Genomic DNA, 71,951 nt, shown 5'->3' on the forward strand with positions numbered 1-71,951 from the left:
AACCTCTAGGTTCTGATGTTCAGCCATTTTGCAATCCACCTCACTCTCCACTCATCCAGAAAGCATGGGCTTTCTGAATTTGCTTATGAGGATATTGTGAGAGACAGTGTCTAAAGCATTGCTGAATTCAAGCTACACAATATTCACTTAAAAACAGAGTTCAATGAGCATAGAATACAGCATGACATGCAGCATTACACATTCATCTCCATGAAAAAATACTGTATATTAGTAGAAACTAGTTGTATTTATTTTTACAGGCTCTGCAGGGACACAGCAGTAATAAATGACCCTTAGAACCTAACCTTTCCATATTTTTAAAATAAATTCTGCTGATTGCGGAGATTTCCTTGAGTTCAATCCATAGAGCCTAAACTACCTCCCAAATCAGTCACATTATCCCTATTAACAGAAATATTTCCATAAACTTTAGTGAATTTTAAATCAGGTAAATAAGGAAGTACTATTGCAATGTCTCAATCTTCCTGAAAATATTTCATGAAGATGGAGAGCATAAACTCAGTTGATATTATAAATCTTAAGTTACTCATTGCTTCTGTTGTATCTTTCTAAAGGTACTGTGGTCAATCAGTTGTTCTTTCACTTGTTGTCATCTTTTGTTCCTTCCTCCTTGAACCTACTTTATTCACTTTTGATGCACAATGAAATAAAAACATATTTCCTAATAGTTGAGGGAGGGGGGGACGGGGGTTCTGAACAAGAGAAAGAATGAGATAGGAAGGGAGGTATCCTGTCATTCTTTTAGGATTTGTTATGATGTTGTAGATTGACATAATCTTCAATTTTTTTACACATTCTGACACCAAAAGCCTTATCTTATTTGTATAACAATTAATAGATAGTTAGAAGTTTTGAAGAGAGGGATAAAATTTACTAGGAAGCCATGTGAATGTGAGGCTGGTTAGCATGATAAGGTTACAGAGGAAAATATGACAAAGACCACAATAGAATGTAGCTGTCTCCTCAGTTTATATGCCATTTACTGGATTACACTGCTTTTTGTTTGGTAACTGTTAATGATATTTAATAGACCTCAGCTATATCTGTTATATAGGCCTTGTTTATTCATTACAAATATGTAATACATCTTTGCAAGCTGGAGGATATAGTGCAAAAGTCACTTGATCTAAGGTTTAAGGTTAACATTTGAATATGTAATGCAGTAATAGTGCTTTAAGAAGCAGCAGTATCATTTTTTGTCACACATTGATTGTGGTTATTCAAAAACAAATATTACAACCAAGTTAGAAATAAGTTAGGTATGACACAGATACTTATCAAATAGAAACTCAGTAATGTTTTATTATCCTTTTATCTTGATAGTTCATGTTGGCTCCAAATCAAGTTTTGAGATGTATAGAAAAGATGATATCATTATTTCAACCCCACTGTAGTTGGTAGTCGCCAAATTTAAAGCCAGAGAAATCCATGCTTCAAAAAAATGCACCTTGTGAGAGAAAACTTACAGAAAAAACAGTATTTTTTGCAGTTGTAGAGACAATGATTGAAAGCAAGGTGAGGGTGGTATCATATATCTGTGGTAGAGCCAGATATCTAACTGGGGGTGTAATCTGACGTAATCATAGGAACATAGAATAATATGAACTGGAAGGGACTTCTGGAGATTGTTGGCTGCAATTCCCTTGTTCTCAAAGCAGGGTCAGTTTAGACTTGGCTTTGCTCACTGAGAAGATTGTCCAGTGAAGTTATGAATATCTCCATGGACGGAGATTTCACAGACTCTCTAAGCAGCCTCTCCCAGTGAAACCAAACTTCTTCTCTCGGTGAAAACAAATTTCATATGTGACGGCACTTACAACTTTTCCCTTTGTTTCATCGGTGTATATCCCTAACATTTCAATTCCATTCTCCTAAAAGCAGTGGAAGATAGCAATAGGACTGACCCCCAGGCATCTCCCAAACCCAATTCTCTGAGTACATCCACCTTTTCCTGGAACATAACATATGTAAGTCGCCTGCCCACGCAGCTTCCTCTCACTCGCCTTCCTCGAGTGTGTCAATGTCTTTCACATACAGGGAGGCACAAAAGTGGACACGGCTCCTGATGGCATGCCAAAAAAAGAAGCAGCATGCCTTTGCTCAGTTTGCTGGGTACAGTCTTGCTGACAGAGCCCGGTGTCATTGGCCTGTGCTGAAGGATGAGCACACAACTCTTGTTCTCTTTGTTCCCCAAGACTCACATCTCTCATTGTCCAAAGGTTCTTTCCAGTCAGTGGTGCCCAGCCTGGGTTGCCAGCAGCATAATTTAGGGTTGGCATCAGATTCCTGTGTCCCCCTCAGAAGTGACCCAGTCTTCCCAGAAACCTGCAATACACAAAGAGTCTGATTCCGTGGCTTTAATTCATGTATTCTTTACAACTGTACCAAGCTATCAATGTTTTCATTATCAGAAGGGTCAAAGGGTGTGAAACTAATGTCTGGCTTCAAGGAAAAGAAATTATTGTTGAGGAAGCTGCTTGAACCGGGCCCTGATTTTAACTGCTCTGTATCAGCTTGATTAAATCAACACTGGATGACCCAATAACATTGGTGGGTTTGATTGAACTGCAACGCGCCAGACAATTGTGAAATACCTTTTGAGTATTCTGTCCTCTGTTATATTTCAGTTTCATCTGTGTAAAACAAATATATTTTTTCTGTATCAAAATAAGAGAAAAAAGTCTGCAAATTCATTAAATCTAGATGAGTGACAGGGAAAAACAATTAGAAACTGGTATTAGATGGGTATTTTGATATTTGGGTATAGGTCTCTACCTACTTTTACAGTAGAGCAAGACTTGCAAATTAATAATTGTTTAGTCACTGGGGTTTTTTTTGTAAAAAAAAAGAGTAATATGTATGTTTCCCAGCAGAAAATGATCATAATCTGATTTATTTTTGTCTCAGATGTGCTTTTTAATTTTCTTGTGTTTTCTTTATAACTAGGATGTACACAGCCTTGTGTCTTTCTGTCAGTGTTCTTCCTGAAATTCTTAGACTAAATGCACAAAGGGTTTTTTCCCATGTGCTGTAGACAGCAGTGTGACTAGAATGAGAACAAATCTGCCACACTAAAATCATTTTGATCATACTCAGGAATCCAAATCAACATTTTGGTTTTCTGTATCCTTTACTTGGAATGAATAGGAATAAAGACATTTGTCTTGTCAACCTAAATATATTTCCAATCTGATTCATCCTGCAAAGGAGATTAGAGCATCTTAATGCTATGCTGCTGCTTTTCCTTCAGTGGAGAGAAGTAGTTGATAAAATAGATGTTTAAATCCTCATTACTCAGCATTTAATAGCAGTCAGCAATTTAAATAAGAGTGTTCAAATATGCTACAGGTAGTACTTGTGCCTCCTGCCAACTCTCACTGTGCATGGTTTAGGTTTTAGGGTTTCAGTACCTTCTTTAAAATGCCAGTATTGAGATAAAATGCAGGATTTAATTTTGAAGCTTACAATGTAATCCAGTGTATTTATTGAAGCTAAATTTTTTCCAATCAATGCTCATTGGTTTCGGGTGCTCTTTGAAGTCAATATAATTTCTGCCCTAACCCCAGACAGATTCAGGCATATCACCAAAATTAACTTTTAGATAACTTTAAGCATAAATCTACACTATTGCAAGTATATATATTTCCCTCCTTTTTACATGGCAGCATCACTGTTAGTAGTTTCTTGTAGCAGCTGGGCCACTGAATTCAGGATCACTTCTGAGAATATCTACCTAAATAACTCCTACAAACTGTGTGGAGTTTTTTTCCTAGTGAATGGTCTCATTTTCATTCAGTGATTAAACACAATTCCTAATGAAAATTAAAAAAACCCTTATATTTTCCATGGTTGTTTTGCACAAATTAAGAAATTTTTTTCCCAAGATGCAACACTATTTTTAATATAAACATTAAGCACATACTTAATTTGTTAGGCTTTTTTTAAAATATTCACAGAAATTCCTATTCTGCAGCTCATGAACTGTTCCATGAAAAGCTCTGTTGGAAAGAAAAAAGACTTAGTATGCAGCACAAAGTAGCTGATCTTTTCCACCATATACAACATCACTTTAAAGTTATAATCAACACAGGATTCTGTCTTTTTAACTAATTAGTTAGGCTTTTGTTAATGTTGCTGTGTGAGAAATGCTGCAAAGCCTCATGTCCTGTAAAATACTAATAAAGGATTTTGAAATTCTGTGTTGTTTTAAGAGACACAAGTTGGGATCCTAATGGGTGCTCCTTTTCCTGAACAAGATCCCTGCCTTTAGGTATTGATTAATTCTTTGTAAATGAGAGCTGCTGCTCATGCAGTCTTTTGGGCTGTTAAATGTTCACAATGTGATGGTGCACATAACGCTCTCTGTGTTGAACTGAGTGTGCAGTGAATTAAAATTATTAACAAGTCTCCCCTCTAAAGACCATTAGCTAGGTAATAAATCAACAAGGGGTACCACAGCATGATGAAACTGTTACAGCCTGCAGTTATTACAACACATGGGGCACTGTCAGAGGACTTTAATCTCCCTCAGGAAAAAATAATTTATTGCAGCAACATCCTCTGAACTTCCTTTGTTGATATAAAAATTACTGGGATGAAACATTTGGCAAGCAATATTAGCATTGCTAAGCAGGTTGCATATAGTCATTCCTTTAATGTATCCACATCAGGACCTTTGGTAGTGAATACAATTATCTGATTTTGAACCAAAAACATGGTGGAAGCAAAAACCTTGCGTTAGAGGCAATTTGACAATAAGCATATTTCCTTTTAATTTTAATGTTGAGAGCAAAGATGCGTACACATGAGCTAGTATAAAATTCTTTATTTGCCTTCAAGGACTGCTGCAGTTATCCCACTGTATGCTCGAAATCATGCAAAACATCCTTCTGCAGGCAGAATACTTCCAAGCTTTGGCAGAAGATGTGGAAGTAGGAGTCTGACTGTGCCTTTGACACACGTAGGTTTCTCTGGGAACAGCTGGAAAGAGTTTAGCTATCTTTAAAAGATTTCAGTGTCACCCAGTGCCCAGACGCTGCGCTGGATTAAGCTGCCATCAGTGGCTCAATGCTGGTTCCTTGCAGATACCCATAGAGACATGATCTGCTTTGACTGGGGTGGGGGAGAGATCGATCTGTCAGGCCAAAGAGTATGTGGGTCACTGTATTTTCTCTGCAAAAAACTGACTGCTTTAACAAGAACATAGCAGCTGAGAGCACTTACGTCAAGGAATACTTCTAGAGCCTGAACAGTCAGGTTTCAAAGAGCATAAAAATGGCTTGGACTGCTATCTGCCCTGTATTGTTTCCATATGTTGCCTCTGCTGAAGGGAAAAACCAGAATATCAGCTAGGCCTTTGGACAAGGCTGGGGAAGAAAATTGGCTCAGAAATCTTTGCCACCTTTTTCAGTATTAGATGAAAAATTTAACCTCACTGCCTAAGTAGGCTAGCCAAGCTCAGATGATATGAGGTATTAAGTAAAACAAGCTAAATGTAGGCAACTGAGAAATTTCATCATCTAAATATGCAGTCTTTCATTGTACTGGGCTTTTTGCTTTGTTTTTGTGTTTTCGGGTTTTTTTGTTTTGTTTTGTTTTTGGTTTTGGTTTTGGTTTTTTTAATTTTTTTCAGTGGGTGGGGTGTAACACCTTTTCTCCAAACGGTGTACAGAAAATCAGACGGGAATATCTATCTCCTATATAACTTTTAATTCCACAACTGAGCGGATTGACATGAAGATTTTTGTCTTTTTGCCCTCATCTGCTCCAGTTCTACACAATCTTTTTAAATATAAGGAAACGCCAATAATCTGTTCTGAAGATAATGAAGACCCATGTATTCTCCTTTTCCCCAGTTACATACCTACATGGTATTTGTTATGTGGCCTAATGCAGACAGGCACCAGCATGCAATGCATGTACACCAGGGCATGCAACAGCAAAGATGGAATTATTTTCATTAATACATGTGTCAAAACATTGCTATTCAATGATGCTGAAAGCACCTGTTCTGTCCAGGAAAGTGGCATTTCAGGACCCTGAAGGCCAGATAGGTTGTGCCTGAAGGGCTTCCAGGGAAGAAGGAATTGGAGATCAGTATTGAACTACACTGGTGAGTCAGATCCAACACACAGACATAGGAAAGACATCTATATATTGCCAAATTTACTCATAAATGTTGTACTACTCATTTAAGTAAAGTTACACAAATATATGTCTGAGCGGTCTTTTTTGTTCTTTTTTTCTAAAGTGGTCAACTTCTAAGAGTTTTATTTTCTTAAGTAAATATTTGAGTAGCCAAATGTCTCCTACAGCACCTAATTCTGTCCACAAAAGCATGTATTTTTCAAATTCACAAGGAATTAATTTTTTTAGAGCTTCTGGTTGCACAGACCATTGGAATTCTTGGCCCCTACTCTCTTAAACAGACCCAGTCAGGCAAACGTGGAGAAGCAATCATGCATGGATACACAATCAGATTTTTTAGCATAATGGCCAGGATATGCTTAACAGAAATACCAGAAACCTGTAAAAGAGTTACAGCTATTCCTGGTAGCAACAGTAAAACTTCAAAAAGCCTTTAGTCTACCCTTGTCCTGTAATTTCATCTTCTCTTTTTCCTTTGTGTATGTTTCTCAGGCAAAATGCTCACAGTAAAATCACTCCAGACATGTGTCTTCTATTAACTTGCTGAACTCAAGAAACTTACAGCACTCCATTAGAATGATTTCCCCTCTCCCTAAGATGCCCTGCCACAAATCATAGAGCAACTTTAAGCATTACTTGCTTATTCCTGAAAATACTGTAGTACTGAAAAAAAACACTGAAAATCCCTTCCAAAAAGAGAAGTTTAATTCTGAGCTGTAGCTCAGAGGCATTGCAAGCTTCTGCTCTAAATTATCTTGGAGGAATTTGATAGCCTCGGGTTGTGTTAGTAGAGATTGATTGAAACATTAGTTGGGTTTAATCTTGATGCTTGGGAAAAAGGAAAATAAATTGCAAGCAGAATGGTAGCCCTGAATGAGATGATCAATACATAAGCTCTGCCAGAAATCTGAGGCATTACATTTCACATTAAATTATTTAATAGAATCTGTACCAAAATTAATATGATCCATATCAGAAGGGAATGATTAATGTTTTTTATGAAATTTTATTTGTGCAAGTTTAAGTTCATTTTTCAAAACCGTGATCACACTTGCCATTTTTATATGGCTGCTTGAAAGTGTTTCCCCATAATGAACCCCATGAATTTTCTTTTGTGTGAATGGAATTGAGCCTTCTAGTTAAAAAATGATGAACAGTAATTAGGACATAAATTATTTAAAGATCTTGTAGTTTAAGCAGACATAAAAACTGGCAGGCAATTAAATTCATGGTAAACTCTAGGGGATACTGGTAGAAACAGGTGGAAGCAAGTATTTTATGAGATCTTAGGACAAGCTTAGGGCTCAGGAGATGGTGACATGGGGATGAAAACTGGCATTTTTCAGTCTAATGCTGGCTTAACAAGATGTATAGGAAACCTTATTACACTGGTGTGAATGTCCCCTGTGGGCCAGAGTGAGTCTAAAGCTCCACATTTAGAGCTCCAGATGGGAACAGCCAGCCCTCTTTGCCAGCTTCCTCTTGCTTCCATCCCTTTATATGCATAAATATCTGTGGTGTGCCTAGGCTTTGGAGACCAATTTCACAGCTACTGTGAAACCAAGTGGAGCAGAGGGCATTCTGACAAATGAGCAAAACTTGCCAGCATTGAAAAATTTAGAGGAGGGGGTGCTCTGACACATTGTACCTACCCTCCCCACATAAAAGCAGAAAATTTAGGATAAGTAAATATTGCCAAAATCTCTCTCTCTGCCTAATCAGAACCAAACTTGATTTTAAAATTTTTGACAACAAAAATGTTGTTTAATATTTATTTCCCTTTTAATTTTAGAACTGGCTATTATTAATAGTTTTGTAAAACTTATTTTATGCCAACTTACATTTCTTTTAAAGAAATGCATAACCATCATGTTGAACCACAAATCTCTTTTTATTAGCTTTATGAATATGCAGTGTGTACAAATCCATACATTTTTATTCTCCTTACATATGTTTTACATTTACAGTAAGTAGCGTGAAATCATAGGTGTGGTCAAACAAGCTGAGTTAATAAATGTATACATATTTAGTTTGTACATTGAGGCAAAGGTTTCCTTAGGCTGCCTGCCTTTATTTGTGTGAGCAAGGCGAAGATGTGCAAGAACTGACTACAAGACTGCCATGAGGCTGTACAAGGATTGTCTTCAGATTGCTGAGTCTGTCTTGTTATATTAATATATTTCAAGATATCATCACTGGTGGGTTTGTTTGTTTGTCTGTTTGTTTGTTTTTCTCTGAGCCTGGTCCTGCCAAACAACGAACAGTCATCTAATATAAAATAACATGAATCTTACAACTGCCTTATGTGACAGTACTTTTGAAAGCATTATCAAGACTCTACTGATTATGTTACTGGCTTAATGTTTGGGGTTTGTTTTTTTTTTTTTTTTCTCATTCTCCCAGGAGAGTGGAAATTGCAGCTCCATAATACAGGCTTTTAATGACTTCTTAGCATACCAGTACAGTGAGGTTGTAGACCAAAGATGGTTGTTCTTTTCTGAGCAGGTGGAACACTCTGAATGCTACACAGAAAATTTAGCCTGTAGAAAAATGAAGTTTTCAGCAGTTATTCCTGTTCAGTTTAGGGAAAATAGATCTAAAATTTGGAATTTCTAATATTAAAATCCTGGGAAAAATATGTTCTGAAACATTCTATTTTGTTTCGACTCTGTGTGTAAGAAAAACTACAAACTTCCAATTCAGAATTGCCAAAACAGGTTGCTTTATTCTTGACACCTCTTTTGCTTTTCAACTAAATGATGTTTAGTTGAAACAATGAAATGAGAATTTTGGCTTTTGGCAGGGAAAGGCATTGTTAGGCAAAACAGTTGTTTGTTTTTCCTAAAAGGCAGTTTTATTTCTATTTGGTTTAGTTGTCCTTGCTAAGAAAATCTTTTCTCTTTAATGTCCAGACTCTGCACTTGGAAGCAAGCTGAAAAACCTTTGGATCTGACTCCAGAGAAAGGTTCCATGGGAAGTGCCTTCAAAGGACTGCGTTAATTTTTCTGTATTGTTTGTGCTTGCCTGCATAGAAAGCTGCAGTCCTGAAGCATCTGTGTATACCTCTGCAAATAATGAACTTTCCCCCTGCAAAAACCTCTTACAAGACCTAGCATTTCTACATCTTACTGGGCATCAAACATCCAGGAGGCAGATGTGGTAATCCATCACAGGCTCTGTGCTCAGCTCTGTGAACATGCAAACAGGATGAAGTTCAGTTCTGTCCTCAGGGTGGCTAAGAGGTGGAACCCTAATGTAAAAGTAGTGTGGCCTGAGCAGGTCCACCTCTGGAAACTGCAAGAGGCAACACTGATTTGAACGCCTTCATTTGAACTGTCAACATTTTAGTGAAGGTGGAGCCATGCCTAGCAGTTTTGCTGAAGAACAAGCCTCCTAATTCAAACGATTCTGTGAGAATCGCGAACTTCCATTGAAAACAAAATACCAATTTCAAGTCCTTATACATCTGGAAGAAAGCTGGACAGCATAATGTAATGACATCGTTATGGTCCAGAAAGTTAAAAGTGAAAAGCCTCAGCACAGGCAAACAGCTGATTAAACTAATATTTGGCTTACAAAAAAATTGACTTTTTTTTTTTTTCCTGTAAACACTCAGTTTTTGAGGCTTGACTAATGCTTTGTGAATTCTAAAGATCAAAAATTAAATTCTGGATCCTCTGATTCTGTATGCTCAAACATCGCACTAAAATAAAATGTTCCTTAATTTGGTGAGGGTTGTCAAAAGTAGGAATCCCTCACTTAGCAGAACTGCCCTGGTTCATTTCCAGAAGGCCTCTACATCTTTGGAGCCAAAGGTAAACTTGGCCTGTGTGAAAACTTTGCTGTGTTGCACAGAATATACTAATATTATAAATCTCATTAAAGTATGCTATAGCCCAAAAATTTTTACAATAATTTTCTTTATGTTTTGAGGTACTTAAATAATGACAAAATCAATGAGGACATATAGAAGGGCAGATTTAGGTGCTTTGCTATGCAGTGTACACATTGAATTGTACAATTTCATGATGCAAAAATAATACTGTAAGATATTAGGGCACAGTTTCCTGTTTATAATCCACATCTGATTTCTGCACTACAGAAACAGATTTAAAAGCTCCAGAAACCCTTAAAGAATTGATTACTTTTAGGTCTTTGGATGGTTTGTGATCTTTAAATCCAGCCATATTTCTTCAACTAAATCTGGTTGTGAGTAACTATTAGTAATAATGAACTATTTTAAATACCTAAAAAAAGGTTTTAGCTTGCATTACAGCTTAGCACACCATGGATAACACGTAGCTGAGCAAAAGCAGTTTTACCACTCATGAAAGCAGTCCTATATATGACAGGAATTTGACTAAATGATAAAGTCAGTAGGCTTACCAGAACTTTTATTTCTCTGTTGTAAAATGAAAATACAGCTAAATACGCAGATAAATAATGCATAGTATTGCTGGGGAAAGAATTTCCTTTTCAGCTTTTTATACATTGTCATAAATCTTAAGATACAGTTTTCAGAGTTACACAGGGTATTTGACTATTTCCTTTTGATTTATATTGCAAATGAACATATAAATGCCAAAGTCCTGGATTTCTAAAGCACCTTGAGGGACTGCTATTCTTATTCATGATTCTTCTTCCCATTTAGGGAAGAAAATATTTGAAGTAAGTACATTAGCAGTGGTGTGCAGAAATATCACAATCTTGAAAGTATTTTTCTCTCTGTAAGACAGAAAAAAAACATAATAAAAGTATGTACTAGTGATTAAAAAGCCTCATTTAAAAATTAAAGTGTGGTTACTACATTGCCAAAGTTACAATAGCCTGGAACTGTGATTAGGACCCCTACTACACTAAGTATTGTACATACAGTGTAAAATAAGCCATATCCCCAAGAAAGCATAAAATCCACACCAAAATGAAACATTAATGAAAGCCTTGCCACGATAAGCGCACATATGGGAGGCTGAATGAACTGTTGTGGATGTTCCTAAAGCACCACATATTAAAAATATTTATTATGGCTTCACCATTTGTGCCAAGATTTACTTCATTTGGGAATTTAAGTGTCATGTAAAAAAAAATATTTAAAATTAAATGCCTTTTTATTTCTATTTAATAGGAATCTAATAACTGACTTCTTCTCTGTGCAACAGAAAGACATCCTATATTCAGTTCCACTTAGAGACTGCAGTGGCAAGGGGACCTTGGGTCTTGTAATGCCAACCTTGCAGATCCCAACTTGTTTGCTTTCCCATTTTGTGGAAATCACAAAATCTCTTGGGATGGGCACAACGCAAAATAATTTAGACTTAGTGATGATATGTGATGCAAAGGCAGAAGTACTTGACCAAGGAACTGTAAAATACCAAGAGAAAATCATGGTGAGAAAGACATAGCTTGAACTCATATCTTTTCCGGGAATTAAAAAGCTGACACTGATCCATTACTTCTCTCTGTCCAGTCCCAAACTCTCCATGGGAATCAAGCATTTCAGCTTTTTTTGCCTGACTTGAGGCCAAGCTTCTTTCAGAACAGAGCAGAAGCAGGTTCTCCAAAATTTACCTAATAACTCAGTAGTACAAGGATTAATGTGGGCTACAGACTTTAATTCAGTTCCTTCCTTCCTTCCTTCCTTCCTTCCTTCCTTCCTTCCTTCCTTCCTTCCTTCCTTCCTTCCTTCCTTCCTTCCTTCCTTCCTTCCTTCCTTCCTTCTCCCTCTCTCTGCTTCCCACTTCTCATACCTCTTTCTGTTTCTCTCTCCCTCCATTCCTTCTGGTTTTAGTTCTCAGCCAGTAAAACACTGTAGAATAATAAATTGTCAGTCTCTACTACCTAAGGTGCCCCACACTGTGCTGAACAATTAAAAATTAATGGAGGTCTGCAAGAGAGAGGGCGTGTTTGAGACAAGGGAGAGAGCCTACACTCTGGAGAGAGCATTACGTTAGGAAGGGTAAGATATGTTTCTTTCCAATCAATAAGTAATATAAGAATTTAATTATTTAGTGAAGTAGATATTAGGAATTTGATCTGTCTTCTCCATGTGACACTGATGTGTTACTATTTCTGGTTCTCACTTCTAGAGTAAATTATTAATATATATAAACTGCATGTGATATTTTGAGTTTATTTGTGTGTAAAATGTCACACGTAAGGGGAAGATTTCCCCACATAGTATCATGGGCTCTTGGATGAGCATTTCCATTTAGGAGCAAGGCATTGGAATCATAATATGGAGATGCATGCTGGGTCCAGTGCTCAGCAAAGGTCAAAAAGAAAATCAAACATTTGGAATTACATGAGTAGGAAAAGATAATGAAAGAAAATTGCATTAAACCATTGAATACATCCACAGTGTAGTCAACACGAGAAATGCCATGGATAGTTATGGTCCTCTGACCTCACAAAATATGTACTGGAACTAGAAAACTTTCAGAGATAAGGAATTCAAAAGAATGGAATGACTCTCACATAGACAATGATGGCTAGAAATCTTCAACATGAAAATTAAAGCAATTTAATCAGGACAGAAATCTTCAAAATCACGAGTAGGATAGTGAGCTGTCATTTGTCTCATCCAATGTAAGAAAATCGGGACCATCAAATCAGGGTTGGAGGGGTTGACAGAAACCAACCAAACAAAAAACCCCAAACAAACAAACAAAACAAAACAAAACAAAAAAACAAACAAAAACAAACAAACAAACAAACAAACAAAAAACATAGAAAGCAAGAAGGAAGCTAGGGCTGAGAAAAAACAAAGAAACCCCTCCAAATAAACAAAAAATCCCAAAACATTAAAAACAAGAAGAAAGTTGTGGTTGTGTCAGCCCTGTGAAACTGTTTGCTTTAGGGCATCTTGGATGACAAAATATATTTTGCCAAGAAGGCACTAACAAGCATTTGGAAGAGAGATTAATTGATGATTACTAAGTAGACAAATACCAGAAGGCTTTGGGAATTTTCCAAGCTGAAAATGGTTGGAAGCTAGAAGAGTATGAACTGGGGAATTACTGCATATTCTTTCCATCTTTGTGCTCTTCCACAGGAGCTAACTTTTCTTCGTTGTTGGAGTCAAAGCAGTAAGATGTAGTCTGACAAGGACAGCAATTCTTGTCATCTGTGATCCTTCCTTGCATATGGAATTGCTTTAGCAGTAAAGATGAAAGAACTGGGAAGAAATATCCTCATACAGAGGGTAGATTTCTTGTATCACACTTCAATGACATCCAGAACATGCACAAGAATGCACAAGAAGCCTACATCCTTCTATGGAGCTCAGTTTCAATCTTTTAAATCTCAGAATAATTTAGTCATTGTCTAGTAGAGATTGTTGCTGAAAATTCTGTGGAATAAGTGACATGATTTTGTTACCTGATAATTTTGTAGTCTAGAAGTTAACGGCAGTAAAACTTTCTGGTGTACACCCATGCATTTACTGAAATACTGTGTGGGTTAAATGATTCATCTTGATCCTCGTTGACTTTTTTCATATTCTTGCAAGTCAGAAGATGCATTTGGTTATTTAGAGATTAAAAGCTTCCTTCTTTTTTTTTTTTTTTACAACCAGAAAACATATGGGTGAAAAAGAGAACAGATAATGTTGTACCTGTTAGTCTGAACCAGCAGTTATGGAAAGCTGCCTGGTGTTACCATACTTGGTGTAGACATAAAATGCAAATAGAGACACGTACATTGCTTCCAAAGCACCAGCAGACCCAGTTTTAATAATCACTTGGTCAGAAACGTTTGGAGCAAGACCTATTCAGTCTGAAGATTAATTCTTAGCAATTCTGAGTTAGAAATTAACTGTAAAAGAAAACCAAATACTATTAATTTCTATAAAAGAAACCAGCTTACTAAAGAAAACAATAATAGCATGATGTTGTGGGTGTGATGTTGAGAGGCCTGCCTTAAGAGTATTTCCCAAAAGTATCTTTTTCCTTTTAGAAGTAATCTCACATTTTGCAAGGAGTAGAGATAAGCTTGTGAATCCAAATATGTACTCTGTTGCTATTCAGACAAACACAATGCATGCACACTTCCATTACATGATCGAGCTTCATCTTAAAAATATTAAGGTTTCTTTCCCTCAACAACTATACAGAAAGTTGTTTTAGGATCTTGTTCGTCAGATAGTTGGACAACTGATTATCTAACTCCATTAATATAATTAAGTTTATATTTTACTCCTTATCTTACCCTGTTCCAGGCTTCAGACACTTCCCAGGTTTGTGTTACTGCTGAAGGATATTGAGATAAGACAGATTTTCAGATTTCTACAGTGATAGAATATATTCTTAAACATCAGTAGGTGATGGATGGAGGATCCCATTTGCACTCATTTCTAACATAAATATTTAACCACTTTATCCCTACAGTCTTTAGTTCCTTAAGGTTCACTGTGGCTCATTTGAAAACCTTACGTTATTTTTAATCATTGGAATCTTAATGGAGATTCCAAGATATATCTCTGTAGTGGTCTGACTGATACTTTTTCCCATTCTTTTAAGATTTAATTTTGTTCTAGGTGTAAACCAATTGCTGTCAACATCCAGCATCAACACACAATTTAACAAAAAGTATTTTAAACTTACTGACATGCCTTCTATTATTTTCGTTGGTCACTTTCCCACTAGCTTAATGTTTAATCATGACTATAGTTTTTATTCTGGTGAGCTGTGTCTCTGTATCATTCAAAAAGCTAGAATGAAATACTGATTATATCTGATGTGCCAGTGGCATTTCCTCTTTGTCAAGGAAGATGTTACGACTCAGTGCTGTAGTTCTGATTGGAGGACCTCAGCTTTTTTGCAGTCTCAGGTTTTTGATCTAATTATATATTCTAATATCCTCAAAATTATCCTTGAGCATCTGATTGCAATTATAAATAGTTTGTGTTTTCTTCATCAAAGTCCTTATATTCAATTTCTTTCACAATCTGCTCCATGGTAAAGAAAGAAAGGGGTAAACCTCCAGTGGTGTTTTTCAAGAGCAGAGCTGTTTTTTCATATTGCAAACTGGCAGTGACATTATGCAGTGCTTTCGGAGGTGTTCTTTTTATGGACAATTCCCTGGTGACACACAACAGAGCAGCAATGGCAGCAGCAGAAGCAGCTGAGGTGGTAGCAGGTTTTTAGTGAATGAAACACAAGAACTTGCCAAACCTATGAGAATGCGACCCATAGGAGAACTTGTTGCCAGCTTTTTCTCTTTTATAATTTTTCTTTTTTTCTTTTTCATCCTATTTGACATTTTTCTGAGACTCAGTTTTGCAACTCTAAGTACCTTATGGCAATGAAAAGGAGAAATGGGGCCTGCTCTGATATGGAAAATAGACAAAGAAAATATGCCAAAAAAAGTGTTTCAAACACTGGAAAAAGCATTTGTGAAGTGCTTATGACCCTCCTAGTCTTCAGATGTTGGTAGAAGCTGAAGTTCTCCATTCCTTGCACAGTTGCTTTTACATAGGATAAAATGCTGTTAGCTTCTATCCCTAATTAGACCTGCTTTATTTTTCTCTCCCAACACTTGCTTGAAAAAGAATATCAATCTTAGCTCTTTGTAGAGCACAGCAAAAGGCTGAGTAGTGGACTTTGCTGCTCTATGTGTTACGAGCCACACAAAAGCTCAGTATTAGCTTTAGTGAAACAGGAAATGTGGGGACATAAATACATATGTGGCCTCCTTCATTTTCTCTCCTTGCTATTCCCACGTATGACAGCAAATATTTTAATGAAACATTTTTCATTTTGTCTGTCCTTTCATGTCCTTGCCTGGTCACACACCAGGGCATTGTCTCAGATCAACTCAAATGAGGAGTTTGGAGAGTTTTCTAATAAAAGATTGCTTCACAGGTGAAGACAATCTGTTTCAAAAGCAAAGAGAGCTGTGTTCTCAGATGGTGAAGCAAAGGCATACCCCTAAGGTTGAAGTTCTGTATTTTGTTTGAACAATTGGGATATTTTCTTCAGGCATGGGCATTTAGTTTGTGACTGAAGACTAAAACGTGTTAGGTAATGAACATTATTACTTCCATATTTGAAAAAAAAAAAAAATCCAGAATTCCCAAATCAGATTCATTCTGTGTTTTTCTGTGACTGCATGAGTTTAATTTAACACATGCAGATACTTTCTTACCATGTCTGTCAAGTGCTTTCAGGCCTATTTTACAAAGACAATAATTGGCATTCTTTGTTATGTTTATTTTCAAGGTATATGCAATACTCTTTGCACTGCTGAAGAAAAAATTTCTGTCCTAAAGTTTTAAAAGCTAATGAATAATTTCTGCTCACAGAACTAGTTATGTGCAAACGTATTTTCACTGTTACAGTTGTACAGATTGAGAAGTCTTGACATGATTTCTTTTCTCTGCTAACATTTTCACACCTGACCAAATTAATGATGTATTGTGTAAGGACATTTATCTAAAAATTATTATCTGTTGTCTGTGCATCTATGCATGCTTCTTTAAGAAAATGTTCTGTATCTCTGCAACAGTTTATGGCTATCATGTGATGCAAGAATTACCATGGTAACTACTTGTATGCATATTTTTTATTGTACACCACAATGAGAAGGCAAGAAAAGCTGCAAAAGTTGGTGGCAATACAAGTTACCACTGCCTTTGCTTTGTGTAGCTAAGTCACTCACTGTGATAAAAGCATTGCTGTTGTCTTAGGATTAAATGTTTCTATTTTATACAATAAATCCAAAGTAGGTGTATTTTATTGCAAAATTAGTTGGATTTCTTGTATATTTGCGATTCATGGCACAGAGAAGTAGATTTGCTTGCATGTAGGAGAGAGAAAGTGAGGAGGTTTTTTGATCATTAATCTCAATAATAAAAAATTAGGCCTTCTGTATTCTTCTGTAACATTTTTATAGAAACGAATATATTTCTCAGAATAGGAATTCACAGACTCCTACCCCTTGAGGAAAACATCTATTTAATGTTTAATGCTCTTTGAGAAATATGAATGCAAAATATGAATGCAGAAAATTCAGTAAAATTTCATTTTCTTACACTGGATTACCGTGGTTGCTAAAGCTTTTTTTTTTTTTTTAATGCTACATTTTGAGGTGTAGAACCTGAAATACAGATACTGATTTTTAGGAGATAATAGCTGAATTTAGAAACGTATATGCCCCTAATAGTAAAATTTTAATATCTTCCAAGGGTTGCTTTGTGTGAGTGCTACCAAGTCAGAGTAGCACTGTGCATGTAATCTCATTCACTGGCAATTTTTCTGATCCTTCAAGGAGCATTTGTTACTCATTCACTGCATATCTGCAAAGCTAAGAAGCTCAAAGTAGTTTATTGAAGTGCCCAGTAAAATCTTGTTCCTTGCAATTCACTGCTTAAAGGAGAACAATAGAAATTTTATAGGTGGAAAAACAAGTCTGTGCCTTAGAAAGGAGATAGAGAAATAATTTTCCCCATCAAATTATTTTGAACGAGTTTTAAATCCTGTGAATTGCTGAACATATTCAGCACTCACAGCCTGATGTTACAGGAGTCCCATTTTCAGAAATGAGTGTAGAGAATGTGTTTCCCAGCAGCTGAACCACAGTTTTCAGATTTTAATGGGTCAAGTGCTCTATGGGAATCAATAACTAAGTTGGGCTGAAATTAAACAAACTTCAATCCAATAAATCCAAGTATGGGCCTATTTTCAATTCTTCACTAAAAACCATAGTTTTATAGCATAAACTAGGTAGAAACTGGGTACTGCTCCTAGCTCTGCCCATAGTGTACTACAAAAATGCCTCCTGGTCCTTTCAGTGTGTAGTTTAGTGAACTTGGCTTTTCCTACCTGTGAGAGAGCATAATGCTCTTTTCTCTTTGAAATGAAATTTTTCTCTTTGAAAGAAAATGTCTTTGAGATCACTCAGGTAACACATGGACAATCAGTAGGTTTGATGACATAACGAAAAAAAAATTAACACTGCAGCCCCATCTTTCTTCTTTGTTCACTGCTCTTCCCCAGTCAAGTAAATCAGCCATTCTGCATGGTCAGAGAATTGAGATTGCTGGAGACCTTTGATGGTCTCCCAACACAGCACATTCCACATCCTATCTCCAAAATGCATGCCCAGTGTCCAGCCATTTCACATGACAGCAATTTGCATAATGGAAGAGATGCCCAAGGAACGTCTAAAAAGTGGTATAAAGAAACACGAACTGCTTATATTTTTCTCACATATTCCTTTGAATATTTGAGAAAAAATGTTGAGGAAAAAAATTTGAAGAAAAAAGAGATGTTAAAGGCTGCATTCACAGTGATTTGTGCTTGTACTGATGTTTTATATCAAGTTTGTAACAATTTCATATATGCTACTTGAAAGATATTGTCCTAATAAAGTTTAAATTTCACAGGTTCCATAGTTGCCTCATCTGAAGCTAGAACAATTGCCTCCACGTAAATTCTAAACAGGCAGAGGGGAAAAAAAGAAAGGAGAAACAAAATATTGCATCTCGCCCGAATTTGAAAAGAAAATTCTGAAATTAAAAGTAAATTATCTTTTCCTTCTAATCTTTCTCCTTGTCAATGTCACGGTCTGCCACCTGCTAGATTTAAAAGCCCCACAAGGCTGCATTATTTTCCAGTACTGAGCCATGGGCTGATGTCACTCCTTGTATAAAACCATAATCAACTGAGTTTTCTCTTGAGTTAATTCCAGCAATGAAATTAGCTATCTTGGCAGTACTCACTGGCAGTGCACAGTAACTGCCTCTACTCAGGGGTCTCTACTATGTATGTCTTTATATAAATTTCTTTTTGCAAACTTGCACTGAATTCTATTTGGAGATATTATATTGCTATTAGCCTATTAATACATATCTTCTCCTCCCACTCAAGAATTTTTAGAGATAGTGACCTTAAGGGAAGTTTTTGAGCATCAAATTATATACCCTATGTGCTAATTCTTTAAAGGGGAAAAGGAAGTTCTGTGTGTCTGATGCTTTCTACAGTATTGCTCAGTCTCTCAATGCTGCAGGTCCTCTTGGGAGATTCAGAGTGATAAAAGCATGCTTCTCTGGATGTAAAGGCTTTTACTGAGTATCATTATAAAGCAATGCAAAAAAAAAAAAAAAGAAAGGAAAAATGTATTAAAATTACAGTTTAAACAGTGAATTTGTTAGAACTTTGAATATTTGAAAAAGCAGAATTTGAAATAGCTTTAGAGCTTTTAGAAATGTTGTCCTTCTGTACATTTTTTTGTGCAAAATGAGTGCAAAATGTATCAACTGAACCTTAGAAATATCTTATCATACATGTACAGAAAGATACACACACTGAAATTTCAGAAGCATCTCTACTTCCTTTCTTTCCCAAATGTCAAGTGCTTAATTAAAATATTCCTTTAAGAACATTTCTACTACATATTTTCTGTGTACCTGGTATCTTTAAGAGGACAAAGTAAGACATATCGTGTGAGATTTTAGCAGACTTCACCTTGTACAGGGTCAAGGGGGAGTAAATCCTTAGACAGTCTGTTGCTGCCACTAAAAATTATAGTTCAGCATATTCTGTATGTTGTAATCCTGAAAGGGGCTCAACCTGAGCCAAGAGGTACTCAACTTTCTTCATCTCTTGCTAAAGGAGCTGTGTTCTGCCAATCTAGGTAAGAAATGGGCTGCTTTGCATATGTTCTTCATCAGATGATGAAATAATATAAATGTTTCCTGATGATCTCACAGTATATCCTATTTCCCAGTCTTGACAGTGGTTCCCAGCAGTTTCCACAGGTGCCCTGAACAATATCTGATGCTGCTGGAGTGACTGTGCATATCTATTTGCAGACTGTCCTTATAGCAGAACTAGCTGGCTAATTATTACAGGTTTCAGTATTTGTTCCTGAACAGCAAAGATTACTGCAAAAAAAAAAAAAAATAGGATTTTATAACAGCGCAGGCTTTGGGTAAATAAAAAAATAATTTATGAACCAAAGAAATAAAGTTGGTCCAAAGGTTTTCCTCTGTATGTAATTAATCTACTTCCAAATACAAAATATTCACAGAATATTCACAGAATGTTTTGGGTTGGAAGGGGCACACAAGGATTATGAAGTTCAACTTGTAAGTGAATGGCTCCTAAGGGATCAAACTCACAACCTTGGTGTTATTAGTACCATGCTCTGACCAACTGAGCTCATCTCAGGGTCATGACACATGACATACTAGTGACATTTTCTCTATTATTAAGCTTCATAACCTTTTCCAAAGATTTCTAAGTGCTATTTCAGGCGTAGCAACTATATAATAAATATGTAATCTTGGTTTTATATTAAAAAGCACCCAACCAAAACTAAAACAGTGATGTACACAGAACAGCATAGCTTATCTGTAAAGATCTCCATGATACATTGTGGAGATACATGTCTCAAGCTCATAACCTTTCACATTTCCCCATTTCATCTGTACTTTGTCCTCCCATTGTCTCCACTGGGACCAGTATTCTTATTCCAAACCTTGTGGCAGCTGTTAGACAGTTCCCATTATTATAATTCTATTTTTAAAAAGGCAACTTGCCATAAAACATGCCACGTGTTTTAGAATTCTCACGTGAAGGGAATGATGAGTAGCAGACACATGTTTGAAGGCACAGCTTCTCTAAGGAATCCTTAGGTCTCCCTCACTATTTCTTTTCCCTCCAAATGTTGTATTTGTCATATGAGCAGAGCCTATGACTGGGGGTTAGAGAAAAAGTCATGTGTGCATGCTTGACCTTAACTTTGGTGGTGAACATTAAAAAATAGATTGCTATCTATTTGCAAGGCCTTTTTATGCCAGAGTCATGATAGAAAGATTTTGAAATGGAGTAAAGGGAGAAAGATTTGGTTTCATAGGCTTTTATGATAGAGGGGAAACAGGTGTTTGTGAGAGAATAAAAATGAAACTCAACACTCTTACCATATTTGATGTTATACTCTGTTTAAAAATCTTAAAAAAAAAAATCTGTTTTAAATATTTATCTTCATACCAATGTAGTCTATCTGAAAATCTTGAAAGTAATTCATCTTGCTGAAAGGAAAATCTTAATAGTTGTCATGTCAAGCTCTCATCATAGAACCAGAGAATGGCTTGGGTTGAAATGGCCCTTAAATATCATCTAGTTCCAACCCTGCTGTTATGGTGCTTGTTCATAATATACAGGATTCTGTATCTAATCAACTCGACATAGAGTGAGTAGATTGGCAAGCTTCAGGAATCAGAAATAAAGGATATGAGACACATATCAAAGTATGCACAAGTATACAACTAGACTTTGGAGAGTTTGGCACATCATGTTCCCAGCTTTTCTTTGATGTTATCAAATATAGCAGCCACACTGCTAGTCTTTGCATGCTCAGAAAATGGAGCTAGTGGCCAAATTTTCTCTTTAAAAACAGCTGTTTGAAAAAAAAAAAGAAATACAAATAACTAAAAGATGGGCAGGCAACTCAAAAATGGCAGAGAAAGACAGATGACATAATTCATGCCCCCTGCAAACATTTCATTCTTTATGTAAACAGAGGACAACACCTTCAAGTTATATGCTTCACCACTAAGTTGGTAGCTCTGAGATAGAAAAATGTTTTTATCTTCTCAGTTACTATTTATTTTATATTCAGTATTTTTCTCAGTATTTGGATGTTGAATGTTCTTTGTCAGTTGTACAGTATGCACAATTTTCTGCCTTTGCTCAGAACCATTCATAATTCATTGCCTGGATTTGAATAACTGTAACTCTCATGAATTTTAAAAATAAGTTAAATTTCTTATACTCTAGTGGCGCCTTGTGGAGTTGCCTTTTCTTAGACTAAACTGCACACAATTCACTGTTCAAGGGGTTTTTCTCTCTATTTGCTATAATGTATATACAGGTTTTAATTTTTAAGTAAATAGCTAGGGAAAATCATCCAAATATTTGAAGATAGAAGTTCTTTATAAAGTAGTTCATCAGTTTCATGATATGCATTTTTAAACTGATTTGTTAGTTTTGGGTTTTGCCTGACTTTTTATTCATTGTGTGTTAACTCATTAAAAAATGTGCATAAATGAAGTCTTCCAAAATTTAAATGACAGATGGACAGGGCACTTATACTTACTGACCTGTCCTGAATCACCTGAATACAGTAGAGCTTCTCTAACAAAGTTGAATTGCTATCCTTTTGCAACCTAATGCTTTGTTTCCAGCAAATATCCCCATCCTCTTTCGCCTGTTTCTACATGACAAAATGAAAATATTCTTTCACAGAGTAAGAAGCTAACCTTTCAGAAATTCATAATTACTCATTTAGACAGTTAAATCAATATGTGATACTTAAAACCTTGACATTTTTGAAAGCATGCATTGAAATATTTGGGCTCCAGAGTAGCATATTACATTTGTCAACTTAAATTTTGAAAAAGATGCTCCACTTCATTTATTCAAAGGAACAAATATTTTTCTGTGTGCATTGTTCCAGCTCCTGAGGAATCCCTGTGAAAAGGATTCCATGGGTGATGTAGACCATTATGGCTACTCTTACCAACAGCAGGAAGGACTGGCATATGGACAGGTTAGGGACAACAGTTTTGCTGTCCAAATGGTTCTCTGGATTAAGGAATCAAATAAAGCTGAGATAACAGATGTGTGTTGGTAATTGCACTTTGCAGATTTAGGCTGTTGGGGAGTGAGTCAAGGAACGCAGGCTGGGAGCTGGGCAATGTTTCTCTCATAAAGATCATTTGTAATTGATTACACAGAAAACAGTTCATGTAGATGAAAAATTTTAAAAAAAGAGACTTCTTCCATTAACTGACAAAAGTGTTTTGACTGAAGCAGAGGTGATGTTTTACTTGACGTGGTTGGATGATACCCCAATTAAGTGATTTCATTTTGTTCTTGTTCCATAATACTCAGACTGAAAATTAACAAGCTATTAAAAAAAAAAAAAAAGCAGAAGCAAAACTTCTTCTAGCTATTAAATAACTTTACCTCTTTTTTCTGGGATGATAGAGAAGATAGAGTCTGATTATGGTCATGGTGCATCAGATAAATGGCAATAGAGCATTTTTAGCTGCAGCTGATATGGGGACTATGCTGTAAACTTAAGAAGTTTTATTTATCACAAATTGCTCTTAAAAATCACAATTAAAATTATCAAATATGCACCCTATAATTTTTGTGCTTTGACATTGTTTTTACTAAATATGCCATCAAAGCTTTCCTGTTACGTAACTGCTGAGATCAATGTCTGAAGCACTAGGATACTGCAGCAATGAGGACTACTGAGCTGCAGTCGAGGAAAACAATCATTCTGTCTTAAATTAGGATTTAAATGGGGTGATTATGCTGAACAAGGAGAGGAAAACATATTCATTAGTTTATGTTATTGCTTTATGTACTGAGTGACATGGAGATATCGTTAAAAAATACATTAATTCATTGTGCATTTTTTCATAATATGTGTGGAAAAATAAGCAAATCAAGGTAGTACATGCAAATTTGAATTCTGATGTTTCCTGACTGCTAGCACTGGTCTTTGCAATCTTCAGTCTTCACACAAAAAACACACATAGTAGCAACCAGAATTTCCAGTGACTCTTCATTGCACGTACTCGATTTGAGGTCTGAGCATCATCTGGTGGCAGCAGAAGACAGGCAGAATTACAAGGTGGGTTTATTCTTCTCTCTGTGGACTTTAATTTCTTTTAAAGCCTCAAGGGAAAAAGGAGAGATAACTTTCTGATTTTCTGTTCTTTAAGTTATAATAAATTCAAAACTATGTAGTGACACAATTGTGAATGTTAATGCAAAGTGCATAAATTTAATTTACCTAGAATTAAGAGTTTTGAAAATTGAAATTAGAACTGCTATTTTCATGTAGACATTTTAATTTCCTCCATTTAATGTACAGATTATGTCACATTTTTGGTGTCGTATCAGAGTGGAGGATTACCCAAAATATGTTGCTTTTAGAATCAGTTAGGTTGGAAAAGACTTCTGAGATCATCAAGTTCAGTCTGTTACCAAACACCACCGTGTTAGCTAGACCATGGAACTCAATGCCACACCCAGTCTTTTCTTAAATACCTCCAGGGACCATGAAGGTAAGATTAGTAAGAGAGGGTCCTGCTGAAAAATGACCCTTTGTAAAGTCTACGATTGCTTACTTGATATTGTGGCCTGTTAGAGGCTACTCAAAACATGAGATCAAATCCTAATGGCAAAGTGTGCCTGTATTTTCTCAGTAAGGCATTTTATCTACTGCAAATATAGTATTAGAATATTGCAAAATTTATCCCAGACCCTGCTGACTGTCAAAGTTGTTACTGACAATCTCTGCTCTTTCTACAGATACAGACTGAGGAGAATGATGTCTGCAAATCAGTGTCCATTCATAAATGCCTTATTAAGAATATGATGCTGATTTTTTTGTCATATATTCTACTAATCACAAGAAAAACAGAAGACTAAATTTTCTTTTCTTTATTTCCATGAGATAAAAAGTGCTTTAGAGATTAACTGTAAACTTGTTCTTATTAGTGCCTAAAAGCAGATTAATCTCTATTTCTTCCTGTACTTTGTTATTAATCACAAATTAATGGCCAGACACACCAAATGTGTTAAAACTCTGAAGTTCCAACATCCATTCATCACCCATGAGAAGATGGACTCCAGTATTTTTCCCCAGGAGATCCACATCATTTCATCTTAGATGGCACAGGGTGGCTCCTGCACTGTCTGTTCGGGCAACAAAAGCAAAGCCACACAATCTGACATCAGGCTTCAAGCTACTCTGTAAACATTTTTCTGTCCATACAAACTGTCATGTATTCTCATCAAAAAATGTTTTTTAAACAAATTTTAATTTCTAATAAAAATTACATGGACCTTTTACTTTGGAAGTGAATGAATTTGCCCTGAAATGTTTGAATATGTGACGGGTTTATACCCTGTCATTAAGATTGTTGACTTTCAAATACCAGTAGTACAATTTTGCTAATTGATTTTATTGTCTTCTCTGATGTTTGGTTTTGCAGCCTGTTTTGATACTGACCTTTAAGTCTCTCCCCTTAGTCAGCTGGAGTATTCTTTTCTGTTTCACTCTTTCCCACACCTTCATTTTTCTGCATTTCTTTGTGAGATTTTTGTGAGATTATTCCAGGACGAATCACATGGTATGTGATTTCATTGTAGAGGAAAGAAAGCCAAAGCTGCTTGAAATGAAAGAAGTAATTCCACAGGGAATGGTTAAGCCATGCCACCAACATGCTGCTGTTAAAAAACTTGTATGCAATTCGCTGTTTGTTTTTTATATAGCATAGTTGAAAGTCATATATTTACAAGATTGAATTAATCAATAACAAAAAATAAAGTAAGCATTTCCAATCAGTGCCTCCAGATTCACTTGTTAGTCAAAGCAGGAGGCTTTTTTTCTGATGCTTCTCTAGGCTGTTTGATTGTTTCTGGGATTTATTGCCTTTTTCACAACTGACAGCAATTTAGGGGAGCATTAAGGAGTATCACCTAACTGATACTGGAACCAAAACATCTGGAACATCTGTCATTTGGGCACCGTGACAGGTGGAGATGGACACATCCCTTGGTGACCAGGAGCCATACCTTCCCCTCTTCTGCTGTGGCATGTAAAGTTTTTTTTTTTTCTTTGCTTCAAATGCTCTCACGCTAAATAAGTAGTAGAGATAGGAGATTACAAAAGATCAGTCCAGTGACAGAAGGATTTGTACATTTCTTGGAATACAATAAATTGATATCCAGGGCTCTGATTCACTGCAGCCACAGCCATAGCCCAGCAGTACTCTCCAGCTGACCCACTTCACTGAGAAGTCCTGTGAAAATAAAACTTTAATTCTAACAGAGAATTAACAAATGCCAGGAGCTTTGAATTTGAGGAAAATATAGTAAGGGCTTCCTCTCTATTTCTTCTGTTAAAAGGGAACATGGAGTGAAATCTAGTGGGCAGAAGCGCAGTGGAGAATCTCCTACCTGGTGGAGAGAGTTTCAGAACAGCATTTCAATTCTTGCAGAGTGCCTGCTACCTAGCAGTGTCCAGGCACTGCTGTAACAGGGACAGTTTTGAGGAACCTGGTTTATCTTCATTGCAGCAACATCAGTGCCTTCAAAATACAATGCCACCATTGAGAGCAGAACTGAGTATTTTGATAGAGGAATAGCACTTGGTTCTCCAAAGTGTCACAGTCTGTCATGGCATCAAAGTCTCAGTTAGGGAATTGATCTTAAATGAGCTCCAGTAGTTCAGTGTTCAATAGTGCTGCTATTTCAACAGAAAATATTTCAGCTTGTATGTTTTCTGTTAAGTAGATTTGTGTCCTCTCAATTTAAATTAATGCATAACAACAAATAAACCACTGGTGGCCCAAAGGATTCTAGTCTAAATAAAATGTGGAGTATTTGCATTTAGTGATATAAATGGGAGATTACTACTGCATAAGGCTGCATTGTATGAACAAGTTTCTAGGCTAACAAAAATATCATAAGACAAGAAAATAAATGAACTAGAAAATGCTTTTTAGAAATATACCGTTTGTTTTTTACTCATATGAAACACAGGCATAGACACACAATAATGTCCTTTAAAATAATTTGTCTAAAAATGAAAATCTGATTCCTTACATTTTAATTTCTGTCTTTTTCAAAACTGAATGTCTTCACTATATAAAAAAGAATGAGAAATGGTTTTAATTGGGTAAATATGATTGAGGTATATGGAAAAAAAAAATCAAAAATATGTTTTCTGAAACACGTATTTGGAAAGAATATTTACAGCATATATTTTTTTAACGTATTTCATTTTCAGGTTGTTTAAAATGAGCCAAAAAGTTTCTGGAGAATGTATACAGACATGCTATGTGTATTAGGTCTTTTTTAGAGTTTTGACTAAGATGATTATTACATTTTTGTTAATAAAGAGTATATGTCAACAGTATTTTCATGTTCATGCAATGGACAATACTGCCTCACAGAGCACAGCCAAACCACTTCTTCACAGTCCCATCACACTTGCAGTCAATAAAAAGCCATTGTGAACTATCACCTTCAGGATTCCTGAAGCAGAGTTAGGTGGTCAGTCCTCACCTTACAGTGCTGCCTTGTGGTTTTCTGTGTGAGACTTGTATGTGCCAACCAGCATCTTTTATACATGCATACATCACATCTATATATGTGTGTGTTAGTATATATATATATATATATATATATACATTATATGTATTAAACATCAACATCACATACATCACATTCAATTTGGTGATTCATCTATGCAGGGTAAACTGTGCTTTACTGACCCTATAATCAGATATAATCCCACAGAAAAACACAACTGAGAAGGAAGTTGACCTTATCTTTATTTGATTTACTTTTAATTACACAAAGCAACATGTACAAAAAAGAAAATAACATTGGAACTTTCTAGATTAAAACTGAAAACTGTTGCTTGTTCTGATGTTTATCTTGACAAAAATTATCATGTTCTCCTCTCTCTTTTAGTGCAGGGCCATTGGTGGCATCTAGCCAGTGTTGTCACATTCAATTGATTATTCAATACAGACTCTAATTAAATGGCAGTCTTCCAATCTTAACAATGCTTTTTCTCTTACATGCTTTCTAATGATACTTTTTCTGCTTCCAAGCATCATTTTTGTTGGGAGTGCAAGTGCAAAGAAGCTCAGGGCAGTAAAGGTTTTTAAGTGTCCCTGTGGCCTTGGCAGAGAAATGTGTTAGGCACAAGACTGGATGTCACAGAATGTGGCAATCAGATTCTGAGCTAAATTCTGGCCCCACCTTAATCTCAGGAGAGGGTAACCAGATATTTAGGACTTCGTATTCAGGGTTTTTTTTCTCCTCACTGTCCCTTTCATTTCAAACCATTCTATGATTCCCCGTGAAAAAGTGAGGAATTTTGTCTGGGCTTCTGTGAGGTTTTCCTCAAATTTCCTACAATGCTTTATTCCCTATAATTTCTAATTTATCCACATATTTTATGTCTGACATTACATCTGTTTCATATTTATTCTCTACCTACTTTCTTATAGAGAAGAGCCTGTCACAGGTTAGACCATTGCTCAAAATTCTGTATCATTTTCTAATGCCCCCCCCACCTGTGGTGTTTGAGAGAATGTGCCTTCACCTGAAACAAAAAATTGCAAGGATTATATGTTCCTAGTGTTAAAATTTTACCAAGAAGACATTTGCCTACTATCATTCTTGACATTAATTCCCAAACATGGAAAATGCTGTCTAAGCACTTGACCTCAGTATAACTAAGTACACAGGCCACTGTAGTGGCTTATAAGTAAACAGATAATACATTGCATTCTTTGCTGTGCTTGGGGTTACAGCTGAGTGAAGAGACATTAAGCAAAGCTAGAATAGCAACATGAGACACACTGGCTGGATAGAGAGGATATCCATAGATATCTAATTAAAATCTGACTGTAGTTCTAGGTCCTTTGATTATTTACTCTTAAATCTCCCAGTGCAATGAAAATTATTCATGTGAAAGACACAGACAAATTCCAAATAAGTACAAAAGCAGCTGCTGTTAAGTAGTTAATCTAGACTTATACTAGCCTTTAAACTCTTTCACAGCTTATCATGAAAGGAACAAAACATTTCATCTTTCAGAGGCAGCACTGAGTCTGTGATGTTATCTTTCTTACGGTACAGCTTTGAACTGTGACATTTATTCTGACTTCCACCCTCATTCCTATTTCTAGCATCATGCTGAAAGAGAATTTAGTTCGTATTTGCAGATATTCTTTTGTAACTTTTATTCAACCTTTACCTTGAGGCTTTCTTTTCCCCCTTAGGGAAGTTTTTTTTAAAAATTTGATCAGTTGAATTTCACGATCATTTTTCAAAGCAAAGAACACTTTATGACAGCTTTATCTCTGCAACAAAGACTATGTGTTAACAGAAGGCATCCCACTGAGGGAGATTCAAATATTTTAAGAATTGTCAATTTGACTGATACTGTCTATATGGAATCATTTGAGGACATGAAGGTGATCATCTGAGATGTTATTCTAGCCCATCTAAATGCAAAGCTTTTCTAAGAATTTAAACAGAGCCTGGATTCTACCCCTTCCTTTCACTTACCTTGCTGAAAAGATAACCAAGCAATAAATAAAAATGTGAGCAAAAATTACTTTCTTTTTTTTCAACATAGTAAGTGAGCAGGGAGTACCAGATGGGGAGCAGAACAGAAATTGGTGACAAGACAAAACCATCAAGTGACGGTGAATATTGTCTGACTGACAAACAGAGATGATTTGAGCTTCTGAGACTTCCAAAAGGGGAGCACTACACCAGACACCTGCAACAGGCTTGTGGTGCAAGTCTTCAAACCTGAGCAGAAGAGAAACCTCTGAGAAAAAGGGCATAGTTCAGAAGAGGCTGAAGAGGTATATTTTAGCAATGCTACCTTATAAAAATGAGGTTGCAAGAGAAAAACATAAACCTCTTTACTGAGAAGAAATACAGGGGTTCAGATGAAGGGTCACGTCCCCAAACTGTCCTTTTTCCTAAAGCAGACAGAGCTGTTGCTGCTTGCCTTTGAAGAACCCAATTATTTTCTCCATTTCCCCCTTCTTCCTTCTCTGTTGTGTTCCTGATAATTGCTTCCTGTATTTTCACATGAGCAGGAGTCCATGAAGAAGTAAAAATCTTAAGACCTATCATGCTCCTTCTCCTTCCCAGAAGAATGGATTCTTCTGGTCTGCCATTGAAAGAGGAAGTGAGAGAGCCAAAGCAGAAGCAGAGAGCTAAAAAAAGAATGTGGTGATTCCTTGAGTAGTGTAGCATTCACAGGCAATTGTTAGGTCCTCACTGAGTTGTAGCTGGCTGAACAGTGCAGTGTCTAATGGCTGGATTAAAGTCTCTCCTTTGTTCTATATAATTCAAATATCTCAAGCTAATAGGAAAAAACCCCTGCCTATATCTAATAAAAGGAAATTTTTGAAGTAATTCCAAGATAGAGAACCTGTAAGATTAGACTGAAAATTGAGAAGAATTGATTTTTATTTAGTTTGTATTTTCTGAGCTGTCCACTTACCACAATAAATACAACAGTAATTTTGAAGCTCCTACTTATCCTACTTCCAAATCTTTCAGGAAGTTTCTATGGCAACATCACACCAGTCCATCAGAACAGTTTGCATTAACTTTGTCTGTTAACTGACTCAGCATCTCATGACAACCAGCCTGTTGGTGAAAAGCACTGGGCCTGTTACTGCTCTGGTTAGCATTCTGAAATCTTTCGTTCAGTTTGATGTTTCTGCATTATTCTACTTGGTGAAAGAAAATTATTAAAAAGTAAATATTTTATTAGAAAAAGACTTATTTTTAATACAGGGTTTCTTAAAGTTACTGACTGCTGTGGGGTTGATCTAAAAAATTGATGGAAAGTAGTTTGGAGGATTAAGGACCCTTGTTGCATAATCAAGAGAGGGAAAAACTCCACAAACATGTAGCTTTTCATTTTCTTTAGAGAATGCTGATCTATGCCAGCTTTTTCACTGACACAGATTACTCTGTCTTTTCCAGGTTCACTGCATCTGTCACACTGATCCTCCTGCTCCTTTCTCCTCCACACCTGTGCCAGCCATCCTTCTGAGAGGACAAACAATCTTGAGACAGGTGCCTCTCCCACCACAGTCATGCACGTGCTTGGAGGCAAGAACAGACAATGCAAAAAGTTGGGTGTGGAGGAGGGCTCCCAGCTGTGAGACTCTCTCCATGTCCACAGCAGAATTTGTTCTGCACTCACTATAATCTTTGTCATCTATATTAAAACGCATCTACAAATTAAAAGAAACTGTAGTTTTCCTTTTTATATAAAAGGATAAATAGAGCGTTTTATTAACACTTTTTGCAGCAACAAAAGTGACACAGTCCACATCTTTTTCATTAAACACAGCAAAAGCTATGGTCACGTTTTACATCACTTTGAGGCACAAAGCAAAATACTTCTTTTCTTAAGGTCAAGGTATGATTTCCATTTAAAAAAAAGGAGAAAAAAACAATCCTCAAGTTGTATATTGCGGTAGCAGGGTTTCCAATCACTAGCACAATACAATGAACAGACCAAGAATCCAGAATGGATTATTACATACAATAATAATCATTTGATTGAATTAAGAAATGGATCATTGTCATTTTAGAGTATTAAGAAGTGGTCTGGTGTTGCTAACTTCAGTTGGTTCAGTTTGGTTCAATCCCAACAACCCCAAGTATATACAACAAGCTAAATAAAGGTTAATATATAATCTAGAAGATTATGCACTTCATAATGCATTGCACTTATTGCTTGGTACACTAATGTTGCAGTCATTGTTGAGTTATGCTAAAAAGACAAGCGTGATGCTTGTTGGCTTCTTTCAACCCAACACTAGTTATTTACCACTTTGGTTTATTGTGAGTTTTTATGTTACTCATATTCAGTGTCCATTATTATTAGGTTTGAGCAAAAGACAAATACATCTTTTATTTCAGGGATTTCTAAAATAACAACATTTTCTATAATTACAGTATCTTCAATAAACATATCTATGTATACAACTGTGGCACGATGTGTAAAAATATGAAAGCTATTAAGGGAAGAATAAGGGTTAAACTATTCTCTGTTTCTTCTATTTGTTTCAAAATATTCTGCAAAACAAATGCATCTTTTTTCATAGGGCTACGTGTTCATAGTAAAATTCTCTTTGGAATTTTGTAAAAGACTATATTTTTTTCTATGTTACATTGGGGATTTCTTTTTCTCTTTCTAAAGACACCAGTACAAATTCAGAATACACTGCAAAGAATAGAATAATAAAGCTTGTTTTTTGATAAAGGGATTTGCCAGGCTGCCTGAAAAATCAGACTTAATATTTTATATTGTTTTTATATTAGTTGATAAATGCAGGGAAGAACATGACAATGTCTATAATTTCATGGGATTCTGTAAAGAATAGAAATAAGAATTTGTGCCCAAACATTCAGTATAAAACTCCTAAATAATTCCTTTATTTATCACAGAGTAGCCTGCAGCATGTAATCACGATAAACATACAATATGCCCTATTTGTTCTTCAGGCTTGATACAATTACCACTAAGGGAACTGGATCAATCCTTGTAAATGCCTAGGACTCAACCTTTCTTCTTTAAGAAAGTTCTTGTCCTAGACTAAACACACAACTACTACATTGCACTGAGTAAATGTGTGTCTTTAACACAATCTCTTTCAATACAGTGTAACAAATATATAAGTGCATTTTTAATGATCAAGTAATTTTGGCTTTCTAAAAAGAGCATTAGATGTGCCAACTTGGTTGCTTAGTTGTGCTTTAATCTTTAATTATGAGTTTTAGCTCTTGTATACTCTAAAGTATCTACTTGCCTCTATAATTTTGACCAGTAAACCCTTAAAACTCTAATGTTTATAGAACAAATATAACCTAATGAAAGTGATAACATCACAACTCATACAGATTGCACTTTGATGTATTTTTTTACAGTAAGACCTTCCTGTCTGATATGTGTTTACATGTTTATACCACATATTATTTCTGTGCAAACGATCACAATGAATTTAATCACAAACACTACAAAATATACCAAATATTTAGGTTTGTTATGAATAATCTCTTTCCTTGTAGTTGTATGAGTCTTGTAGTTCCTCTTGTACAAATTCCTCTTTTTTCTCCCAGCCATTAGGCCAGCCACCATTCACCTGGGTTGTAGCACCATAAGACTTGGTGGTACCATAATTTACATAATTCTGAGTAATGTCCCCTGTCTCTTCAGCAAGTTCATCTTCATGAATAAAGCCACATTTCTCTTCACTTGTCTGTTCAGGGTCTGCCCAGGGTTGTTTCTCTCCTGAAGCAAATATGCCGTAGAAGATCACACCTCCATAATGAACTAAAGCAGCAATGAGGAAGACATACTGCCATTCTTCACGTGTCTGTAAAGAAGAAATTTCCTAAATCAGAGTAGCACAGAGATTTACTTAACTCTTCTGAGCTGGAAGATTTAAATTAGGGATTGAGGTTGTGATGGCAGAGCTAAAACATTTAAGTGTCCATTTTCAAATGATTTATATCCATCTTCATTTGAAAAAAATTATCAACCCATAAAAACATCAACCTAATGGGCATATAGTGAAGCATGCTTCAAATTTTCATCCCTGGATGAAAGTCCCAGGCTCCAATATGCATATCCTGCATTTCCTGCATTATAGAAAAGTCTTTCTCTTGAAACTAGTTGTATCAAACTGGAAGGTTTGAAAACTGTATTGCATTTACCTTGTTCTTTGTCATTGCTCCAACAATTATAGGGCAAACCATTCCAGACAAGGTCCCGACTCCATTAGAAATCCCCATTAAAATGCTAGCATACCTTGGGGCAATGTCTAAATGGTTGACATTGAATCCTGCAATAGAAAGGTCAGTGAGCCTTCACACCAAGAGCAGAGCAGTACTTCAGATGAAAAAAGTGACCTGACAATTTTTACTATAACACATTTGGGCTTCTTAATTGCATTTCTTTATTCTGATAAGACTTAAATATTCCTAGTGAGACTTTGGATTTTTGTTTTCTTTTAAGAAAATATTTAAAAGGGATACCAGGTTAATTTTTTCCCAAAACTGCAGTTTAAGAAAACCCCAAAACCTCCCAGTAGTGTCTGTGTGGAGTAGAGTATACAGAAGATATTTAGGCAGTGAAAGAATTTGCATTTCATAGTCCCTTACATGAACATTTCATGCTGTAAATAACATGCCTTTTCTTCTTCCAGTTTGTAACATGTTCCTTTCCTATTGCCCACATTTTTCTTTTTTGTCCCATAGACAAGCAGAAGGGAGTTCTTTTCTATTCATCAGTGGTAAATTGGAGAAAAAAAGACATTATCTATAACAGAATTACTAATTAATTTTGAAAGATATTTACATGTTCTTTTGCATTTTCAGCAGCACAGTTCTGTTTAAAATGTATATAGTAACAATTTAAATAATCTAAAGAGACAGAATTAATTGTTCCCAAAGTAAGTACTTAAATAAGTGTAAACAGAAACCAGACCTTTGGATACAGGTAGTATATAAGGGGAAAGGCAGGTAGCATGATATGGTCAGCTTGGGAAAAGTGCAATATTCTTCCCAAATTGTACAAAACAAGAATGATACCTTGCAAAATGCGTGAGATTAAGGACAGATTTGATTAGAGGAGATTTTAGATGTTTGGCACAAAATGAACGAGAACCTGTTTGAGACATAAGGAGCCAGCATGGGAGAGGATACTAAAATCACAGTGGGAAAACAAGGGGAGTCCAGGTGACTTGTGCTTGGGAAGGGGAAAGGCAAAAGCAAGGGGTTGATGAATCAGCAAGAAAAGGGAATAGCTGAATTTTAATTCAGAAAAGAAATTCTAGTAATTAGGCCCCAAAATAAAATAATATAATAGTAAGATGCCCCAAATTAATAAAATAATACAGTATTAACAAAACAATAACCAATACACAGTGGAAAAAAAATACTTCTATTTTAAAAAAAGTGTAAATTTAGGTATCATTGTGTAACACTAATCCATTTATCTTCTATGCTTGATTTCAAGAAAAATCTGTAGTGTTTTCACACTATGTTAATGTCTTAATGAGAAGAGATTCTAATTTGCTGTAATGAATATGGAAAAGATTGAATTATTTGAAAAGAATTAATCTAATATTAAAGCTGCAATACCAAATGTACATTCCTTTGTAATAATCATAAATAATGTCCTTTGGGAATTCCAAAGTGAGTGGGCTTTTTGATTACTATCCATGAATAAAAGCAAAGCTACATGCTCTGTCTCTTAAGATAAAATAGTTTAATGTTAATAGTTATATAATCTTACCAGATATGGCAAATCCACTAAAGCCTACAGCAAGCACTAAGAATGAAATAGCCACTCCTTTGCTGTGTGAATATCCCACCACGAGAAGAAGAGTTGCTTCCATACCAAAACCTGGTGAAATAATAAATAAAACCCGGCACTAAATTTAATTCCTTCTCAAATACTGCAGACCTTAGGATGCCATGATATTTCACAGGAGCACAAACAAAGCATTACCTCAATGTGGGATATAATCAGGTATTTCTTCCATCTCTAAAAAACACATGTTCTTCCTCTCTCAAATAATACTTATTTTACTCTTTGTATGCTAATTTATTGCTACTTTCTGTCAGTTTTAAGATGAAAATAAATACTTGTGTTGTGGTTAAGTCACTCCAGCCAACTCTCATGGGAAGGTACATTTAACCTGCTTGTGGATTTTCCAGCCCTTACCACAGCTAATGTGGGTTTAACATCTCAGAAGTCAAGGATGTAATCTCAGGGAGTTGTCTGGGCTCTCTTAGTGCAGAGAGTGTTTGGATGAGGAGCTAAGACTGACTAAGTAGCTAAGAGTAGGCAAATTACCCTCCAAAACCAGATCTATTTCTTTAACAGTCTAAACGGTTTTCCAAATACCAAATAACTACATGCAAATGGGAGCACCTGTGTTTTCTTTTATTTAGTGACATCTGCATCACATAAAAAATGCAGAAATGATTGCCTCCTAAGAACATACAACTGTACAGTTTGTTTCTTTATTCCATAGAGAACACAATATGAACACCAAACCCCTCCAAGAAACTTTAAAATAAAACAGAAAGACTTACCGCCGCAGTTCATTATCTTTCTCACATTAGTCGTTGAAACAATCTGCCTGCTTCTTAAAAAGTCAGCAATTTGTCCCCCAATAGGAACAATAATTGTCATCACTAAATGTGGCACAGCAGATAAGATACCCACCTAGAATTAAAATTAGAATTAGCAAAGTATAAACCATAAGAAAACCTTAATTCTTAATTTCTTAAGTATTCAGCAGCTAATTAATTACATCTTTTAAATGTCACACCCTGTGTTAAAACTAGAAGTCTTGGGTTATGAAATGAACAAAACTAGTGAAGATTTTATTTTATTTTATTTTATGAAGTACAGTGAGAATTTTTAAGAAACTCTGATGCCATGATACTTCCTGTTTATAGATCATTTTCATGGTTTATATCTAAGCCAAAACTTTTTCCCCATCACTCATAGTCCCCCATCAGAATTTTCAGAAAATTCTTTATCAAACGTGTAAAACTGAATTACGACATTTCTTTTGGTGTTTAGTGTAGCTTTGCAGTAAGCCTCACATGCCCAGACAGATTCCATATGGATCATCATCAAATTCACAACAGCTATTTGTGTTTGATTTCTGATCAAGCTGCAAAGAGCATGTGGACAAAAGGTATGTCTGAAAAACTTTGTATGTAGTGAAAGATAAAATACTAAATATCCACTGGTGATATTCAAATATACATACATAGCAAAATAAGACAGAGTACTTTTGTGAGGACTGCTCCAATAGATTGTATGTGTGTATTCATATTTACCTTACAGGTCTCATCCAAATTTCATATGAATCACATGGAACTTTAAATCACCCCAGTATCTCACCTTTTGCCACCATCTAAATTTCTTTTCTTAATGGGAAAGGGGGTGCAGCTCCCACCACATTAAAGGGGCATATAGAAAGGTGAAAAACTATACTATTCTTCCTAGAACAAGATGGCCCTGCTTTTTAAAAGGCACCTGGAAAAGCCAATTTGTCAATGCTTTCTTTACAGCTTTGGAGGGATTCTGCAACCCCTGAGGGATCAGGGACAGAGTGTAATGGGTCTGCTGGCACCTTTCTAATACCAAACACAATATGGTTTTGAGCACTTCAATTACAATACAAAACCTTTCCCTATCCTATCCTATCCTATCCTATCCTATCCTATCCTATCCTATCCTGTCCTGTCCTGTCCTGTCCTGTCCTGTCCTGTCCTGTCCTTTGCCATAGTTTTTACTTCACTTATTCATGCTGGTCAAGGAAAAAAGAACTGGAATGAGTAAGATTTAAGATGTAAATCCATTATAAAGATGCTTACCACTTTTCTTTCCTATTCATAAGTACTAGAAATGTAGATCTGGTATTAGTTAAGATAAAAGCTTTACATACTTTTTTCATACCTTGCTTATTTCAAATCCAAACACTTCCTCAAAGTAAGCAGGCTGACTAATTAGCAGCAAGTAAAAAGTCCAGCTTCTACAGAAGTTTGCAACTATTATTGCATAGACTGGCATAGATGTAAAAAATTTTCTCCATGGTGTTTTGTATTTCTGAAACATAAAAAGGGGATCCAGTTAACAGGTTGATCATTATCAACTATCCATCTTCCCTTTCCTTACCCTTTTTTTAGCTGTGGTCCAATAAGCACATATATGTACAGCATATTAAAGTTACTACAAAATGCACAAGTGGAGAAACTCAGTGACACTTAATTGTATCACAGCACTCATACACAAGAGCTTTTCTCTCAGTCATATAAACATGAACATACATGGACATAAGACCAAAATAATAATGTCTCTGAATAATAATGTCTTTAAAAGACAATGTTGCTGTATGTAAGGCAACAGTCAGATTTGACACTGTAACTACACAGTTTCATTCAGATTTACTGCAAACATGTATTTTAGCATTTAAATCTTAATTGCAGTATTCTAGTCTTTTGGGGTTTTTTTGTTGTTTTTTTTTTTTAATCAAGCCTCAGCTGAAACTGCTTGGTCAATATATTTTTTGTTTTAGTGTATTTTTAAAATACATTGTGTGAAGAAAAAAAGAAAGACAGATGGACAATCCTGCTGAGTCCCAGCACCTGTCCACAAGCCCAGGCTTCCACCCATCTGTGTTGATCCAAACACAGGATCCATACCCAGTTAAGTGCTTGAAAATCACTTCAGTAAGAATTCAGGCTGGATTCAGTCTACTGTTGATTTGAATACTGGCTTTTCTTCAAAGAAAAACAGCCCATAGATGGATATGTGCAACTCCCTGTATAGTTATTAAATTACACCTAAGTAAGAGGTAAGGATTAATTAAGTGACTTAATTATTGAGAAGCCAGCCAGAAAATCTAACTTGATGGTATGGGAAGAATTTCAGCTTAAATATTTTAGAAGCAACTCAACTATTGATGCAAAATAATGACTTAAAAAAATGTCTAATTAAAAAGCCACAATAAAAAATAGTCAGAAATTGTACAGTCCAAATCAGAATTGTATGGACATTCTTCAAAGTAACTAGTTTCACTTTCAAATTCACTAATTTCACTAATTTCATTTTCAAAACCATGAACCCTACTGAATGCTGTTGAATATTAACATAGACAGGCCCTCAATAACACCTAAAAATGTCAGCTATCAAAAAATGACTCTAATATCTTCAGTTCCTTATTTAATACAAAACAAAGTTTTTTGCTAAGATGGAAATTGTTAATTCCTGGGTTCAATCAAGAACTGGTGTTCTGACCAAATAAAAAAACATAATGAGGGTCTACTGGGAATGGATGGTGTAAAAATTTAAGCAGACAAGGTGAGGCTTAAACTTTTTTTATTATTATTATTATTTTCCTGAGTGAGCAAACATGGCCATAGTTTCTTTAAAGCTCTTCAGCAGTTGCAGAAATAACTATTAGCACTATTGGAGTGCTAAGTGGCTGAAAAATTCAGAGATCATACTGATCATCAGCTCGTCATGGTTTTTAGCAGTTCTTGAGAACTAAACCAGTACAGAACTATGATTATGAGAGTCTTGATAACATGCCTCAAGCAAAATTACTGCAATAATGGGAAATGTTCTTTTGGATCTCAAAGCATGCTCTATTGCAACTTGCAGTCTTTCTGGCAGACAAAACATAATATAATAAGGATTGGCATTTTCTGATGTTCTGGGGACCTCAAGAGATACTGAGTAGTGCATTTCCTGCAGTTTGCTTTTAGGAAGAGGAAAACCTTCCAGAAATTACTAAATAGGAAGGAAACTGACCTTTTCAGCTCAAGATACAAGAACAGTCTAAATAAAGTTGAAGTTTCAAATGTAGCTGTACCTCTTTTTTATAACTTGGAGTAGAAAAAGAAGCATAAATTCCATGAGTTGTCTGCTAGAAGAACTAGAACCTGTGTTCTCTTAGTGAATAAAACATCCACCCAGAAATCCACCAGCAGATTTAAGATCTTCCCATCCCCCAGGAACACATTTGTTCAAATCGTTCCAAATACACTTTTTGATCTTAAAGGAGAGTTTGATTTTTTGTTGTTGTCTTTATTTGGGTGTTGAGATATCTCATTGGAAACCAGTGTGTGGGAAATATTCTTACTTCCATTGCACCTAGGAGGTTGGCACTCTCTCCAATGCTTTCTTCTATGTATCTCCTCTCTTCATCTGTGATTGTAGGATGCTTTGCAGGACTCTCATATGAAACCAAAAGCCAAAACATGTACCAGACTATACCAAAGCTCCCTTTGGAATGGAAAGAAAAACTTTAAAAAGAAATGCACAGTAAACAGCAAAAAAAGAAGAAAAAACTTTCAATCTTTACAACAAGTATATATATATGGCAATTGCTGTCAGTGCCTCTTTCCTGAGTTCTCAGTAGAAATAACTCTCCAACAGAGAGTTTGATCCTGTGAATAATACTTGTGCAAAATACATGCAGAACTATAGCACAGTGAAGTAGTCTTTGTTTCATTTACAGAATGATTTCACTGGAAGTGAATATTCACTGATCTTAACATCAATTTGTACAATTCAATGCAATGAAACAGCTTCCATTTCATGTCACTAAACTGTAAAAGAAGGCACATTCAGCTTTAAGATGCTGCTGTTTGATTACTGCACTAATTTTTTTACCTGCAAAATAGAAGACTGGCAATTTTTTAAACATAGCAATGCACTTCCTGAGTAGTTTATTAAATTTCTATAATTCTTCCACTTAATTCACATAGATGCAGAATTAATTCCCTTGGGACATTCTTTTCTGTCAGTGTAGGTTAACACAACTGGTGTGAATTAAGTTATGTAGGTATTTAGATAAAAATCAGAGCAACTTATTCAGGGCAGGTACTCTAAATTTGCAGTTTTATCACTGTGAGAGATGTTAATGTGAGCAGAGATAGCAGAGATCTGCACAGAAATTTGTACTGCTTGTGCTAAAAGTGAGGAAGGTTTCGACATGAGCTGGCTTTTCTTATTTAATCGTGTTGCTTTCTTATATACACTTCTCCTAAGATTCTGTTCTTTCATTGTCCTTTTCTCTAGACTGTATTTTTAGCTTAGAAGCCCCACTTTGCTGGGGTTTTTTTTGTCCTCTTAACAGTAGCTTTCTGATTTTTACAAAGGGTAAAGGAAATTCATACAATAGTGGAGTGAAATGAGCAGAAATGCATACCATACACATAGAACACAGAAGACCACCCAGTATATTGCACTAGAATCCCAGCTAAAGGCATTGCAATGACAGCTCCTGCATAGGAACCTACAAAACAAAACACGTGGATGAAAAGGAAGAAAAAAAAAAAAAACTATTTAAAAACACTTGTATGTCACAAATGGAAGGAAGACAAAAATACAGTTACTTACCACAAAAGGAAGTGGTTGCTAACCTACTTCTTTCTAATGGGGGGGCCCACTTGCTCCAAATACCATGGCAGGCAGGGTAGGTGACACCCTGGGGAATGGGTGTGCCACAAGTTAGCTAATGCTGGTCAGTCATTCAGTTAATTGTCTTTGCATCAGTTTTTATTTTTTATTGCTATAAGAAAGAAGTTGAGAATGCTTTGCACTTTTATAGCAAAATCTGAGCACAGCCACAGAAAAATGTCGATACCTATTCGAGTTGAAATGGGTTTTGTGTATCACTACAGATCGTTAAAGAGGCTGTATGAAACAAATATAACATGTTTCCTTTTGTTCCCCCTCCCCTTTCCAGGAAAAAATTGCAAGTAATTAAAGAGTATTAGTGCACAAGAACCAGAGTCAAAGGAAGGACAACAATACAGACCCTCTGAAGTCTTTCTAATGCAGGACAGATTTACCCAACCCTCATTTTTAAAATCTAACATCTAAAGTATAATTTAGGAAGTACAGAATAAAGTGCCACTGCTCTAAGTCTTGAAAATAATATGTATAACTGTTTAGAAATATACTTTTAAGAGAAGGTTTTCACTCTGTCTTTAATGAAGCATGTAAAGCAAGTAGTTGAATGATGTTATTTGACTTGATTTTAAACCAGCTACTTTACAGGTCTCTCTTCAAACCAGCTTTTAACTTAGGAATAGAAAAACTAAACTTGCAGTGTTGAAATTTTAAAAGATGTTATATGATATTTACAGTAATTGTACACAAATTCCTGATTAAGAATTATGGTATATGCATATAAACCATATATAGATGTTATACAGGTTATATAGATTCACTTTTCTCCTAATCTGACACTTTGTTTCCTCCACAAAAAGTAGAAAAATTAATAATTTTTTGCAGTTACTGATGGTTTCACAAATACTGAGAGGATGAGCCTCAATGTGCAGAAAACTGTAAAATCACTTCTTCTGTTTTGAAAGAAAATCCTGTAACCAGTTTTCTGCTCATTCCAGTATTTTAACAGTTTTTTTTTAAAAAAAATATTTCAAGATATAATCATAAGATTGTCATTATTTATCATAAACCTTCTTCGAAAAGTCTTGTTTGGAATGTTTTGCATTCACAATTCCTTTGAAGAGTATTGAAGATGTGTGAGTCTACAATAGCTATTTTATTGTGTAATTAATTACCCACTTGCTTCTCTTCCTCTCATCTTTGCAGTGAAAAATGCTTTTTTGTGCATGCAGATAACATGCCAGAAATGGATCCAGATTTATACACATACACTTTAAGAAACTGGTTGTCAGTCACCTACATTTCAGGCACTTTCTGCACTGTTTTTTGGAATCTTTTAGTGCAATAAAGTACATTAGTTAAAATCAGGTTAAGTTTTGTGGCCCTGAGGAGCAAAGAGCCAGCCATCAGTGAAAGGGGAAAGGGAAAGGGAAAGGGAAAGGGAAAGGGAAAGGGAAAGGGAAAGGGAAAGGGAAAGGGGAAGGGGAAGGGGAAGGGGAAGGGGAAGGGAAAGGGAAAGGGAAAGGGAAAGGGGAAGGGGAAGGGGAAGGGAAAGGGAAAGGAAAGGGGAAGGGGAAGGGGAAGGGGAAGGGGAAGGGGAAGGGGAAGGGGAAGGGGAAGGGAAAGGGAAAGGGAAAGGGAAAGGGAAAGGGAAAGGGAAAGGGAAAGGGAAAGGGAAAGGGAAAGGGAAAGGGAAAGGGAAAGGGAAAGGGAAAGGAAAGGAAAGGAAAGGAAAGGAAAGGAAAGGAAAGGAAAGGAAAGGAAAGGAAAGGAAAGGAAAGGAAAGGAAAGGAAAGGAAAGGAAAGGAAAGGAAAGGAAAGGAAAGGAAAGGAAAGGAAAGGAAAGGAAAGGAAAGGAAAGGAAAGGAAAGGAAAGGAAAGGAAAGGAAAGGAAAGGAAAGGAAAGGAAAGGCTCAGTTAGTTTTTGCTTCTTTTAAATTATGGTAGACCTCTTATTCATTCCAACAGAGACATGGCATAATCAGGACTTAGGTTTTTATTATGTACTTATTCTGTGATGCTGACCAGCAAGTAACTGTTGAGAACTACACCAGCCTTATGCAGTTTAGGAGTTTAGTGACATGTCAGTGCTAAAAGCATATCCCACTGGCTTCTCAGCCAGAGAACACTGCCATGAAATTTTACAGCTAAAGGAAAATCAAATAGCTATATTTCACACATTGAAATCCTCTATACCCAAAATCAGTGATGAATTTAAAACAATTTCTATGTTCATTCCAAAGCTACAATTGCTAGCTAAAGGCTAACAAACATTTATCACATTTACTAGTTATTTTATAATTTTTCCATACCTCTACAAGGCCCTGCAAGATCCTAACGAAGATGACACATCCGTAGTGCACCCTGGCTGCAGATGGTATTAACATGTTGAGGGAAGATGTCAGCAGTATAGCAGCACCAAATACTCTGCAAAGGTGGAAAGAAAAGGGAAAGTTAACTACTTCAGCATTGTTCCAATTGACTTGTTCTACTTATGCTCATTTGTAAATATAGATGTTCCCTACATGGGTTCTTTATATGGGGAATATGCTGACTGGACTGGATCAGTGTCTGTTCCACCTAGTGTAATAATCTGTCTGGTAAGACCCAGGCCAAGCATGGGTGTGTTTATCTATTTAGCATCATTTCCTAAGGAAATATATCTTATGCAATCACAGCTATAGATATTACTTTCCCTATAAACTCCCACTTTACTTTAATTTTCACACTAATTTCAACTAAATCTGGTTGAATTCTCCACCCTCTGAAATCAAAATTAGAAATTGTCTCCAAATGGTTTCCTAAAAGAGATGGTCTGTAAAAGGGTTTCTCATGTGATTTAATTGTAAGAAAGTGACACCATGCATTTACTCCTTACAAAGCAGAAGAAAATCCACTTTCATACAGGTCAAAAGCATCAGGAAGAATTTTAGACCTGGGATTTTCTTAGACACAAGTTAATCAGTTTGGAAACACATATCCATAGAAAATAGATCATTCTTACTGTTGTTTTTCCAGAGGCTACTCACTGAAAATTGCTCATTTTGATTCTGCAGCATCCTGACTTCAAATAAAGCACATTACAAAGTCAAAATAAATGTATGAATTGGTGATTCATTTTCAATTCCACTGATTTGACTGGATTGATATTTGACTCAATTAATATCTGCCTCTTGTAGGAGGAAACCTTTTCTCCAGCATTACTGTGTCTTTTTTTACATAAAGCTATATAAAGCAGATATAAATCTGACGGCATATGGCATCCCAGTATCTGATGTGGAAATGATCTGACAGAAACCTTTGACCTTCACTTGTGCTCTTCAGAAACTGGTACAGTTCCATAAGTCAGTGAGGAATACACCTTAGGCTAGAGAAGCAGGATACTTGGGCTAAAGAAGAAGGATGCAAATTCTCCTCAAAGACACAATATTCCACATTCTGCATTTAGAATCACAGTATGAAACAAATCTTCAAATAGAAAACTGAGTATAAGCCGCTTTTATTTGACACAAAATAAAGAGCATGGTAAGGAAGCTTTGCTAAACAGCTCTTAATCTTGTCTCCTCATTGTGTTCCCTTTGATCTCCACCTCAAGTAAAAGAACATTTAGCTGTCTGTACAGTGTATTTCTGGCTTTGCTTTGTCAGCATGTTCAATATATTTACTGGGACTGACTGGGCACATGATTGTGCTGCACCATGAGGACTATTTTGACCTAAATTGTCTTCTACTCTTGATTTCTTTAGTGTAAGTTTCTACTCCAAAACTACATGCACTTCATTTCCTTACAATTTAATACCCTCTTATGTTGACATGAACTGCAATGATGTCTTGTCCTGTTAAAATCATGTGAAGATATACTATTTAAAAATGTTGTCTCTATATAAGGATTAGGTTTGCAAAATTGTTGCAGTAGGTAACCGTTTCTTCAAGGAAATTTACTGTAGTTTTTTGATTCTGTATCTGAAATCAGCTTCTATTTGCACACAGCTGGAAGCTGTGTTTCCCAGAACTGCTTTTGTTCTCATGTTTACTAAAGAGAAGATGTTTCCTTGAGTCTGTTCCTTCTAGAAGGCAAAGGAAAATGTAACTGAACGAATGATCAGATACCTGCTTCTTCTTGCCTGTATTTAGAAACACAAATACTGGAAAATATTCTATAGTTACATCAGTGTGCAGATGTTGAAATAATTCCACAGCATCAGTTGTGAGTCAATTCTCTCTCTGAACAGTGCTTTATAAGAATGATTTCCCAAAAAAATCTAAGGATTTGCAAGTAGAATAAGTTAGAGTTACATCATTATTTTTGCAAGAAATGGCTTTTTAAATTCTTTTTATGAATCCCTATTAAGTGATGTCATGCATGGCTACTTTAGTGACTCCATTTTCTCTGTAACTCTTAATCAAGAGTAAATAAATGTTTCTATATTTCCTTTTAATCTCTCAGCGCACAATGATAAATATCATAATTTCATATATATCATATCATATTTCTCCTTTGTGCTCTTCAATCTTCTTACGTTTATTTCCATAAATACTAAATTGTACCTAACACAGTGTAGTGATATAGTGCTGATTTTTACAAAACTTACTGGTTTATTGCTTTAAATATCTCACTTAGCAATACTTATTGTAATTGTTTAGATCAAGTAAAAATTATTTTGAGCTACAGCCAATCAAAATATATTTGAATGCAGCTCACATTTGAATATATTTAATTGGGAAATGGAACATTCTGATTGTTCCCAGGGCATTTCTAAACTATTTTGCTGACTCACACATCAAACCCTCAAATTGCATAATCCTTTCTTTTCTGCTTACATTTTAATTTTTTTTTTTTTTGTCTACTAAGCTAGTGATTTATGATCCTTTAGGTTTAATTTTTGCATCTTGCTCAATTTTTCTACGACGGTAACTCCAGCAGTGGGTTAGAAAGCTCAGATTTCTTATGTTTTCATGGCAAATTGAATGGGTGTGTGGTTCCACTGTGGCATGCATTCATCGTTAATGTTCATTCTCAGACAGAGTTCCCTGAAAAACACATTTCCAGCTTGTTTAGGAGTGTTTGTTCCTCTCCACACCCCACTGCACTTTTATACAAGTACCTGTTTGCCCTCTTGATATTCTGATATCACACTGAACGGAGAGGGGTGGCCCTTGTTGGACGCACAGATTTAAAGCTGCTGTTTTACCTTTCTTCAGCTGTGTTTCCACAGCTGGGCTCTGGAGTGAGCCAAGCCTTGCTGCAGGATGTCCCCTGGGCTGAGCTCAGCCTGGGAAATCCATGTGGCTGAACTTTCATTCAGAGGTATCCTTGAAAATACATTTGATTCTGGGCACACACACAAAACATTTTAATGCCATGGCAGAAAAAAATTAAGAGCTTCAGCAGATTGAAGGTAAACTCTGGGAGAACTGCAGAGAACTATCACAGAGATAAAGCAGGTGAGACCAATGACACTGCCATAATTCTTGGCCCTTGCATTAGGATGGAATTCAAGTGTCATGATATGTCTACAGCAGCCCCTAGCCTTGCAAAAAAAATCCTTTCTGACTCAAAATCAGCAACTCTGCAACTATATCTGGAAGAAAATAACCATATGCAGAAGAAGACAATAAATGCATTAGTAGTATGTCAAGGAGAAGGGGGAAAGCCCAATGAATTCTGGTCCTCATAAGTGGACCAGAAGCAGTCCTGAAACAAAAAAAAAATATGCTTTCCTTAGCTATTTCAATTTCTAGACTGAGTAGACTCAGTCCCAAAAATCAGAATCTAACACTGATCTTCAGTGTATTGCTGGCTTTGGCCTCAAAGGCCATGACTGTGACTTAATCCTCCTGTATTATAAGTAGTAATACTAGCAAAATCATATTTGAATGCAAGACATTTGGGATGGGAGAAGAGAAAGAAAATTACTTGGACAGCTCAGAAGTGCTTAGAACGGAATGAGGTTGCAGGTGGAATTAATCTATTTGGGTTTCAAGTCAATTGGCTCCTTTTTCTTTTCTGGACAAAAGAAAAACAATCGTATTTATTTTCATCTCTGGATTTCTAATCTCTGCATCTGTGCAGCAGCACTGCTGTCATCTACCTTTGTCAGGCAATTCACATTACATGAGCATTCTGCAGTGTGTTACAGATATTGTTACTCAGCTGGAAGCAGCGTCAGCTCAAAAAGTGAGCTGAGCACAGTGCACTTTGAATTCTGAGTGCCAGATGGATGACATATTGTGTTACACATAGGGTATCTGAAAGAAAGGGGTCCTGCTTAGAGGCATCCTTTTACCCCAGTGACTGGGGATGAAAATTGCTGCAAAGAATTCATAAATGGGTATGTGGTGAAATAAATTCCTCATCTGAGTCCCCTGTATTTTTATTTATGTCAATTTTTAACATATTTGACAAATTCCACAATTCTACAATTATCGATGTCTCAGTTCTCTGAATAAGTGAAGTCACCTCGAGGAAATGAAACTTATGGATACCAAATGTGTCTTTTCTAAAGCATATGAAATACCTTAGCTAAATTTGTCCTTTAAAAAAAAAAAGAAAAGTAACTTTTATGTTTAAAACTGATTTTTAAATATTTATTGAAACAAGAAAATGCTGTCATTTTAAGATGTGTAAATGCTGTGTCAGTGAATTATTAACGTAATTTCATTAAAATTCAAAATAATTGAAGAACAGTAAGCCTTGGTCACTTACAACTACGAAACATCATTGCATGTATTTTAACAGATTTGCATTGAAAAATATGAAAATATACAAAGTATTCAATGGCCTACATAGCAAATTAATTCAGGACTGTAACTGCATCACTTTTCCCTCCAAAGTGTCATTGATCACCATTTCATGGAATACTTATCTATTGAGTAGGAAAGTTTGTTTATTTTGTTAGTTTTCTCGGGAATCGTAGGGTGTGCCTGGGTGTCTGTAAAAGCATTTTGCACCACTACAATAAACTAAATTCAAAATATTACAAATTAGTTAATTCTGACTGTAAACAGGAGCCTATGGAAAATGTAACCCCTGTTCTTTTCTGAAAAACCTCTGCATTTGACGTTTTTACATGAATATTGATTATATTCTAGAGACCATCATTTTCATTGGATGAAGTATGTGTGTTGACCAATTGACTTGATTTGTAAATGGTGATGAAACATTTTCCCTACTTGTAGTTACAAATTTGTTAGGTAAGGGTAGAAAAAAAGAGGATTGACAATGTGAGGTTTCTTGTGAAATTTTCCCAACCTTGTTTAAAGATCAGATGAAAAAAAAATCTGTCACTATAAAATAAATGAAATTTATTTGGATCCAAGTTGGTAATTTTCCTTACAAAAATCACATTCAACATGTTGAACGAAGACTTATTTTGTGAAACATATGTAAAAACTTAAGCTAGGTTCTGACTGTCCTTTGCTGTTCTTTCTTGAAAAGTGCTTTTTTGGGAGAATCCTAGTCCAGCAGCAGCTCTGAGCAGCAGAATGTGTACCACAGAATGGGACATTTTAGACTATTCTGTCAGCTCAAGATTTCTAAAATGTATTCTTTCACTTTGATTCTACCTACTGTCTTTCACCTGTGACACACCTTCTCCTGCAAAGGGCAGAAACACAACATAGACATTCTTATGTTATATTTTTATACAGCCCAAAGAATATTTTGTCTGAGAGGAAGTATATGGCTCAGTGCTCTATTAAATGCTTCATTTTTTTCCAGTAAAACATGATATCTAGAAAGAAGCAAGATGGGCTAACTGGAATTTCTGTGGACTTACAGCAGCTTTTCAGAATATTTTCTTCTGCCAATATTGCTGACAGTGACAATTTGTGATCAACTTTTTAACTTAGATTTTTCTTTGAATATATAGAAATTTCAGGGCTTAACTGATACTTGACACTTGCCTCCTTATAAAGTATATCACTACTCATATTAGGTGTGATGAGGACCTTCTAAGACTCTGATACAGAACACGTATTTTGATGACCTGAACTTGCTATGGTTTGATCTGCCAGGTTGGAAGATCAAAAATTCCCGAAATATTCATGAGACTTTTAGCAAAGCAGATGATACAAGGGTGTGAAATGCCATGCAGAGATTAAGTCCATGTGTATCAGCAATCCAAAGTCCTTTAGTTTTCTGCCTTCTTCAAACCCCACTGATGCCACTGACTCATACCAAGACCCCAAACACTTTCAGGCTGCACCTTCCATTGCGTGTTCACAGACCTATTTTTTGATATGTCAATGTGTGTTTTATAAAAACTTGGGCACTGTTGAATGAAAACATCATTGGAATTGGTGCTGAATGTAAGAGAATCCTGCGTCATTAAATTCAAATTGTTGTTCTTACCAGCAAGTGCATTACATTATCCTTTCATAAGCAGATCAGGTTCCATCTGGGAAGTTATAAACATCTACCCTACTTAGTAGTGGTTTCTCCTTTCCAACTTTTAACTTAATGTATCCATAATATGTCTTCTACCCATGCTGTTTTATTTTAATGGTTTTAATCTCTTCAGTTTCCACAACTGCAATCCTATCTTATTTCTTTTGCATCACTAAGGAAATCAAATCCTCTACACCTTGTCTGGTTTTTTCTTCATTCACTTGCTCACTCTACCAATCCTCTCTCTTTCCTGTCTGAATTCAGCTGGGGAATCTCTCAACCCGTGGTTTCGTTTTACAACTCATTATATCTATATATGTCTAGATAAAGCTCTGACTCATTCCTTCTAGCTCATTAGCTTTGGGACAGCTTGCTCTTTAAATATGTAATCTGCTAGATAATGTTTCAAACCAGGACTATCTCATTCAAATCACCTTACCAACATGCAGGGCTGAGGCTGTGGTTTAAGAGCTGATTTAGAGATATAATAACACACGTTTCAAAGGAATCATCTGCAGGATTAATTTTAAAATGTTTTGTGCAGTTGTTTGGGATGATAACTACTAGGTGTTGGACTCAAAAGTTGGACATCTGTACTGCTTTTTGGAATGTTTTCTGATACATGGGCCACACATTACAGCTGATTGTGTCAGGACTGCTCAGAGCAAAGGCAGATTCTGTCAGAGAAAAGTGACAGTGACATTAGTGTTTTTATGCAACCAACCTAGACAACATTTTGCTGCATCAAACCCGGTGTACAGATTGTTTTGGGGTGAAGTAGCAAAGCAAGTAGAGGTGATTAAGGATACCTGTTGCATAGACTGCCTGCAATTGATGGTCAGAAGTATCCCTGGGTTTTGTTTCAGAGACTGTTTTATTTATTAGATACACTGCTAATACAAGTAAGGGTTTGTGAAAACTCAGGATTAGAAGGGAACTTTGAGCAAAGTTATCTGACAGCATTATATCTGAATTATATAATCCTAACAAATAAGAAGCTTCTTTATCAGCTTGTTCTGAAAGGAGCGTCATGACATGGATATTTGAATTGGGTGATTTTTAAGGTCTCTTCCAACCCAAACCATCCTAGGATTCTCTGAAAGTACCTGGTGTAATTTCATGCAAACTGTGTAGTGAATTTTACACCAATAATGATTTCAAAGAATCTTCAGCAGTGGAGGATGGAATGCAAAAATAAACTCAAATTTCAAACATAATCCTACTCTTGTAGTTATATCTCAACAAGAAGGGCTAAATTCTGAAAATTTTATATTTAGTTCTGAAAAAATTAGTCAAGGATAAATTTGGTTCTCTGCATTTTCTGTCTCGAGGATTACTTCCCTTCTGTATCCAATTAGCTCCAAAATTCCACATTTTTTAAATGTAATGTTCTACAGCTGCTTCCCTGTACCAGAGAAAATAACAGCTTAGCCTATAACACTCTTGCCTGAGGTGCCTTGAAAACTAAAACACCATTAATGATGGTTTACCTGCTTCCAATGTATGTAAATATAAACTGTGCTTTTACTAACTCTGAAAAGATTATTTTTGCTTGATAATAGTGATTTTTTTTTTACCAGCTGTTCTCCATGCATTTTCAGCTGTTCTTATTCACCTCCTTGACTGCAAACTGTGAGTAGTCACTCATTTAGAAGACTTACACTATCTGTACTGATTTGTTTTTAATTATATACCTATCATTTCATTTGTTCATCACCTTAGTAACATAAATACTCCTATAAATAATATTTGTCATAGTCTAGTTGTCTTTTTCAGTCTGTAATCACGCTGATAACCCTTCTTGGGTTAACTTTTTCTTATATTTACATATTTCAAATCAACTAAGTAGAACTGAAGCCATTATGGGGAGACACTATTTAGCTATTCTGTGGCATATACAGTCATTCTGACTTTTGTCTAGTACAGGCTGGTTTCCTGATGACTCTGCTGACCCCTCTACTGTAAACCTATCCCTGTGAAATGCTCACCCTGACAATTTATGTTTTCCTAAATGATAGACAGAATGTAGTGGGTTTTTTTTCTGATTTGGGGCCTTAATTTGCATAAAACAGCACAAGGCTAACAAAACTGGGGTTATGCCATGAATATTGGAGTGGCACATGAACTCAGCTGCTAAAACACAAAAAAAAAAAAAAAATCAGAGAGAATAATCTACCTTTGCCATTAGAGATGAATACTTGATTCCCAAGAACCAGTCCTAGGTTGAACATGCTTCATAGGAGAATCACTTAAAACTAAACCTCCTTAAAAACAGTCTGTGGCCAGAAGCCATAGTAAAACAGCTTTGTCTGGCTTTCTTAAATCGAGATAAAACAGGTTATTTTCACTCATATGTGTTTATGGGAGGAGGGGGATGTGCTCTGTGCTCTTCATACTAAATCCTATTATAAGCCCTTCATGAAGCATTAATATGTAAAAGTCGACCTCCAGCCATCTAATCTAGTATAATAAGGGCTTGGATACATTATTAATTTTTGTCACACATCTGAGGCCCCCTATTATCAAGCAAAACTCCCATCTAAATCCCTTGTTGCATCATTAAATTGTGAAAACAGCTTCATCATTCATGACAGAAAAATGGAAGGACCCTGAACCATATGGCAGAGGCAGAGGGAGCAGCAGCACCAGCCACCACCTTCCCCAGTCCCCTTCTTGTAAAGACTGGTACTTCAGAGGATCTGCAATGCAGTAGGGTGACAAAATCATCTTGGGATTTTTTTTTTTTTTTTTGTGCAATATTGCCTTCTTTGCCTGGAAACACATGAGCCCCACACCAGTGCCAGGGATCAGAGACCAGTTCAACCTGCAGGATTTTGGGCTGGATATGAAGGGTGGGGTTGGCAAGTGCAGCTCTGGGGGGGTTTCCCTCACAATGCAAGGTCAGTTTAAGTCCTCAGAAGTTCAGGAGTTGGCACTTGTTTAATCATCCGCTAATCCCCTACTCATGCTGTGAATTAATCATTGTTCGAAAACCAGAAAGCACCAGATATGCCTACCTGCTAAAAGAATGGAACAATTTATCTTTTTAAAATAGAGAAATGTAAAAGATGTGAGCTTCTGGGACATTTTTCTGTTTGTATTTCTAAGCTAATACTTTACCATAAATCTTTATGCTTGTTGTCATTAAGGCTGAGTTATAGAGATTCGGATTTCACTGACATGCTAATGACAGTTTCAGTGAAAATCTGTGGGACTCTGAGACAAGATGCACTGAAATATCATATAGTTGTCTGAAATATCATTCATTCTATTCATACAAATAATCCTATCAGATTACTTGCTGGGAAGAAGGATTTAGCTTTTAATAGCAAGGAGAATGGCACTTGAGAAACAAAGATAAATTTGAAGCTAAATGTTAATTTGTATAATTTCATTCAGATTTGAGTGACAATGATTGAGTTCATCGTAGATGAGAGATAATTGCATTGTAGAGAAATGTAGTATAGTCATGTAGTTACATTTTTTAATGTGAATGGTGCCAGGATTTGAGCTTTGACAGATAATATGAAATATATGTCACTACCATAGGTGATTTTAATTTTTAGAAAATTGGCATTCTATTCTGCCCTTTGTGTCTTTGTGTTAGAAGGTTCTAATGTTTGAGTATACACCAAGGAGCTAAAATGGTCACTCAGCTTTGTTTTATAAAAAACAGTCTGTGATTATTGCAGATTTACTTTGGAAAAAAATGCTTGGCACATACAGTCAAAACTGGAATTTCTGTTTTCAATATATAACTGCATTGAGAATTGATTATCTGTGGTGTAATCTAACAATTAATTTCAAAGAATCTTTCCTGATTTACAGTAAATGTTTAAACAGTTCGCTTAGTAAATCAGTGAGAAAATACTGCCACAGCATTTTAGGGCTACTTTTGGTAGGGCAAGGGGTTTTTTGTAGATTTCCAACATAAAGAATATTTAATGGGTGTATCAGAAGTTTAAAATATAATGATATTCAAATTATCTTGAGATGAGGTGATAAACCTGAGCATAATTTCACACCTTTCCATAGGTGTGTGATAGCACAGCAGGTAATTTATTCACAGACAGCTAAAGCACCATGACTGTGAGACAGGGAATATTAATTTGAATTAAATTATTAAATTTCTAGATTAAAAACAAAACACATGCTTAGTTATAGGACCACATAGCCTGAAATTCACTATGGCAACAGCCCTTAATACTTGATTATCCCTAATATTTTATTTAATTATCCCTCTACTACAAACATTTCACAATAGCTTAAATATAACTTCCATTACAGGAATTTAAAACCCAATGAAAAAAAAAAATCACATAATTTCTCTGGTTGGACCAGTGGTGGGTAGTCATTATTGTTACAATTTAAGCTTTTTAAAATTTTTATGGCTGTCAATTGCTGATTCTTGTAATCTCTTTCCAGAGGACTAAAACATGCACTTATACCAAGCAATTTTTCCTCTGGAATTATATGCATATTTACAATCAGATTATCTCCTAGTAATCTTTTATATACATGTCTCCTGAATGCATAGTTCTTGCTGTTTCTTTCACTAGGCATCACTTTATACTGTCATTTTTGAAGCAATTAGAGATCTCTAGAGCAATCTCTAATTTTTCAACACCCATACTAATATGAATGCGTTCAAATTACCCACAAAAATCCAAGGTCAACGTCATTTACTTAAATACACTCATTGCACAATATAAATAAAAATAAACATTCTAGGATTACACTGATTACTTTAGTAGAGCATCATGCTGAAGGCTTGTGATGTGTTTCTAGTCCCACATGGCTTAAGATCCCACTCAGTGAGACTGCTTTTCAGAATGGTCCCTCCCTCTGATCTTACTTTGCTCTCAAGTGTCCTACATTGAACAGAATTCAGTCAAACAGAAGTTTCATGTATCATCTGATCGACGGGATCTTTTTGTACCCACAAGTTTATCTGCATTTATATATATTCCCCAAATGACTGATGAAATGTGAAGGCCACAGCAAGTCTCAGCAGTACCACAATGGTGTCTGAATCTTTGAAAGGGTCATAAACTCTCGCCAGATAATCATCAGCCTCCCAAGGTGATAAATATCACTAGTCCAATTCCAGTCATTGACTTGGTTGTGAAAAACACAAAAAGGAAAAGAGCTTTCACCACAGCACTCGGGGCAGATACCCGGAGTAACCTGGGTTCCCTACGGAATATTTGGGCAGAGAGATGCCTGGGAATGATACAGAACACCTGAGGCAGGAAGTGCTCCCACAGGAATAATACCTATCTAGATAAAATACACCTCGTTTTACTGGAGTAGTCCTCAGTTGTTGTCATAAACGTAAATGTTTGTGTAGAGGAGAAAAGTTTGATTAGAACCTGTCAACTTGTGTGCTTCTACTACTGGCTTTTCCTGGCAGTGTCCCCGCCATTGTCTTACAAATCTCTGTAGTTGCATCACTTTGCATCTGAATTGGTTCAAATGGCTTTTCTGATATTGTTTGGGTGAATGAAGAGAGATTTTGATTCTCTGTGTCAGATTCTGACAGCCTTTACTCTACTAAAACTCCAATTAATCCTGACGAGTTACAGACTGTGTAAAGATGAAAAAATTATTGAAGGAGGAAGAAAAGGTAAATAGTCCTTGGCTGTTAAAGTCTGTTTGAAAAAGCCTTTTACATTTCTGAATATCAGTGTTTGCTCAGTTACAGAGCATCTCTCCCTTTGTAAAGACTCGTTTCTACTCTAGATCTCTCGAAAAGCTTTTTATCTCGAGAAGACCATTTTTTGCTTTAGCCACACGCTCTCCTTCCTCTGTCTGAAGCACACATAAGCCATCTTGCTCTCAGGCTAAGCCACTCTGCCCATCCAGGCCAGCCTTTAATGTTGCCCACTCCTGAGAAGAGTTAAAGGTATATGTGGCTGAGTTTAGCATCCATTTGCACTGAGTGTGGTACTGGTTGGAAGAGTGGCGCTAGGACCTGTGCTGCTTCTGCAAACGATGAGCCTGTGGCATTAAGCACGGATGTGAAAGCCTCATGTGTCTCCAATACTCAGTGGATCTAATTAACAGGTAGAATCGCACCCAGGGTGCTTGAAAAACTGCCAGACACCATAGAAACGAGACCTTAAGTCCCCAGACCATCTGCACTTCCTTTTCATTGTGGAAGTCTCATTTAAACATGTTTTTCGACCATTCTAAATTCATTTATGCTTTAATGAAAAAATCCTGCTGACGGTTTCCCTTTTCATTAAAACAAAAATCACAAAATTCTTTAATTCAATCACGGGGCGGGGAATCTCAAGCTTTGATGAAATAATGAATCTTTGAGTTTGCCTCTGAATACGTGTTGTTCGAGTATCGTTGTCGCAACCTCCTTAAATAAGTGTCTAAAGGAAAAAGAAACCAACATGAGCTATCCCCCGCAAAAGCAGGGGGCTGCTTGAAGGAGGGTGAGAAATGCAGCCCCACAGTTCCCTTCCGAAGGTGCTGCGGGGGTGCAGGGGAGCCCCCCTGTCCGGAGCTCGGCTCGACCCCCCTGTCCGGAGCTCGGCTCGACCCCCCTGTCCGGAGCTCGGCTCGACCCCCCTGTCCGGAGCTCGGCCCCGCACGGGCTTTTGGAGCCCTTTAGGCGCTGTTTACCTGTTTGCTGCCAGCCGAGATGAGATGTAGCCTCCGGGGATCTGGGTGATTATGTATCCCCAGAAAAAAGAGCCGTGGATCATGCCGACTGTTTCAGGATCCCAATTAAACTTCGCTTTCTTCCAGCGCAAGGGACCGGGGCAGAAAAAGAGAAAGACAAGAGGAAAGCTGTAATTGTGTCACTTCAGAGCTTTCACCCGCAGTGCGATCCAAAGGGTTCCGCTGCCGGCTCCCAGCCCCACCGCGGGAAACGCCAGACCAGCAGAACAAACCCAGGAACAGCAATAGAAGCAGCACGGGCCGTGCCTCCCTGGAACACGACGGGGCCAGGGGGGTCCCGTGTGCCCCGAGCCGCCGGACCGAGGCAAGGATCGGGGGGCAGAGCCGGGAGCGCTGGGACCCGCGGGACCCCCGGCTCTCAGCGGGCGGGGTCGGGGATGCAGAACCCGCTTTTACCTCTCGTCTGTACGGGCGGCAACCCCTCAGGGCTGCTCTGTGTATTTGGGTGTTTAAGACTCATCTGCATTTGTCGCATCTTTCTCATCGCACTTTAATTCGCTTTCAAACGGCTCTTATCATTTCACGCCTTTTTGTCAAATGAAATTCACCCTGGTGTTTTCAAACATTCCTGCAAAACCTCCCCGCCTCCTTTACGGCCAGGTGCGCCCGCTGACAGTCCTTCTCCCATCCCCTACGTTTATTTTAAGAGATATCTGCGTTTTTCAAGTGGAAAGGCAAGGCGGGGGACGAATTGTCGGCGCAATAACACCGCAAACTAGGGCTAGGAACTGGAATGGAAAAGCAGAAATAATCGGTAGAAATTGTTTGTGCCTCAAGAACGGGATTTCTCGTCCTTCGAAGGGCAGGGGGAGGGGGGAGGACCGCCCGCCTCGGGACCGGGGAGCATCGGGGCTCAGGTGAGGGAAAATGCAGCGAAACCATTCAGGGCCCGTCCCACCTGTGCTGAGGTGTTTGACTGAGAGTTGTACTGGGAGGATGTGGGATTTAAGAGGGAAAGGTTCCCACCTCTTTAATAATTTTTCCTCCTCGGTGTATGGTGCTGTTATTGACCATATCCACGATGGCCACTCCCAAGTTACATCGGATTCCGAAGGAAATGCAGAATCCCAGTCCGCTCATGATGGCAATGATGTATCTCCGGGGCAGCCCGAAGCAGGTGCAGTCGCACAACGGGGCTTTCTTTTCGGGCACTTCCATGGGCTTTCCATCTTCAGTCAGCTCGATGGTGTCCCCGGGCTTCTGCCTCTTCTCTAAGACCCTGCCCGACACAAGAAGGGAAAGTCAAGGCCTGGCCGCCTGGAGGCACAACAGTTTCGGGGAGCCGGAGGCTTGAATTCACCGTTCCCCTCGCTCCTTTGGCTTGGAGATTGATTCGAGGATTTATTCCTTGCTTCCCATTCACCTTCAACTGCTCTTTAGCAATGACCTGTGGGAGTCACGATTAGTCATCCCCAGCTCCCCCCGCCACCCCTCCGCAGCAGCCCAGGGAGGAGCTCTAGCTGAGAATTGCTCATCTATCATTAAAGACTTCTGCTTAAATATGTAGGACGCATCAAGAAGACATCATCTGTAAAAGCACTGCAGAGGCGCCATGTTGGGCAGCCCAAGAGGCGCAGGAACAGAAATGGGCTTCTGGAGGTTTTATCATCCTTGCTGCATTAGAAACACCAAGAGCGTGATCTTGGTGTGCACCTCGCTTTAGTTCTGGGAACAAAAGAAACGTGAAGAGAAAAAGACGTGAGGGAGGAGCGAGGAGGAGGAGAGGGCGATATTGCTATTTATTTTAGATTTGCAAAATGGCTGTCACATGCAGTGAAAGAAAACATGACCGAGAAGTGGCATCTCCGGAGAAGGCTTTCCCCAAGATCTCGGTGCTCAGCTACACGTTGTGAGCGTGTGATCACTTAGTGGGTTTAACCTTCCCAGAGCATCTTCAAGCACTATCTCCTCGCCCTCCCTCCCTCCCTCAGTTTTACTTGAAAATCGCGTCTCCTAGAAAACAATCTGAAGGAATCTAAAGGGAAATAGCTGTTTGCAGGTATTTCCAATCAGCTGAAAAGTACCACAAAAAATTATTTTGAACATTTAAAGGGATTTTTTTGTGATTTTTTTTTTTTTTTTTGGTGGAAGATCTTTTAAAATGCTGTGTCGGTAGCAAGAAAGATCAGGTTTATAGAGCAAATGTCACGTACGGAATCCCTAAATCTTCTTCTGAAGTCACTGAGATATTTAAAAACCAAAGGAGCAAATACGTGACCATTTGCCGACACTCCGAACTCTACAACCGCTGCCCTCACCTCTGGTGTGGAAGTGTTTTCTCACTCGGAGGAGCATCTCTTTCAGGTTAACTCATGCGGCTGATAGGGCGGTAACAATTAGCAGAATAAGGCTTAAAAGGTTATCCGTGCTCGGGAGAAAATATAGGGATTTTCTCCAAAAGTCACTCAGCTGAAATTCTCCTGATTTTTTCTTTTCTGGGCGTATTATTTCCATGCTTAAAGATCACGGCATTAACAAATGTCTTAAAGTTGTGAATAAAATAAACCACGGTGGGTTTATGTTCAAAATTCGTTCGTGTGGCTAAAGGGTAGGAGTGTTTTCTCCCTGAATGGGCATCTTGTCTTCGGGAAGAGACTGGAAATCAATGTGTAAGAGGCAAGAAAATTGTTTAGATTCTAAGAAGAGTAAACAAAGTACTTAATTGCCGTGAGCTGAAAAAGATTAGCAAATCACGCGTTTGTCAGTCGAGGTGTGAATTCAAACGGATTTTTGCTGGAAAATACAAGCACCGTTTCCTCATTATTCACTGTGTGATTACAAATAGTAGAGATAATAGTTCTATTTAAATGTTGTAGAGTCTTTAAGAAAAAAAAAAAAGAAAAAAAGGTTCATTTCTTAATTATATTTTAAGCAGTTATTCTGGATTTCTTATTAATTCTCAACAATAGAAAATGACTTAAATATAATGAAAAACTGTATGAAACCAATTGCATTGTCGATGACTTAAATTTTGCTTTTGTCTTTTCTTAATGGTACACTTCCTATGAAAATGGAAGCCTTAATTTTGTCTGTATCACTTCACTGATATGTCCCCTTCCCTTAAAATGGCAGCAGAAGTTGTGACTCATGCTGTGAAACAGCCTGGTGTCTGTGCCCAGCACTGCCGCATAGGTATGGAAAAAGATTTTTACGTGACCTACCCATAGCAGACAAATCCGCAGTTACTTTATAGCTGCAATTCGGGGGGGGGGGAAAACAACAACACACCACCAACAACAAAAACAACCAAACAAACCAAAACCAAAAAAGCCCACAAAAGACCCAACAACAAACAAACAAACAAAAACCAAACCAAACTTACAGCACATCCCAAACCAAACCGAATATTTCGGGGTGAATTCTTACAGACAGTACAATCGAAAATTTATTGGAATTTCAGACTATTCTCAAACGTTGTGGAGGTCACTAAAGTCACCAGAATGGATGGAGAACGATGTGTGAACTTTAGTGCATGCACTTCGTAGGTATGCGAGAATCTGGGTTTATTTATCTCTGTGCACAGGACTCGACGGTGATAGAAATGTTCTTTACACACAGAAATATACAGGAATGATGCTTTTGAGTTTAGCAATTGCAGCTGTATATAATTTAGAGGACAAGCAGATGCTGCTAAAGGCAGATGGATAAATAATTAAACACATTCCTCTATATGTTTCAGCTTCAGGAGAGAAAAAAATCGTTCAGATATCAATTATTTATGCATCTCCATGTTTACCTTCATATGACGACGAACTACACAAAGGACAAGACTAATCAAAACCAGATTCTTTTAAAATATAATTTGTTAAGGGCAGGGGGGCGAGATCCTGGGAGTGCATTGCAATATTAAGATAGAAGAAAAATACAGGTTGCTGCTCTGTCCTGATTATGATTTCAAGATAGGATCCTGTTTTTGTGGAAGAAAGGTGGGGTAATCTTTTACTACATCTTTACTGACACCATCTACGAGTCAGATAGAGAAGTTACGAGGGTGCCATATTGAGCAGCTTCAGCACTAGTTTCCGGGATCTAGATTATATCCAGCAGAATCCCAGCAGCTCCCGACCCTGCACCGCTAACCTCCCCAAGGCATTCGACCTCCTGCAGCAACGGGCTCTCATGAAAAGCTTCGATTTCTTTTTTCTGGGATGTAGAATCCTACAAGAGATATCTGTCTTACCTGTAGAGTTGACCAAGCGATTTTCCAGCAAAATTCTTCAATCCCTCCTTGCCGGGAGTCAAAATCCTTTGTTTTACCGACTCCATTCCTGCGGGGCTGCTCGCTGGATAATGCTCTGCTCTGGATACGGCTCTGCTACGAGCAACGATGGTTCATATTGGTTTAATCTCTTAACTTTCCGTCCTCATTCGGTGGCTATCGGTTCACCTACGCGTTAAGGGAGAATGAGAGGAAGAGTGCGCGCGTGTGTGTGTGAGCGAGGTGGAGACGGCGTGCGGAGTCGGGGGGGCGAGGGCGAGGGAGCGCGCCTGTGTGCGGCAGCGAGAGGGGCGTCGGAGCGTGCCGCAGGCAGCCCTCGGGGTTCCCGGCAGCACGGGGCTGCCAGGCACGGTCAGAAACCCTGCTCGGCCTCACAGGGTCCAGCAGCGGCGGGCGGAGGCAGAGCCATGCCCGCTAGGGCGGGGACGGAGGTCTCCGTGCTGGAGCGTTTCGAGGCAGTGCCGGCTCTGCGTGTCCCCGGCGGGGGCGGGGTGCGCTCGCCGCCCTGGGCAGGCGCTGCCAAATCCCCGGAGCCCCCGGCCGAGAGCACGGGGGGCGCGGGGATCGCTGCCCCCGCCCGAGTTCCCTCCCTCGAGGCGCTGCCCCACCAGGTGCGGCCGCGGCTCCGCTCCCCGGGCGCTTCTCCCCGTTCAGCACCGCGGCCAGCGCCGCTCTCCGTGCGGATCTCTCCGCTCCCACCACTCCCGGTGCGGATCTCTCCGCTCCAACACTCCCGGTGCGGATCTCTCCGCTCCCACCACTCCCGGTGCGGATCTCTCCGCTCCAACACTCCCGGTGCGGATCTCTCCGCTCCCACCACTCCCGGTGCGGATCTCTCCGCTCCAACACTCCCGGTGCGGATCTCTCCGCTCCCACCACTCCCGGTGCGGATCTCTCCGCTCCAACACTCCCGGTGCGGATCTCTCCGCTCCCACCACTCCCGGTGCGGATATCTCCGCTCCCAACGCTCCCGGTGCGGATCTCTCCCCTCCCGACACTCCCGGTGCGGATCTCTCCGCTCCAACACTCCCGGTGCGGATCTCTCCCCTCCCAACACTCCCGGTGCGGATCTCTCCCCTCCCGACACTCCCGGTGCGGATCTCTCCCCTCCCAACACTCCCGGTGCGGATCTCTCCCCTCCCGACACTCCCGGTGCGGATCTCTCCGCTCCCACCACTCCCGGTGCGGATCTCTCCGCTCCCAACACTCCCGGTGCGGATCTCTCCCCTCCCGACTCTCCCGGTGCGGATCTCTCCCCTCCCGACTCTCCCGGTGCGGATCTCTCCGCTCCCGACTCTCCCGGTGCGGATCTCTCCCCTCCCGACTCTCCCGGTGCGGATCTCTCCGCTCCCGACTCTCCCGGTGCGGATCTCTCCCCTCCCGACTCTCCCGGTGCGGATCTCTCCGCTCCAACACTCCCGGTGCGGATCTCTCCCCTCCCGACTCTCCCGGTGCGGATCTCTCCCCTCCCGACTCTCCCGGTGCGGATCTCTCCCCTCCCGACTCTCCCGGTGCGGATCTCTCCCCTCCCGACTCTCCCGGTGCGGATCTCTCCGCTCCCCCCGCTCTCCGCTCCCCGGAGGAGTGCCGCTGCTCCTCGTCCAGCGGAAAGGTGTGCGGAAAGGACGCGGCTTTCGTGCAACCCGGGCAAACCGGGCAGAGCCACAATAATGCTGCTGTGGAGATAGAAACAGGCAACTCCCGTTCCGAAGGTGTATTTACCTCTACATCCACATTTGCTCACTCAGCTTATTTTAGATAATGCTAGGTATCCATTAGTGAATGTTTTCTCCAAAGCTTTTCATATTTTCCATTTTTTTTTATTGTTTCATGCCTCTGAGTAGGCCACTGTAACGCTCAACCTTGATTTGTGGTACTTACAGCACTGGAATAAACTGAGCATATTCTAACAGAATTATTTTTCCTTTCAGAATCTAATAATAATAATAAAAATAAACTTTTGTCCCTTTGAAGAAAATTGAAGATGCAAAAATCGGTATTTCTTTCAAAGTCATATCTATTTTATTTCTCTTAGATTTCCTTTTAGTCTTGAAGTTTCTGTAATGTGCTACTTTAAAAAAAAAATATAACTTGTGTTTGAAACAAGTCCTTCTAATATTGTTAAGATCCTTCACTTGCCCAGTTGGTAACTAAATGCAAACTGTATTTTCAAAGGAAGATTCCCTGATGAAAACTTACATTGTAGTTGCAATGGCCTAAAAGCTACAGCCGATTGGATTTATAGAAATATTTCTTTCAGATATTGCCCTCTGCTGGAGGGTTAATGAAGTTTTTCAGCGCCAAAGCACATTTTTACAAGACAAATTATTTTAAATATTGAAATTCCCATAACGACTCATCCACGAAGAATTTCAATAATTCCTTTCAAAATTCAGAAAGAACTGCAGAGTGCTAGGGCAGAAAATAAATTATAAATAAACCATCTGTAATTGAAATGTTGCTAATTAGCATCATAACACAGTCCTTGTTTCTACACCACGGTAGCTATTGGATGTGGTTTGCAGCATTGTCACTACCATTACAAACCTGAAAGGATTTTTCCCAGAAGAGGAAAAGCTGCACAGTTACATAAGCACGTCTTCCCAGAGTATCATGGCTTCACTGTGCCACTGCAGATGCTCAAAGGAAAACCACATTAACAGATTTTTCTGAGAGGCAGCAGGGACAGAATACTGTTTTGCAGGGATGCATTAAATGGGCTTGGAGTCTGTAATTCGAGCCTTTAAGAATGGTACTAGGTCCTTTTCTGAGCTGGAATTTGAGGTTGTAAAGTCTGCCGGGCAAGGGGGCTTTGTTTATTTATGCTGTGCAAGGAGTTCTGGCCCTTTTTTAAAGAAAGCTCAGCACTGGCATGGCTTTGATGCTATGGCTACTCAGTAGCAGCAATAATTGTTAGGAATTGTTAAGAAATAAATTATAACTGATTTGGGAAATCTAAATAATTTATCATATCACACCAAAATGGAGAAGAAAAGTCCAGATGGCACGTTCCTGGTTGTTTCTTAGTAGAGGAGAATTAGATAGTCTTTAATTGCATAAAATATGCAAAGTAGCAAGCAACCGTGGAAAGTAAAATCCTGTAGTGACTAGGTTCTGCTACTGTAGCTACCTGAAATGGAAATTTTATGTCTATCAGATGATACATCCAGATATTACTGAGTCATGTCCTGATCAAGCTCAGCTGGTTTGGCTTCACATGAGAGCAGTAGACAGCTAACCTCATTAGTTCTACAAAATTTCTACACTCCTGCCAGCTTTTTATATATGGTATATTAAGTATTTAACCTTGGTAAAATAAGCAATTTCTAGAAGAAACGGCACATAACATTAATAAAAATTGTTATGGATAATTATTTTTGTAAGAAACACCTGTCACAGACGGACTGCTCACAAAAGTGCACTCAAACTTCAGTGAAATCACAGTGAGCTCTTCCCACTGGTGTCAATGGTAAAGGGAAATAGGATGTCATGCAGAACATTGTAGTCCAGATGATCACTGCTAAATGTTCACATATTGACCAGGAGGGCAGAGATTCAGCCAAAAATTGCCAAGTAAAAAATAGCTCTGAAATGGCTCTAACAATCCCTGTGGGATGACATGGTGCGATCCAAGATGCTGCAGATGTCTGTGTTTTTCACATAGAACAGAAAAATCATTGTTTCATACTGAAATCTTGCAATTAAACATGATTTTCCTCATGAGCATGAATTTTCTTTAATCTTTGCTCATGTGAAGGCTAAAGGATTGAATCTTTACCTGCCCTTTTATTTCTATAGTTTATTTTTACAAATTTCGAACTGAGTTGTTTCAAGAAGTTAATCTCTTTTGGAGGTGAAGAATTACAGATGTGGTTCTTAGCTCATTTTTTCTTATAGCTATGTATCTAATCTCAAAATTTTCTACAATGACCCTCAGAGTAGTGCCTAAATATTGTATAATTATTTTAGAGAAGTTCAAGGTCAATACACCAATATAAATCCCTTCTCTTTAAGTTTTAGTCTTTCTGAAGAAAACTACACAGTGAGCTAAAGTTTTCATCATGGTACATAGCAGTGACTTTTAAAAAGTAATTATTTAAATTCTAATTTTGATCTTATCTTTGCTGTGGATTCACTGCAAAATGAACTTTCTCTTTCCCAAGTGTCATGAAAGCAGAGTTTGTAAAGGAACATGCATTTATGATCCATTTTGAAAAATAAGAATATATGTATTATTTTAGCTTCATAGGATCATGCATAAAAGTCTAAGCCATTTGGTTATTCCTGTCTACTGAAAGGAGACAAAACACTGCTCTCAAGAATACAGTGTCATCTTCAGGAAAAAAACCACATGTGCTTAAAATCTCAGCTATGCCATTAAACCCCTGTAAATTCCGGTACTGAGGATAACATACGTCAAAAATTATGAATTATGATGTAACTATTACTCCTGTTCATGGTAGCTGTCTACTAAATCCAATGGAATTTGATGTCACCTGAAGAACAAAGCAATTTTTTACCCTCTTTGGTACTATGGAACTGCAAAATCACACAGCAATGCCAAATAATCATCATGCTTGCCAGGCCACCAGAAAGAAGGTTTTCTGGAAGAAACATCAGCTTTGTAACTCTTTTTTAGTAAACTGTTTATTGAAAATATTTCAATCATTAAAAGAAAATATTTAAATAAAATCTTGTGACAAGCATTGTCTTAAAAGGTAGAAAAATGTGACAGAAAGATTGTTTCAAACCAGGAATTTTCTTACTCTTCCTGAAAACTTGCAAGGATCACTTCCTGAACAACTTTGGTGGGCTTTTGTCTTGTTCTCCAGAGTCATGATGATTCACTGCTGGACAAGTCCCCTGAAAAACTGCACAATACATCACTTTGAGAATTTAGATGTAGTGTCCATGTGTTGACGTATTAAAGATGTGTCTATGCTGAATTTTGCATGCCAAGCTGTAAAGATTCCTGAATTGAAGTTAAAACTGTATGAAGTTGGGTTGACAACACTTTATAGATAATTTTGCCTTTTGGAGGCCTATCCATCAGTGTCTAAAGCTGTATTTCATGCAAGGGGCTGTGCCTATAGCTCCAGACCTAGGTTGTGAGCACGACGTGGTCATTATGTCCTGCTGAGAAGTGTGTTACACAACGGTGTCAAAAGGAGCAGCTGCAATGTGGTGCAATACTCACAGAACTTCTTTCTGCTTCCTCACAATCTGTGATGTTTGCATCTTGAGTGGTGCTTTAATTCCCTGAACTGCGGGCCAAATTGGTGATTTATATGTCATGCAACAAAACATGGCAGAAGCTGAAGCATTGGATCAGATCTCGACTCTGTAATTCCACAACAACACAATTATCCTTCTTATTTTTGTGTCAGAAAGAGAACAGGCTTGGACTGAAATATGCTAAAGAATGCCCGTGTCTGGGCAGAACTTACACGTTCACATGGTTGCTCTCAACCAGACTGTGCATTTTGGAAATAGAAATCCAGAACTTCAGGGACAAATAAAAAAATCTAGCAGGAAAGTGGCCACAGAGGCAGTATAAAAGTGGCTGTGGACTTTGCCAAGCAAAGTTGAGTAGTTTTGCTGCTGCTTCAGGTAATTTTCATATATGGCAGCTCAGTGCGTGCAAATTGGGCTACTCTTTCAGATGTCCTTATTCAGTTGCTAGGTTGTTATTACATTGAAAGTTTCCTGTCAAATTTGCCCTAAATCAGGACAATTGCTTTGCCAGTAGTCAAAAAGGCACAAGAAATGAAACAGGATAGAGTACAGGAGTTGCACACTCATTTTTTCAGGGCAGTTTCTAGTTTTAAACCAAACTGGTGGTAATTTGCTCAGGGATCTCTGCACTAACATACATGATGAAATATTCTCAAGATATGCTACGAACTTCAGAGTTTTGTTTGTTTGTTTGGTTGATTTTTTAAATTTAGGAATATCTTGTTTCTAAGCATGTAAATTCTTAGTGTTCATTCTAATTATCAGATAATCTGGCTCATGTCGAAGCTATTCCTTCAGCCCTCTAGTGGTAAAAGACTAGGTAAATGAGTAGAATTGCAGCCAATTTTTATGTTCTATCGGTACTGCAGATTTCACCACGAAAAAAAAAAAATCACTAGATGATTTGCAGTTGCCATATAGGACTACTCCATGGCTGGAAATTTTTCTGTTATGTTACAAGAAGATTAATCTATTTCCTCCATTCCTTTCATGTCTAAAATCTAGTTCATTTTGAGTATTAGCAGATAGATTGTTAAAAAAATAAAACCCAACAAACTAATAAAAATCCACCCATCAGCAAATATCTTTTAAATCATGAAAGCAATGATATCACTTTTTTTTTTTTAATGGTATCTGTGGAGAAATTTAACAGCATTGAATACATTTATCTTAAAAGTAGAGATGCTTCTGGAGATGCCTATGTTCTTCCCACATATTACAGGAACATCTGTTCCTTTGAATTCCAGTACTGTTCCCTGAGTTACATGCAAAGGATCCCAAAGGACTGGAAGCCATCTGTCATTTTGCACACAGACAGAAATGCACCTACCTCTGGGGCTCAGACACAGTAACAATCCTCTCAGTACCCAAGACAACTATGCAACACTTGGTGAGTGGGATGCAATTACCCATAACAAAATTTAGCCAAGGTTTTGTGATTGCAGCGCAGTATCCTATCTTTTATTGATAGATTACAATGATTAATGATTAATGTCATGAATCTGTCGTTGTGCTATTATTCCAGGATGACCATCACTGGATTGCTTTACAGTTTAGCAAAGGCAAGAATCAGTTTGGTGTTAGTGACAGTCAGGTCTCTTTTCATTGCATGAGAAACCTTGTGGAAAAAATGTAGCAATTGAAGATTATATTAGGGTGACTTTTTATTGCAATAATTAGAAAATCAGAAGCAGATTTTATAAGGCTGTGGTAGTCCCTTATTTTCTGTTGACTTGTCTATTGGCATTATTTTAAAATGTATTAAGAAAAGTTTGGGGAGGAATTTCCATTCATTCAGATCACAAGCTGCACTGCTCTGAACAGCGCTTAAATCTGCTATATGCTTTCATTTGCCAGAAGAACACTTAAAGAGATACCAAAATTAACATCAGATACATAATTTGATCAGAAAACTATTCCTGATGGGGGATAACAACCCAAGAAAACTCATAATAGATACTTGCAAAGTAATTGTGCTTAGTACAACAGCAAACTGAGGTGGCAGAGCAGGTTCTGGACTGCCATGTTGGGTGATGAGATTGATATCACAATCTAAATTTGTCACTCAGTTTTAATGTGCCTCAATTTTTTTTTGGGGGGGTTATTCTTCTTTAGGATAAATACTGACTTTACAATAGACTAAATTAACACAAAAATACAGTAAATGCTGTGTAGGAAGAATGTATGTAGATTCTTTTACATATAAAGTGGTTTCTCTAAGAAGAAAGACATACATGTAACTGTAATTAGAATCTATATCCACCAATATAATTTACTAGTGGACACTTGCATATTTTCACTTGCTAAGCCATAAGTTTTCTCTGTAGAAGGATATTGAGACAATGAGTAGAACTCACTGTAGCAAAAAGTAAATAAGGAGAAAGTGTTTAGTTGATGTTTGGGGTTAGTGGAGTCTGTAGAAAGTAACTGTTGTGTTTTCCCAAGAAAGAAATGTGAGGGAGACTTTCATTCATCTCATATTTGGTTTCATTTTTTCACAAGCTGACAACCATCACATGAATTCAAGCCTGAATGCAATTCATTTATTCTCAAGAGAATTACTGGAATTAGCATAAAATATTGTCTCCAGCATGGATCCAAAATAGAAGAATATGAAATCAGTGCAGATTTCTTATGTCATATATTTGTATCTGCGTCAGATAACACTAATCCAAGTTAACAATGCTAGCATGTCTTTAAATGACTAATATTTTAATAAAAATACTCCCATCATTGTATTCATAACATAAAGTCAAATACTGCTAGTTCTGTGAGCACAGAAACATAAAATCATAGAATCATGAAGGTTGGAAAGGACCTCTAAGGTAATCGAGTCCAGCTGTTAATGAATGCATCCGACTCCCTGAGGCTTCCTGTCCCCAGTAACCCTGGTTTTCTGCTGTCCTTTCCTTACATCAGCCCCTGGTCAGGGTCTATGACAACTCAGGTCCTCCCCTGCATGTTCTCCAGTGCTTTCCTGTCAGCCTACTTAGTTTCTGTCATGTCATCAGCATGTCTTTTCCTTCTTCCTTATTGTTCCTTTTTTTATTTTCCTTTATGGCGCTGCTTTTTGTAAATGACTTTTTTGAAAATGGTAGGGAACTCGTAATTCTGGCACATTTAGATTTCTGCTACATGGGACCAAAATGCGTTCAAAAGTGACTATGAAAGGAAATGAATGCACACACTCTCTCACACACACAAAGACATTTAATTCTTATTTTGTTAGAGAATAGGACTGAACCCATCAGTGTTAAATGCTGTTGGTTGTGTTGACCTCATGTTTCATTAGTAGCAGAATCTATCTTTGATATTGCTGTATCTTTTGAGGGAAAATATGTGTGCCTTTTCTAAATCACGAGGTCTTGCCTCTTTTATAAATACTTCAGAAGTGCTAGATACCTTCTTTGGAGAGCATGGCCATGCATTTGAAGGTAGAAAAGTCCAAGTGTTTTTGTTCTTGCCAAGGAAAACCAAAGACTGTAAAAGATTTTATGGGAATCAAAATACAGAAATGCCATTCTTGTTGATAGTTGGAATACATAAAATGTTCCTTCCCCTCCAGAAATATTAGCGCAGCACATGAATTAAGATGACAGGAAAATACCTGCTTTATTTTAGGGCACTGCTGATGACCTCAATGGTGGTTGCATTGTGTTCCACAGGGGAGGGGGGAGGATCAGGATGTTGCATAGATAGATTACTTCAGGCCAAAGTACTCAACCTATCCACTTAAAAATACCTGTGATCTTTAAATGTAACTAAAAATATGAAGTTCTTGATTCAGACACCTTTTCTAGATGTCAGCATTCAGCTCAGATTTCATACGCATTTCATTTTATAATCGGGTGTTTCAGTGTAAATATATTGCATCTATTTTTTCTTATTGTTTGTTATAAATAAATCATCACAGATCTGGTAGATCAACTAACTGATTCCCCTGGAGGAAGTCTGTTGATTCTTGTATGACTCAATCTCTGTGTGACCAGTTCTGATGTCTTTAGCTATTCCAGTGTTTCCTCTACGGGGGAGGTGAATTTTAATTACATATTTAGTGGCCTATTTGAAAGACTTGGAAATTCAAGCAGTTCAAAAGACTTGTGCTGAACCTTCTTCCCTTTCCAGGCTCAGGGTTTCCTTGTCTGTCTCTTAAGCTGGTGTTTTCATCCTGAAATCCAGGACAAGCATTTGTCTTTTTTTTTTTTTTTTTTTTTTTTCCCCAACAGCCCTCATTTTAATAGTTGACATCTGCTGGGCCTTTACCATGCCCTATTACTGAATTATGCCTGAATTATTACAACTCATTCTGTAGTTGAGTCACTTTCTGACTCCTCTTGGGGCAGAGATTTGCTGGTTGCTTCCTTTTTCTACCCAAAGGGCACTCTTTTATGGGCAGTACTTCACTGGCTTTTTTTCTTTCCAGAGCCAGAAAAGTGATCAGAAGCAGCACTAGTACTATCCCTATGTGCTGTGAGAAGTGATCAGTGTTACCATTAGTGCTCTCTCTGTATGCTGTGGTGTATGATCTAGGGATCCCACTCTGTTTGCCAAAGCCAAATACTGAAGTGCAGATAGAAAGCTCTTGTAAGACAATGCTATTTATTCTGTTTTAGTGCTACAGAAGCTTCTCAATCTATTAGAAAAAATAACAGCAGGAAGGAGGAAAGAGACAAATGCCAAAGTCTCTGCTTGGGCTGTATTCCTACCTAGTGGAGGAAGAGGCATATCTCTGCATAATACTCAGAAAGGAATTCAGGATTTTCCCTTCTGTATGGAATTAATTTAAATGTCCCCATGGCATTCCACTAGTTGAGAAAGAGTCCATAGAATTTTCACATCTTCTATACTGTCCTTTCAGAAGTACTGCCAGTTTCTCAAAAAATTGTCTTACCATTTGTTTGTTCTGAAACCCTGTTGAGGTATTTCTTAGATATTAAGCCTGCTTTAACCATGAAAAATGTCCATCATGCTACAGGCAAGCAAAGATCAAGATGAATAAATATGTAAGAAAAAGGAGGCTGCAAGCACAGTTTTGTTGCTGTTTGCCAGATGTCCAGAGCTCACACCCTGGGGGCGGCAGCCAGGTAATTAATGTCTGCAACACCTAAGTTGTTAAATTTATTTGTTTTCTTGTTCTCTCACTTAATTTTTTCCTGTACTTACACACTGTATGTCTTATTTTGTATGCAATTCCAATAAAATCACTGTAGTTATTTCCAGAACAAAGGCCTACATTTTGTTACAGTGATGTGAACATATTTTGTACACATTTTTTTTTTTTCTGTGTCATGATTAGACTGACTTTTTGGTACGAGTTTTCCCTAGTTTTGTTTTATTTTGATGTTTCTAGTAATTGGTCTGAGACTGCTAATTCATCCACAGCTCACACCTACCATGATGTTACATATTCCCTTTTTTTGGTGGAAATGTTCTGGCTTCTGAAGTGCTGAACCCATCAGAAGCATTACAAAGGCTAGATTTAGTGCTTCATTTTTTTTGGTTTTTTGTTTTTGTTTTCTGTTAGGAATAATCATTAGGAATAATCAAAACTCTGAAATAAATACATATTTCTGAAATAAATACATATTTCCAAACTGAATGGCTGTAAAGCAAGTAGTCCCTAAAAATCCATTCTGTCAGTCATGTCCTCTTCACTTCCAAATTCTTTTTTACTATGAGGCCTCACTGGCTTATGAAAACACCTTTCCCTGGAGGAATCTTATCTTAACTAAAAGTCTCCACTGAATGCATGCGTTAAATCAGTCTCATGTTACTGAGTCACTCCTGGTGCGTTGAGATGGTCTTCTGCTTTCATAGACAAATTTCCTTGGCAGGTTGCCCATTTCTTTCCATTTATGATAAGAATATTAATCACTCTCTGATCAGTGTGTGCTCCATCATCAGGACACATCATAAATCATGAAGAGGTACTTTGGCAGCTGGTTAACATTACACCCAAGTGCTTCATCCAGCACGTGCTTTCCCCATCTAGGTGAGCATCTTTCCTTCACTCATGTCTTGTCCCTTGCACCTGTGTGGTGTTCTCCAAAAGGTTTCATAAATTGACTGCTTGTCTTTCAAAAGCTGCCTTGTACTCTCCAGCACTTCTAATAGATTTCAAAATGATCCTCATTAATCCTTCTTCACTGAAAGGATGGGTGACCAGTCACAAAGCCTGAAGGACATGGAAAAATATGACCAGTGAGGGAAAGAGAGAAGAGGATCTTTCTCTTATTGAACCCAGTCTCAAGGAATATGACTTTAAATACAAAAGGACTTTCTCATGAGTGCCAGCATTTAGTCAGGAAATCTCACAGATTATTAATGTTCTGGAATTCCTTTCCCATACCACAGGTAGGTTATCAGCCTGAGAGCAGACCCTCACTAAGCTTTTTTGAGAGGGCTGAAAACAATTTCTGTTTCACACATGTATTACTGATTTTTTCAAAATTCTCCATGCTTCACCTATCCTATTTCCCTGCAGAAGGATAACAAGCAGTTTACAGATCCCAGTGTTTGAAGGAATGTCCCTTTCTCAGCACTAGTGGGATGGCAGATGCATGCATCAGCTGTATCCCCACCTTCTCCATGCTTTTTCTTATTTTATTCCTTGCTATTTCACAAAAGGTAATGGGGATATAAATAGGACAACATAATGTTCAAAATTAAAGTAATTCTAAAGAGTTGATAATATTGCTAAAC

At 37.5% G+C, this 71,951-nt stretch overlaps 1 protein-coding gene across 2 annotated transcripts; it reads right to left on the reverse strand.

Moving 5' to 3' along the window:
* Positions 1-32,803: 32,803 nt before the first annotated feature.
* SLC17A6 (solute carrier family 17 member 6) lies at positions 32,804-60,061 on the reverse strand. Of its 2 annotated transcripts, XM_062494477.1 has the most exons (13): positions 59,976-60,061; positions 59,894-59,896; positions 56,762-57,014; positions 55,736-55,854; positions 43,023-43,137; positions 40,696-40,783; positions 40,505-40,591; positions 39,434-39,576; positions 37,246-37,395; positions 35,865-35,997; positions 35,059-35,169; positions 33,477-33,604; positions 32,804-33,136 (listed from the first exon to the last, which is right to left on the reverse strand). In XM_062494477.1, the coding sequence occupies exons 1-13, from the start codon at positions 60,059-60,061 to the stop codon at positions 32,804-32,806; spliced, it is 1,749 nt and encodes a 582-aa protein (XP_062350461.1). The 2 variants fall into 2 exon arrangements, with proteins under 2 accessions (XP_062350461.1, XP_062350463.1); XM_062494479.1 differs by lacking the exon at positions 59,894-59,896.
* Positions 60,062-71,951: the final 11,890 nt, after the last annotated feature.

This window comes from Cinclus cinclus, chromosome 6 (assembly GCF_963662255.1).
Source record: "Cinclus cinclus chromosome 6, bCinCin1.1, whole genome shotgun sequence".
NCBI lineage: Eukaryota > Metazoa > Chordata > Aves > Passeriformes > Cinclidae > Cinclus > Cinclus cinclus.

What these genes read in the sequence shown, in the direction of transcription:
- SLC17A6 (XM_062494477.1), bottom strand. Translation starts at nt 60,061, where the DNA reads ATGGAGTCGGTAAAACAAAGGATTTTGACTCCCGGCAAGGAGGGATTG. An exon ending in TCTTGCAGGGCCTTGTAGAG is followed by an intron (nt 40,784 to 43,022) that starts GTATGGAAAAAT and finishes CCCATTCCCCAG; the next exon opens with GGTGTCACCTACCCTGCCTG. An exon ending in TTGGATTTGAAATAAGCAAG is followed by an intron (nt 35,998 to 37,245) that starts GTATGAAAAAAG and finishes TTTTAATTCTAG; the next exon opens with GTGGGTATCTTATCTGCTGT.